Consider the following 72,089-nt stretch of genomic DNA (forward strand, 5'->3'; position numbering starts at 1 on the left):
TATCTTATTCATGTTACCCGTTAATGAAAACTGAAAGTCTTGCCGGTTATTTCTAGGATTTGGCACTAAATAATCCAAGTTTTGTCTGTCTAAAGCGTTGAAATATCGACAAACAGGATTGTTAACAACCTAAATAACCGTCATTAGTTAAACATTGCAAAGAATTTTGATTATTCACAATTTTCGATATGTATAACAAATTTATGTGAATTTTATTCACTCGTTCTGCCAAGTATTTAAGCGTTAGGGAATGATAATGATAAGTTATAATCCTTTTTTATTATAATTTAAGTATAGGTATAAATAATTTCTGTAAAGAAGCAGTCCTCTGAAATATTTTCGGTCTCGATGATTTGATAAGAAGCTATAAGGAAATAATAAACCAACCCCCACCATAAACTATAATTGGATAAAAAAAACAAATTTTGAGTAAAGTACGTCTTTGAATTTGAGTCACTGTGTATATTTTAGTTTTCCTTTACAAGAATTTGCAGGTTACAATTAAGTATAAGAGTCCAAAATGTTTCGCTCAGGTCCCAATTTGCGTTCCTTCTGTAACTTTCTCTATCAGAAAACATACCAGATAAAAAAAAAGAACTGGAACTTTTACATAGGAGTTTTTCGGTATAAAAATAAACGAGATGCGAAGAAAAAATCAGTTAGTATATACGCTTTTAAATTGTTTCATAATATTTCCCTCTAAATTTTACTATACATTTGCTTGTCATTTTCCAATATTTCTACATTTTCAATACGTTTCCGAATCCACACATTTCCACATTTATGTTTCATGTCTAGTGTGATAAAGACACACTCGATGCTTGCAGTAAAAATATTAAACGTAGATCTTCATTTAATACGGAAATCTATCAGCTCAGTGCGGACGAGGTGCGATTCGCAGCTTCGACTCGCCAAAAGAAACAAGTCGTCAATCAGCATATGCAAGATTAAAGCGCAGCGAAGCGAAGTTTAAAATTATCGATCTCACGAGTAATTTTGGCTGCCTTAAATAATTAATTTTATTTAATTTCAATTGAGGGTACGTCTTTATTTTGTAAAACAAATCACAAAGTAGAATCAAGTTTTAGACTAGTGGCGCTATCTAACGGTAAAATTATAGCACCTCCGAAAACCATATCGAAATTATTTTCTTAAATTATCGATCTCACAAGTAATCTAACTCAAAATAGACTAGAGCCTGCACATCTACACTATAACAGACAGCTTTTAGTGAAAATTTGAAGTCTGATGCTCCAGTTTGATTGAACTCAAATCAATACGCAATGATCAAGTTCCGTTTTTCTTTACACGTTCTTGGATGTAAAATATTAGTTTGATTCATAAAAAGAAATACAAAAACAGACGCAATGCTTGTCTCGTGGTCACGTTTCAATGTTAAACTTGATCTTTATATAAAATTAATCTTTACCATATAATAATTGTCGGTACATTTTTCTATTCAAAATATACGCACACCTATAAATACTAGACAAAATTTTAATCTAACCAAAGGAATGGTATCTCTGAAATTAAATGCAAAATTTCCAATCAACAAAGCCAAATAATCCAAAGCATTTGTTTGGATTTGATTCTCATTCATAAATGTAACACCAATCTGTTTCGTGAAAATGGTTCTCATAAGTCGATTCTTTTAGGAATATTAAAATTACTTTAAACAAAATTAATATGTAAATTTCTAAAACTAATAGACCACTGCTTTATACAAATAAAAAAATTCATAGCTTAGTTCTTGATGTGGGTAATATTCTCTTCTCGTAAACGTTATCTGAAGGCGTATGAATGGCAAACCGGCTGTACATTCTCGAGATCGTGATTACGCACATGAATAGAATGCCAATATTCTGCTATTTCTGCGATTAATTAAAAAATTTTACTTATCGCACAAGGCGCAGTCCAATGACGCCACTCAGTTTTGAGGAACTTGCTTTTAACCAGCCGTTACTGTTGGCGATCCGAAAAAATAAACTTCTGTGTGTATCACAATGAGTTTTATATCGCGGTTTGGTTTCGAAGACGCTCCTAATGTTTCGAATTGTTTTTGCGAGTAGGTTTTTTATCAGGAGCTCTCTTCGCTTATCTCGAAACGTGCACTTTTTATTAAAAACGTACACGTTGTTATCGCGGTTATTTCCAGACACACTTTCGTTCACGTTCGCCGTGAAGCGACATATGAGCACATTTTCCTATGTTGAACAAAATACAGTTCTGAAAATAAAACTTTTGAAAATAGCTAAGCGACCACCTCTTACACACGTCACGAATAAAGGAATTAATCATTCTTCTACAGTTGATCTTCTGATTATGTAGAAATCGCAGTCTGAGAGACAACGCACTTTTTATCATTAGACAATACTCGTAGATTACAAATAAACAAATCGTAAAATCATTTGTACTCGAAACTTGGTGACGTTTTTCTATTTTGCGTTTTAAATATGCACACGAAAACCACTTATCATTTTACATTTTAAATACTTTTCCATTTTACCCAGCTTTAGCGATACTAAAATTTAAATTGCCAAGATGATCGAACTTGTCATTCGGACCTTACAAAAGGTAACGATTAAAGTCCACCGCCAAAAAATCTTCGTGTATCGTCGGTCTCTTCTATTAGCGACACTTCAATTATACACCTTCAGTCGCTTCTTCGTTATTAAAATTCATGGGTGGTCAAACGAAAATAAACACCTGTGTTTTTTATCGGCGAAACCTGCTTATTTTCAAACTTAATTAGCTCAACGTAGCGATATAACAACCTCTTATCGACATGACCGGAGATAAACCTTAAAATAACACAATGGCATTATCTACAAATCAACCTGAACTTTTCACACGTAATTTAATTTTACAAAAAGGTAAATAAAATTATGGAAGCGATCATTTAAAAAATCAACATTAAATACATCTAGGTAATACAAAACACATTGACCCCAAGGAATAACATGATCGAAATTGTGTTCATTCTAAATTTGCGACCACAGTTAACGTCAAAAATAAATTAAATTAAACACATACATGGTGACCCAACATTACTGTAGATGCTGAAACAGAATAAAATGTCCGCATGGCATATAAATTCTCAAAAAGATCTAGCAATTTCTTAGGATTCCCAAATAAATGTCCACAATCGATATTTAACATCATGCTTTGCTCTCTATTTATCACTTATAATTGTACAAGAGGTTTGTATTTTACCGAGTAAATTTGGGTTGTTTAGGTAATGAAAACCTGTTGGCAGGTTGGCCTGGTTGACAGTTTTTCGAGTTCAATTGCTAAAAGGATACAGATTTGAATTGCAACAACCCAAATTTACTCGATTTAAATACAGACCTCGAGTGTAATTCGGCAGGATAATTTAACGAACAAGAAATTCACCAAACTAATCAATTATTGACAGACGTCAAACTAGTCATATGGGAAAGGATAATGCGATAATTGGTTCAAAAATGAATAAGTGAAAAAACCACTAGTGCATTTGTCGCTGGAAAAGTTGCAGGTAACTTTTGCAGATGTCAAAGTGACAATTACACTGCGGCTTATGCGATTTTTTATACCTGAGTTGAATTGTGAGAAAAACGGCTTTTGATCACTAATGAGCAAAATGTTGATTGGGTACTATGCCTTCGGTTGCTATGAAAATTATTGTAAGAAGGTTATAGTAGGTATTAGACGTTTTGGAAATATCCGATATATTTGACCTAATTAATCAATATGATTGTGGAAAAAATTATGTTTAGCACTTTTGAGCGCCTGTACTCTTTCGCTCTAGATCTTTTCAAATCTAGAACGCAAGAGTAAATATTGCCTTTGCTCACTCGTACTAAAAATAACTATTTTTCATCCATCGTCGACAACTGTTCATATTCTTTGCAATAGGTTTTACTTGATATTACACATCGGCAGTATTTATGTTATGTTATTACGCAAAATGGGGTAGGCTTCAATGAGAATTGAAAGAAAATTAAACACATTTTCGATTACACAAATGTTTAGAGCAATAAAGTACAAATACAAAATACAAAATAAGGAGGACATCGTTATACAGTTATTTGTCTTCCTTATTTTGAAGGGTTGTACTTTATTGGATTAAATACTTGTGTAATCGAAAACGAAAATAGCCAAAAGCTTACGTTTGTGCCGAAAATAGTCGCTTATTAACATATTAAATTCAGACGTATGGGGAAGGTTTGGTGTTTAATTTTCTTCCAATCCTCATTGTTATTGTATATTGTAGGTAGCACTTTCCTTCTGCTTCTGCAGCAAACCATGGATTATGGTTTCCATTCATTTTATTTCTAAAGACTGTGATTTTAATAAACAAACTTCAACAGAAATTACCACAGCCATCACGGAATTTCGAATAAGTCACCCACTTAATCAGAAATGTAATTCAGTAGAAAATCGATATGATTTCCCTTATATTTAAATTACATTGCAGGTGTAATAAAAAATACTACAAGAAACGCGTGAATAATTGGCCTTCAAAGCACTTGCAACGTTTAAAGGGACTCCGCTACGCGTCGTTGCGCGTGCTTTAACATGATTATACACTTTTATTTTAATAGTCTATTCTAGGTAGAAATAGGATAAACATATGTTTTTGTAGATTTCGTTTTTTTAAATTAAGAGTATCCATTTAATCCGCTACCTGTGGCTAAAGTTTGACAAATTTGGATTACGTTTAAGTTAATAATAATAATGTATTTATGCTTACAGGAAAAAAATTGCTTGCATTCGTCACAAATTACAATCGAAATATTACACATAAAAAACTAAAAATTTAAAACTTATAAATTCCTCAAAGTTATAGAAACAATTATTCAAAAGAAGTGTTAATACTTCTTTGGCTAATATAACTTGTGGTGCTATAGAGACATTGTAAATTGTTAAGATTAAGTTAATCCCTCATGAGATTCCCCAAGAAAATTTCTTTTTGCCTGCAATTTGGAAACACTGGGGCTAAGCTGATCATCTAACAATTTGATCCTATACGAGTATAGCCGAAAATTCTTTAGTAGAAACTAAGTTGGCGCATTATGACCGTCGAACATTCTAACTTTTGAACGTGCAAGACATGCATCTTTATGGTTGTTAACGAATCATCAAATCTGTCTTACGTTCACGTTTAAAAAGAAAGTAGACGGACCATTGGAATTAATTGTAAATCAAATTTAAGTGGATATTATCTAGAAACTTTGACGTTTACATTTACTGAAAATTATACAGTACAGTATTTTAATGTAAATTAACGTCCCTAAATGGAATGCATTAAACATACAACTACAAATTGCCAATTAACAATAGATCGTTAAATAAGGAATAGGGATCCATTATAGTAGTAACGTGTAAAATGTAAGCTACATTTTAGTTCCTGGCATTGCTGAACGTTTGCTACACAAACAGGAAAATTACTCGTAAATCAACTTGATTGTTTACTGTTTTATACCATCGCTACTAGTCCTTTGTCGGCTTGCATTGTTTTGCAATAAGAAGATCTGCAGGAAATGCTTCTATTACACCATACGGGAAGTATGACCGATTTCTTAAACACACTTCTAAGAAACTAAATCCTTTTTTCACATTTCCGTACATTAATCCAAAGTAACACACGCGTAAAAATTGTGACACCTTACCTACAGGTGAAGAGCCAGTATAATTAAAGAACAACCACCCTATAATTTCTTTCAGCGTTTGCACGGTAATTGCTCCAACGTGTAATTAAAAAATAATCAATTTTAGTTTTACTTAATAAAATAATTTCAAGTGGAAGCATTTCACCAAATCAACTGTTATTATCAGCCGTCCATTGCGTGCTGTACGACAAGTTGTTAGTAATACTTCCATCATTAATCAATTTTTTGACATTAACGTGATATTTAATGACAAATAATACAACTCCCCCTTTAATAATTACAGGTTTTATCACCTGAACGCACACTTTATTTTTATTATAAACATACAATTACCTCAATCTGAAAAACAAGATTGAATTAAATAGGTGGGGAAAGTTTTTTTTCTAATTAAAGCGGCAATTATTCACAAAGCTTCTTAATCTGTCAGTGCAAATAGTAAAAATCGAACAGAATTAATTTCAAACACAATACCCAATCAAATTAATATCAGATTCACTTCAGAGTTTAATTAATTATGTAAATCGCATCCCGTTAAAAATGATCTGCAGATGCTAACTAATCGACAAAAAACCGTAATAAGTTTTCAGATTAAGTAATAAATCTACTTCAGAGTAATTTTTGAGCAATCAAATTATAACCACCGGTGTGATGCGCTAATTGAATTATTTAAATAGTATCGAAAAATATAATTGGGCGTTTTAAATTTGATGCGTGCGGATTTTTAATTGGCCGGGATGACATATCCGTGTGGGATTTTTTTACAAAACCCGCAATCTCCCCCAGCGTCAAGATTTATTGTGGAATTTTATAATGCGATACATTAGAGGCGAACTTACAATTAGTTTTTTCTAAAGCACGAACTGGTACTTTCTAATTATTTTAAGAATTATATTGCAATTCAAACATTAATATTAGTTCCTTTTAAACAATTAAATTTCAATTTGATATGGGAATCTGCTCCAAAATGGCAAACTGTGCACGAAGCTTGATTGCGTATTTTGCCGTGTGTGCCAAATCAGCTTTCATTTTGCACCACTTTCATGAAGGAAAGATATTAAAAAGTGATCAAAGGGGACAATGTCTACCGTGCTAAATGGCTAGATTTTACTTCCTCGCAATTTGCCTAGTTATTAAAACACATCCGATCTTTATTACTTTCCAATTGGCGCTAATTAGTTTTATCTTATACTGTCAAATCTATCACTCAGAATATTTAAATGCGCTCGCCGCCAGAAGGATTTCCTCATTATATTCACATTGTGTTTAAATCACATTAGACGTAATTTATTCCGCACTTATCTGCTTATAAGTGGGAACGTTGAAAGTGATATTCCTAGATGAAATTAATACTATTATTTATAATTAATCGGAATAACACGCACGGATCGACCTACTCAAATTGGTAAACCTACTCCGATCTTTTGGCAGAAACAGTTTACGGCACGATTTACGGGCCAGAATGAAAACCAAGTCACTTTTGCGGAAATGTGTTTGATAAACGGCACCAATAAACTCCGTAACCGCAATTTTTACAGGTTATTAAAGTCGGCTTCCCCTTTCAACTTTTTGACGCCAATTAATTTCTAACATTAATATGATGCTTATTACGAATGATACTTAACAAGTTAATTAAGAAGATTTCTGGTGAAAGCATTTTTTTAAACGAATTGAAACCAATTTGTAATTCATTCAACGGAAAGACTCTTTTTATATTTGGTCATGAATGCGCAAACCAGTATTCGTAATTTACAGCATAACTCGTATTGTACAGTAGGGTTAATTAACCACTCCGGTATAATGTGAGTATTGTACCGAATTGATTTATTACAATGTGCCCGTATATTACATATTATGCTTGATAATATTTATTAATCTTAATTACTAGGTATCATCTCCGGCGAAATTAATTGATACATTATTATTTTTAAGTAATTCCCGAATTATTATGTCGTAAAAGGTTTAAAAATGCTTTATAAAAAATATTATGGTATGGGCATTCATGTGAATTTTTATTTAACTTTCACTTTACGTTACGAATAACGTAACCTGATACGGTAGTAACATTCCAGTGCAGTTATAATTAATTTTCACCAACCCATCCTCCACATTTTTTCGAAATTAGTGTGTTGACTTCTGATTCCAGTTTTTCTTGGCGAATAATAAATTCTGACGTAACCTGTACCTAATTAAAGTCGTGCAAAACATTTGAAAATTTTCATTTTTTCTATGCACCTCATTAGACACATTTTGATATTGTCTTGCCTTTTGATTTCTATGAAGATCAAAGATGGCGATCTGTGTTGGGTAGGTACTGTAAATTTTTCCACCAAATATTTTCCCCCAAAGAAACTCGCCCTTATATGTATTCGATCCCGAAGTAGTTTTGCCTCCGGAAAATTCGCCCTCGTAGTACTTTCCCAATTTTGTACAAGCAGTTGTAATGTTCCAAGGGGTCTATCAAGCGGACACTGAAAACGTTGACTTACCCTATCATCAAATAAAAGACAGAACTTTTGTGCGTAAGGAATGACAAGAACAAATAAATATATTACGCACACAACAAAAACATGCCAGGGAAAAACCTTCTACCGGACAGAAACCCCGGCATAGGCCACACAAATACATGAAATAAATCACCTACAGCAATAAAATGCAAGAGAAAATACACATAAATAAAACATCTCAAATTGTATGATAAAAATCAGATAATAAAATCAAATGCAATTACACAAGTTCATAAAAACAAAATGCACAAGGCACCATAAATGCAGTGGAAAACATGATAAATCAATTCAGTACATAAACACATCAAAATACCTGTACAATCAATTGAGATAACACAACTCGTAAAATAAATAAATGGCATGTACATAGGAAACATCAAAATAGTGTGGCTCTACTCCAGCCTTCCGTTAACATAATTTAATTTAACACGAAAAGTACATGTGAGAATGCCAATAGCAAGTATTCATGTGAAAATCGATTATCGCTCAAGCAGAACATATTTTAAATACAGCAAATGTTAATGAGAGGGCCCCTAAATATCTCGCATTGCTAAGATGCTAAGAACTGCAATCCGCACGAGACGAGTAGGCAACAGATACAGCGAACGGTCGAGCTGTATTAGGTACCTGCTCCACGGAAACAGCTTGAACCACTCGCACACATCGAAACATCAAATAAGAGAGCCGCACAAGAACTACGGGGCGCCATGAATAAGAAAGTAACAGATACAGCGAACAATCAAAATGTATTAGGTACTTCCCTGACGGAATGGTTACGAATCAATCGAACAGAGCAACATCGCACTGACAATCAACTCCTCATGAATACAGAAATAAATACTTACTTAATAAAACAAAAATAATGGCATAATCACCTGTACAGTATAACAAACACGATTCATCTAACGGTACTCAAAATAAAGGCATGGAGTACGCCATGATTGAATATCGGCAGTTTATGTAAAATCAGCAAAATGTAGATATCCAATTGTGGCCAGAAATTCAATGATTAATAGTTAGTGCAAGAAAGAATAAAATGATTACTATCTGTAAATACACCTTCAAAACAACACAACAAAATAATCAAGAAAAAAAACCGGGAACGCGTGATGCCTTCCGCCGACCGTCATGAGTTCACTAAGCTCAGTATGGTTTCGTTGATTAGAAACGCGCAATAAACCTTCATTTCTATTGGCTATTTCTTAATGATTTTTGATAGTGAACTAATGATATTGATTGTACAAACCCACCATTACAGTTGGCTATAAGCAGAGCGACCTAACTTTCAAAGCGAAACGACGAACGTTTCGAGACACTTTTGAACATCGGCAGCAGTCGGCTAGTACAGGTCGACATGATGCGTTGTGTAATCTGTTCTTTTATGTGTTGGGACATGAGGCATAATCGGGAAAGGAGTTTAATAAAATACAGAACTTTGTGCCGAAGAAAAGGCAAGAACCAATAAATATATTACGCACATAACAAGGACCAGGGAAACCTTCTACGGGACAAAAACCCCGGTATACCCCACGCAAATACATGAAATATGCAAAAGAAAAAATACACAAATAAAACATATCAAATTGTACGATAAAAATGAGGTAATCATAAAAAAACATGCAAGACGATATAAATGAAAGTGGACAGCATAATAAAACTGTAGCGTTTATATGGCAACGTCACATATTTTCGTCAAACTGGCAGGTATCTCACAATCGAGGCAACGCTGCCTTCAGCTGGTATAATGTTACCAACAAGTTGACAGTAACATACCCCCCACCAAAGGAATATCGAGCCACTCGATACCAGCCACGTGGGAATCACCGACCGTAGAAACAAGGTATAATTTGGCGTAAAATTTCAGTTTCTTTCTGCTATTAATATAGCGAAGAAGATCTTCGTTTACCAAAAATATTTAAATTGCAATAAATTTAAATTATTCATTGTTATGTTATTGTTGTGTTCATAAACCAGTTAATAAACCTTATAGACGCTAAAGTGGTAAAGAGGCTGCCTTGAAAATAAAGGAGACAGGAGCAGAGACGGGACACCGCAACGCAATAGGAGCAGGTCACGCTGCCGGGACCACGATACATGCTGGTCATTTCAAATTCGGCGATAACCCCCTAAAATATCAAGCACCATGCAAAGAAGAGGAGTCATGGAAACGACCAGGTCCAGCGTTAACGACGGTAGGTACAGGAAATCCAGCGTTAACGACGGTAGGTACAGGAAATGGACACACACTCGTAAAATGATAAGTTACATGTACATGGTAAAACATCATAATGGCGTGACTCTACTCCAGCTTCGGTTACCATAAATTAAGAGGAGAAGTACATGTGTGAATGCCAATAATAACTATTCAAGTTAAAGTAGGTCATCACACATACAAACAAGCATATTAAAACAGAAGAGAAGTTAATTAGAAGGCCACCTTTCTTGTACTGCTAGACGCGGTTCCTTTTTCCACGGAGATAAATGAATAAATTCAATGATTAAGAGTTAGTGCAGGAAATGGTTTCATCAACGCAGGGAACCATAAGTGCCTTCCTGTATATTTTATTATTATATTTCTATACCATTTATTGCGGAAAACTATTTCATACAATAATTGTGCAATTATCGAACTCCAATGCTGGTCCGGTTGCTGTCATTACATTACTTTACAAATTGATTTACGATATTCTTTATTAATAGCGCATTATTATGGCAAATGACGAAAAAATAAAATCGCTTAATCATAAAAAAGGGTATATGAAGGGTACCTTAACCAACATTGAAAGCATTTAGAAAATGACGCCACCGTTTCGGATTTGCTCTTAAATCCAAATTTCTATGAATTAGAAGTAAGCCAACAAGTTTTTCCGAACTCTTGCTAAAGTTCTTTACATGATATCTTGCTGAACGTACACGATGGGTTACATTTCATTCCTACACACCTAATACGTTTAATGTTTCTTCGGGAGTACCACAAGGTTCTAATCTTGGCCCTCTCCTTTTTCCGTTACTTATCGATGACGTTATAAGATTTAGTGATCCTCTACTTTTTCTTGATGATTTTAAATTGAGCCATTCAATACGGTCATTGTCCGATTGTTTGAAGCTGCAATATGATCTAGATGCAGCGATGGAGCGGAGTAAGGAAAATTCATTATTACACACTAGTCCGGCCACACCTTGAGTATGCATCAATCATATGGGCACCATATGCAAATAAATATCAGCAGCCCATAGAAATGGTTCAGACAAAATTCATGACTTACCTCAACATAGCTCCTCTTTGACTATTCGGATGTTTTATTATTATTTTATTTACTCTTATATAATATTATTATAGTGATACTATTTTAACCGAAATTTAGCATTCCATTTTTGAAAGATGGATAGCGGGCTTTGTATTCTGTTTATTATTGTGTTGTGTTGCAAGGATCTTCGCCCTTTCAAGGCGGGGGAAATGGTGGTTTCTCACAGTTAGTTAGACGTAATGCTATGTAAATGTGACGTTAAGGTAGTTGAGCTCCATTGCATTTACACATAACCACCCTTAATATGCACATGTTTCCCTACATAATAACCAACCACGTTTTTATTTCATTCCAACTTCAGAATTTCACAATAGAAAATACAGTCCATTATTAAAAGAAACTCTCTAAACATAAAAGTGCAATTTATTTATCAAGCAGTCCAATTTATTCAAGACTTAACGACTCCCTTTCTTCTTTCAATACCGAGTCACTCCCTAAATTGAACTGCCTCGCTTTTTGGAACACTGGTCCCGTAACGGATTGGCTGATTTTTTATTGAAATGTGTACTCTCAACAGGTGATGTAGTAGCTTGTCGTAAGTCGTTGCCCCTTTTGATGCGATTAAAAGCGGTGAAAATGTAAATGTGTAGTGCAAATTAATTAGGCCCTTCAAAAATTGAGACGAAGTAACACCCGCGTCTGCAGTTGTAATGAGGTAGGTCGCATAAACTGTTTATTTTCGCACATACAGCTCCTCCTGCTGAAGTGTAAAAAAAAGTTATCCGCGATCTATTTCCCTGAGGAAATTGTAGGAAATTGAGCTAGCCATCGGTAAAAGAATGTCTTAACTAAATTTGTAACATAATTTGAGAAATTTCGAGATGTGGTTTTGCTTTTGCTCTAAACTTAGCAGTGCGAAAAATAATAAAATAGGATTATTTTTGAGTTCGCGTGCTGTGATTGTAATGGTAACGCATAGTGCACCTACTTTTTGTGCGGACAGAAGTGTTGCCATACCTAATTGAACATACTTAGGTACATTCAACGAAAGGCGTGTTGGTGTTGAGGATTTTGTTTCCTTATTGTGTCACACAGTAGTTATTACTTTACAGGTGCGGGTATAGCGACAGTTATAGGCCACTCATTGCAAGAAATTGCATCTTTGTACTACTAAAATGGACGTAGTTTCGCAGCAGGCATGTGAATAAATTAAAGTTTATTAACGCTTCAGACAATGCAAATTCTTCGGTTTCGTTAATTAGTTTTTGCGTGAATTCAAATCATAGTTTCATTTTAATTTTTTCTGGTAGCGATAGGGTTGTTTTTTATCGACCTGAAAGAGAGCGGTAGAAGTGCAGCGTTCTTATTCACATGTAACACCTGTAATTTGGGTAACCTTAAAATCACAATTATCCCCAAGTAAACCTGCAATTATCTAACAAATTTAAAACGCTTAATTATTAGTCGTTGACAGACGTGAGCCCGGAACACTTAGATAATAATTATAGTCTGAAAGCTCACTTCTTAGCGCGCGAGTCAAGTTACGGAAAACGGAATTTCAACAATAAAATCATTTTCCATTTTTTTACCCGTAAAACGTTCGTCGAGTTTTCTCACAGCAGTTAAATTAAATGTAGGTGTTTCGTGACGGGCAACACTTTACAATAACAATGCTTCTATTCATGAACTGCATTAACAAATAATTTAATCGAAAGACGCTTATTATTATACCCTCATTGTGTCTTTAAAATACAATGTCCGTACAAATTAGATTGTATGATACGCTTAAGCGGTTATCATAAAATAATACCTTCTAGAAAATACCTTTAATAATGCGTACCTTCTTGCAGCTAAGAATGAAGCTAATTAAGAAACAAGATGTGCAGGTATTGTACTCGATCTCGTAACTAACTGTTCAATTGTCCAAATTGCTATGTAAACTTTATCATTATCGTTAGGTAAATTTACGGAGGGAATATTGCAGGTATGCGGGTTATGTGCTAAGCACACGGTAGCTGTTAATTAGTAAACAATGTGCTTTATTAATCTGCAGCATCATTCCGGATAATGCCTTTTTTGCGTTTCTCGTTTGTTTCGAAATATGAGAATGAATCAAGCGCGTGCTAGTTTGTGGTCACTTTTCCTTATTATTAACCAGCTTTCGTCATGGTTCTCTTTCCCAATATTTATTAACTGTAAGGAGTTTCAAAAATCATTTCTCACAATCAAACAAAAAATTCTCTTACCAGAGAGGAAAAATAAGAAATAAATGAGCCAAAATTTAAAAATTTTAATTTTACGCTCAATGACGACAACTGCATTTGCATGGAAAAAGAAATTGCTTTAAAAGAGTGGCTTGTATGAAATACAGGATGTGGACTTTTCTTGAAAGAAATCTTATTATCATTTCTTATATAAAATCCAATAATATTCAATAAACAACCCTGTATGTGAATTTCGTTTATCTGTTAATGTTAAAGGTTGATTGTAAATTGGGATTAAGCACAATATCGATCATGTCATTCGAATTCTAGGTTAATATTGTTTTGTATTAGAATTATTTAATGTTGTTAATTTTGAAAAATTAATGGCTTTTGTTTTTTTAATTTGTGTTGGTAATTGCAAATTTAAATTACGAGTTAAAAAACCTGGGTTATTCAGTTATGAATTATGTGCGTAGTATTTATAAAAGTTGATCTCACGTTTCTCTCCGGTCATAGATAAGAAGTTTGCTTATCGCTGCGTACGCTGATTAGTTTCAAGATACGGACGTGTTATCACCGAACTTGGCTCTGAGTGCGTATTTCTGTTTATTTCATTGATCGATGTTTTTTGTTTTATCTGTAAATGATTAGTCGGGCCTAAAATGTGACACGGAGGATAAAAGTTTTCTTTCTGTACCCAGAATTACGTTGGGTGTTAATTCGAACTTTGTAATTGAATACTTTGGATTTTTGGAGGAGGTTAAATTAAGGTAATTTTTATGCTTTGAATTTCAAAAATTTTTTTTTAATTTTCTCTAAGTTTCATAATTTTTACAGACAATTAGAGAAAGCAAAAGACAGAAGCACTCACTAAAAATTTAGTAATATAATTAAGTGGATTCAATATATAATTCTTTTTCTGTTTAATTATCCCAATCTTTTATTTAAATTTCTGTGTTTCTTATAAAAAAAAACTGGGCTAGAACGCGTGCACTATATGTCATCCACGGTCTCAAATACTGCCGTGGGTCTATATTCATTTTGTTCACTGTAACGGTTTAGTTACATTTACAAGGGTTGAAAACCCCACTTGCATGAAATAAAACTGAACTTTTACGGCACTAGCAAAATATTACTGTGGGAATAAATTTTTATTTTACACACGGCGAGTTCAGTAATAAAAAGGGTCCTTATACCCCTTACTTGCAGAAGTTTGGCCTATTACCTCCTCTTAAAATCTGAAATTCAAATTCCAATGCTCTGGTTTGATTGAACTCCACTAAATACGCATGTAAGCTTAGTTGATTATAGTCATTTACATAAAAGTTAGGAAAATGACACATTACTGGCGAGGAAATATTGAAGTGCGAAGCCCTTTGGGGCCGAGTACTTTAATTTCCGAGTCAAATAATGTCATTTTTACTGACGAGTTTTGTATTCAATTTTACCCGAAATCATATTTTAATATAACATTTCAATTTGTATATAAAACTTTTGATTAATCTCAATCTGGCAGTGATGACAGGAGCCATTATAGACATTACAAATGTCACACAAATGCGGCCAGTAAAGTGACAAGCGGCAGGGAACGTAATCTGCTCTGCCGCTGTCATGGATACTCAAATTTCCTGACAGCAAGTAGGCATGAAAATGAAGGTTTCAGGACGATTTTGGGTAAAATATATTAAGTAAAACAAAGACCATCAAATTCCATGTTTTGACCAAGCTATTTGATTTAAGATCTCGGCTTTGCTCATAAAAAGAAGTACAAAAAAGAGGTAATGCCTGTCGCATGATCACGTGTCAATGGTAAATTTTATCCTAATCTAAAATTCATATTTACCACATAATAAATTACTGGTACATTCTCCTGCTAAAAATGTACACACGATTCTGAATGCTAAACAAAATTTTAACCTAACCAAAGACTAGTATTACTGAAAATAAATGCCAATACCAATCAATTAGATACAATAACCAAAAATCCTTTGTTTAGATTCGATTCTTATAATACAAAATTTGTTCCATGCAAATAATTTTCATAGGTCGATTCCTTTAGGAAAGTTAAAATTACTTCAAACAAAATGACATAAAAATAAAAAAATTTCAAATAAATTACAGTTATTCACGAGGGTAATATTCTCTTCGGTAACAAATTGCTCTTATCTCTCCTTGGAAAATGCCGCTTCCATTAGAAATATAGAAACAGATCATTCGATCGTAGTTTCTACCAAAAAAGACCAAGCAATTATTATTCACGCAGAGGATGAATGAAGGGTTGTCTTAATCTTAGGCCGCACATTAATTCCATTATTTTCGAAACCTTCGTATTCGTTACATTGCTTTCCATAGCTATTGTTCTAGAAATATAACTTTCCAAAAGGGAAGTTGGTCGATTTCGCGTTATACTTCCAAAACCAAACTTAACGCCAACTTATAGTATAATACTGTGTCCAAAAAGTACTTAAACTACCCGACTACTTTAGCGAAATATGTTTTTCTTATGTTGGTAGTACTGTTACAGACAACCGTGTCCAATTTCAAGTCATAAATGCCATTAGTGTTTGAGCTACGCTTAGTTTTGTATGACACAAAAAGTGAATTTTTCGATTTTTGCATTGTCTGAAATTATTCAACAAAGAAGTGTGATTAAATTTTATTTTCTGAATGGAATAACCGCTGCGGAAACATTGAGAATGTTGCAGAAGGATTACGGGGATCTAGCTCTATGAAAAACAATAACATTTGATTGGTACAAAATGAAGGCAGACAACGCGTTGAGGACGAAGAACGTCCCGGGCGACCATCCACATCAACTGATGAGCAACACGTCAATAAAATCAAGGAATTGGTACCTGCAAACCGTCGATTAACAATAAGAGACCTTGCTGATGATATCGACAGACCAAAAAGATCACTAAATTAAATTCTGAAAAGTGTTTGGGCCTCAGACGGGTCAAATCAAATTTGTTTGAAAAAAGAGCGGTGAGTTTTTCGCCAAAAAAATGGGACAAATATCGTTCCACAACCACCGTAGGAGACTTCTGGCAATTTGCTAAGCTCAAAAGATCGTTCCGGGGACGTCGTTTTGAGTCAATTGAGGAGATAAAAGCCGAATCGAAGAAGGTGTTGTAGGCCGTTTCGGAAAATGACTATTTGGTATGCTTCGAGGACTGAAAAAAAAACGCTGGCGTAAGTGCATTCCATCGAAGGGGGAGTACTTTAAATGTGATTTAAATATATTTAGAAGAATAAATAAAGGTTTTTCATTTTTATAACGCGATTCCGGGTATTTTTAGCGCATTTTTGAAAAAAAAAATACGCTATTATATTCGTTATGGCTGGCTGGCTGGCTGTCCGGCTGAGATCTCCGCAGTTCCAATTGCTAGAGTCTTTACATTTTCACTAAAAGCTTTTTGTTATAGTGTAGATGTGCAGGCTCTAGTATATTTTGAGTTAGATTACTCGTGATATCGATAATTTTAAACTTTGCTAATGAAATACTGATCTGCATTACCAAAAATGCGCTTTCATCATGCATATGCTGATTTACAAGTTGTTTGGACATAATATACATATTCGGATGTATACACAGGTTACGAGACGAATTCGTTGGTATTAATTTAGAAAAGTATCATTACGGGACAAGCAGTTCGCCCTCTTGAACTGAACATATACCTGATTTTTAATATGGAATGCGAGCTTGCATGCTGCGTTCAATACCGTGTGCATCTTACGCACGGTCGTAAATAAGCAGTTGCAGTCAGAGAAGCCCGGCTGTCTGATCAACATTCGGATTAAATGTTAAACCGCACTACATTCTTTTAATTCCTGTATAGCTCCAGTTACAACACGAGGTTTCTTCTTGGAACGAAAGTGTTTTATTGCTATTTAAGTTTTATTGCCAAGTGAAATCTGGTTCACGAACAATATTGTATATTATTAACAATGGAGTCTCGGTGACTCAAAATTTTTATTAATCGACGATGACGAATACATACGCCCACAATATAATCTCTCCAACCACATTTTCGAAATACCTGGACGTTTGCGTACATTATAATATTTCGAACATAGTTAAAAAATAAAATAAATAATCTTTTAATTTGGTTATCTGATGTCTATTAACGTCTCATGGGGAGACACTATCGGTCCTATGATGTATTCCCCAAATTTTTAATCGCTACTTTGAACCTTTGCGGAGATGTGTCAAACGGTTAGCGCCATTCATCTTCACTCACGGAAGAAACCTGTACTAGGTACCTTTTTTACCTCGAATTGCATTGGTAAGTATGAGTTATGGAATAGCCGAGGTGTGTGTATCCATTTTACAATGTAATATATCATGCCATAACCGGTATCTCACCCTTCTAAACGATATCGACGATATCTCATTTATCACATAAAACTTAATCAATACAGTGTCAGTAACGTCACATCGTTTGTAACGTTCATCAATCAATTAAGAATAAATTGCACGTACGTACTGGTGCATACTTTCCTATTAACAAGGAAGTTTCTTCGCTTCGATTAGGCACGATAAGTTTGATCACTTCATACATCACCGAGAAAAATAACATAAAAATTCTTCCTTGAAACTTACCCATTTGACTATTAATAAGTTTTGTGGTTTGGGCCTAGCACTAAATTCTGTAACCTATGACCTTAGAGGAGTTGTTCTGATATATCGTATTTATTAATACGAGCTGGACGTTGTAAAGCACGTGCACCTTTATTAATGCCCGTGATTTACTTGAATTCCTTTATGCTTAATTCAAAACGACAAGCAGTTATAAATTCTACATGTAATATACGTTGAACTCTTCGGTTCATCCAAAATTACGTAATGTGACGCTTTTATGGCATAGTATGTGAATGTATAATTTGATATCTTGTGGAGTATTACAACGAAAAGTTTACGCCTCGCCGAATTCTCGGCGTACATAAATTATTACAAGGAGAAATTGAAGCAAGATAAACAGTCCGAAATATTACAAAAATGTGAGGAATTTTATTTCGTGAATTCCCAAATACAATACATTCATTACTTTATTCCTTTGTACCTGATTTATTGTGGACGATATAGTCACAACGACATCATTTGCAAATGTGATATTAGTCTAGTATGGAACATGAAGGCTAAAAATAACGAGGCATTTCAACCCCTTTGCTTCCGAACCAAACTTTCTAATTTTTGGCGAGACATTAACATCTTCTGAGACAGGAATGCAAATTCAGTTAAGTATGGGTTCACATTCACTGATTTTTCTCTCAGGTACGATTTACCTATGAAACATAACGAATTTCCCAAAACTGCCACATTTCGGAGGAGCTTACGTACTCCTAAATGATCTACTCGAAAATTCGCCTCCGAGACCATAGTCCCAAGGGACAAATTGTTAGGTATTATACGAATTATAGGAATGTCCAGCTCAAATTAAATATACGAGGGGAATTTTCTATCTTGTCCTAACAATTTTCTCGCGCCAGATTTCGACAATATTTTGTAGGGCCATCTCCAAGTTTCCATTTTTCATATTGAAAGTGTGACGGATTCCCAAGGTGTCCATCACTAGGTACTGTAAAATGCATAAATATATCTCAATTTTTATAGAATGAGAAGATCCCTATTGGAGTTCCGATTTGGCCCCCTGTGACTATTACTTTAAAAAACACTTAAGTGGGTGTCATTTTTTATCGGTACCACGTTATTACAGCGCGGTCGAAATAGCCTCGACAAAATAGTCCGGACAAAACAATCTGAACACAAAATATCCCCGACAAAATATAGGTATTCTCGCAAGACTAGGGCGTCGTGCGCTGGTGCACCATCCTGTTGAAACCAACAGTTTCCAATTTTTTTTTCATCGAAATAAGCTAATTTCGGTTTTTTTTGCATATCTTCGGAAGCAATTGTCCCGTTTTACGCACAGAATGATAAAAACTCTTTAATTGCGCTACTTTTCCCTAGTTTGGCCATCATCGTATCATCTATGCCCTATGGTTTCGGAGATCCCCATGATAGATATTCTTATCTTGGACACAGTGTATATAGGTACAGTAATTGACGAAAGTAATGATCGCCGAATAGGACCCTAGAAATAGAGTGGAAATGCGAACCAATAAATTAAGATATCTGCAGGGATATCTGTTGCTTGAAGCAACAGACGGATCCCGATGTGATAGGTATGCTGGTTGCTATTATGCTGCAGCATTTACCTATTAGGGGATCAATATTTTTGACAATGACCGTATGTGGGTTATATTAACGAGGCTATTTTAGCAGGACCGTTTTGTATGCAGGCCATTTTGACGAGATTATTTTGGCGGGGCTATGATGACGTAGCCATTTTGACGGGAAACGATTTTTTATCATATGATACATTGAAAAGTGCTGTGAATTATTATTCTGTACCATTACCCCAAGAATTTTTTGAAGGACAACGTTATTAGAAAAATAAGTGATACTGGAGTAAAAATACATTATGACCTGGTCAAAATTTGCAACACAAATTATTCTTTTTGCATTAATCCCGGTCCAGGAAATCATTCACAATTCAAGATGGCGGCCGAATTTCGTATTTTTTATCAAAGAATTTATAACCTTATTTCACTGAAATTTGACAGAAATGTTTAAAATACAAGCTAAAAGTATAACGTATATTAAAATCTGTGGTATAACGAAATAACCAGGGACATAATTTTTGTTCAAAATGGTGGTGATTTAAATATTTAGCTATTTATATAGTTTTGAAATATTAATTGGCGACCATTTTGAAAAAAAAGTTCCCTCAAAATTTACTTCCATTTTTGTGTAGATTTTATAACTAAAAATGGTCCTCTACATGAACATAAAAAAATTAGAGAAGACTTTGAGAAAGCTATCAACGGTGCATTAGAGATCGATCATATTTCCGTACCGGAGGAAGAATGCCTGAATGATATATGCAAGACATAACCGGGAGGTCGGTTTTTCATCTGTGGCAGAGATGGGAATTTCCTTAGATCGGTTTCGAGCATTCTGCCGGCTACTCCGAATTAGGTTTTCCTGCAGTTTTCCTAATTCGTAAGGTAAATACCGGAGTAGTATAGAACAACTTAAGACCTTCTGCAGGGACACTTCTAAAAACCATTATGCGGGTCACTCTGTAATTGGGCGAAAGCTTGTTGAGGGCCAAAGAACAAGAATGGCACAATAAATATGCTTTTGTTTTTTGAAAAAAATCCACAGTTTACTAGATATAATGCTGTATTGGCTGTTATTAATCCAAAATGTCAAATAAGGGGGAGAATTTCGAATAGAACGCAATGTACCTTATAGGATTTCAAAAAAGTAATAAAATGTCAAGGAATCTACTGGATGTTTCAAGGGATCTCTAGGATCTCAAGGGATTTCTAACGATTTCCGTCATGATCTACAGTAATCGAGTAATTGATATGTAACAATCTCTAATCTTCAGGAAACTGTTAGCGCAAAAGTCAATAAATGTACCATGCATCATGCATTGGACCACAATATAAACCAGTAGTTTTACGACTGTACAAAGCAAACAATATTTTGAAAAATTAACGAGGTCTTAAAATTTACGGCCTTCAAAGCATTGACTTTAAATTAATTTACGACAGTTTGTGTCAAATTATAATACAAAAAAAGTTTTAAATTTTAATATACGGTTCGGGAAAAGTTATAAAAGTACAATTAAAAATTCATAAACATAAAATTGAAGACCTACATAAAAGGAAACAAAACGAATCTCGGGCCATTATCACTTCAACATTGATGGCCATAAAATAGATAGGATTATATTGCGTTTAGTTGTCGCAAAAAAATTTTTTAGAAATTGTTTAGATAAACCCGTGGAAAAAAGGGGTCATTGATTCGTCTATAAACTTGATATTTACAACTGCATTGCAACATTTAACTGAATTAGTTTATGATATAATTAACTATCAATAAAACATCAAAACTTGTGTGAAATATTATGGTTTGAACCATAAAAGTTTAGGTAGCGTTTAATTTATTAATAAAGTATACCTTGAAAAGTTCCACCCATAAATACTTCGATCTTCAACAAAGTCCAGTTTGGTAAAAGTCGCATTAGACTTTTATAGACAATAAAATAAATTAATGCTTTTTTAATTGCGTACCGCGAACGATAATCTGACCCGTAATCCGTAAGGTATCCATTTTTTATCCGCAAAATTTATACGAGAAAGGTATCAAGTTGTAAATTTCCGCGACCGGGAGTAGTGAACAATTACTAAAGTAACTGTAACGGACAAATTAATTGTAGACAGGATCATTTCAATCTGCCGTAAATAACCTATTGACCATTTGTAGTGAATACGAAACCGCTTCTTCCAACACATTCAATGCAGATTCATCCCCTCGGGACGCCAAAACCTGCCATTCTTTGCTACCTGTATTTGTGAATTAGATTAATGGACGCTTGGTACTATCAACGTTGTGCTTTTTCTGATTATATGTAAAGTAGTTATTGTTTATTCTTCTGAAAAATCTTACTTACGGTCGCCTTAATAGAAATATGGATGTAAGAATATTCACAAAGCTCAATTAGGTATAGACACTACTAAAAATACAGTCAGTGAATGGTGCCTTTAATTTGAATGTAGGGATTAAGGTCCTTGAAATAGGTGGTAACGGTGATAGAATTTCTCTGACACCTTACCAGGTTGAATGGGCACGGAATTTTTGTCTACCTATTAAAAAAAAACAATACATTTTCTATCTCACTGTACTTTTCACACATAAATTCGGCAAACGGTTTAGTTTTTGGGGTTCTAAAGTGCCAAAGATGCTGAAGATTCCCAAACTTTAAACATTTTTGGAGTGTTAGCTTTTTCAAAGTTTTTAGACCCCCAAATCAACTGAATTTCTCGACACCCTTAAATCTCTCGATTAGTTTGTTGCATTCCTTTTGTCTTTTGAATTGCTGAAATCTTGTATAAGTATTTCTATAAAATCTTGAAGACTCAAATACTTCGAGTCCTAGTAATATCTTGAATTTCTCTGGCTTCGTGGACTTCGTGAATCTTTGAATCCCTTAAAACAATATCATATCTTTTGGACATCTCCTCTCATTATTCAATCTATTCATCTTTTGAATCCACGAAAGTTTATTATTTTCGAATGTAAAATAGGAATATTTAATAAAAAGTATGGATTGCTATTAGAAAAACTTACTTGGCCCTTAAGGGTCAGTTATGTGACAATGTGCATAGCATCATTACACGGGCCCACCATATGAATTATGAAGAATATTTTATACAAATCATTTTTTGATATCCTGGCTAGTTTCCGCAATAATCGACTGTATCATGGGACACCCTGTAAATAAATTAATTAAGTTACATTCAAATATAAGATTATGCAACTGGTAGTCGCAAAGATTAGCGTAATTCACAAAAGAAATGACCGCCATACCTCGATTCAGCTCACTTATGCACGTTCAGTTCAACCCTAATAAATCATCCCCTAAAACTGATATGTTTTCTAGGCACAAATGCTCGCTTTAAAAGTATCGTATATACATATTCAAAATTTCATCAAAATCCGCCGAGCCGTTCTTGCGGAAAACTGCTAACGTATGTACGTGTACGTACATGAGTTTTCTTTCATTCTAACTACGGAGATTTCGTAAACCATAAGAGATACAGAGTTGGTTAAATGGGCACAGTTATATAGAATGTTATGCTGATTAATTTTCCTATTCAGTTTCTTGTAACTCTACAAATAGCGAAGTTATGGCGAAAAAACCGAAAAATGTTATTCTACAAAATGGGTTAGCGATTTTTTCTCAGTTAAAATACAATATTTATAACGTGGGTGCTTCGGATAAATCACTTTCTTATTTTTGATGGACCCCATATTGGATTTTTACTGTCCATTAACCTAGAAGAGCAAGGTCAGCAGAACATAATCAAACATATTGCGTAATTAGGTGCTAATTAAGTGCAGTATTCCCGAATTAAATGCTCCTTTTTTTAAAAATTATTATATATTCTGCCAGGTTGATATGAACTCAGCAGAGCACTACCTCAAAAAACCAAGAAAATGAAACGTGAACTAACTATAATTAAGTGCTAATTAAGTGTCCTATCCCAGAAATAATGGTCCCTTTTTTTAAAATTATTACATGTTCTGCCAGGTTCATATGAACTCAGCAGAGCACTACCTTAAAAACTCAAGAAAATGAAAAGTGAATTAACTATAATTAGGTGCTAATTAAGTGCCCTATTTCCGAATTAAATGCTCCTTTTTTTTAAAATTATGACATGTTCTGCCAGGTTCATATGAACTCAGCAGATCACCACCTTAAAAACCCAAGAAAATGAAAAGTGAACTAACTATAATTAGGTGCTAATTAGGTGCTAATTAAGTGCCCTATTCCCTAATTAAATGCTCCTTTTTTTAAACTTATTGCATGTTTTGCCACGTTCATATGAACTCAGCAGAACACTACCTCAAAAAACCAAGAAAATGAAAAGTGAACTAACTATAATTAGGTGCTAATTATGTGCTAATCAAGTGTCCAATTCCCGAATTAAATGCCCCTTTTTTATTAATTATCAACCTGGCAGAACATGTAATGATTTTTAAAAAAAGGAGCATTTAATTCGGGAATAGGACATTAATTAGCACATAATTAGCATCATGTTCAACATTACATCTGAAAAAAAATACGATACGCTCTGTATACATCATTTCATGGCAAAATTTGTTATTATTTACATTTTGCATAAAATACCGATATCTAAACATGCCGTACTGAGTACTCAAGCTTTTGTTTACGTACCGTTATATGAACCACGTTTGTTTGCGTTACTGTACAGGTGATTATGTCTTTATATTGTTTATTATTTATTTCTGTATTCACGAGGAAGTGTGATGTTGCTCTGCTCGATTGGATTTAACTATTCCGTGAAGGAAGTAATACAGTCCGATTCTTCGTTGTATCTGTTTCTTTCTCACTCGTGGCCCGCTGCCGGGCGGTGCGTAAGCTATACGAGAACTAAGGGGCCCTATAATTTAACTTTCCTTTATTTAAAATATGTTTTGCTTGAGAGATAATGGACTTTAACACGAATACTTGCTATTGGCATACGCACATCTGCTCGTGCACCAAAGGTGACTTCGGTTAAACCATGTACACGATGACGGCGGTGGGAGTTAGCGGAACGATGGCAAGAAATGGCGGCACGGGAATGCTTCGGGCGCCACCATCAGGTTGTCCCCTGCTTCTTCAGGATTCGGAACGACGCGGCGGTGTCGGGTGGTCCAGGTAACTCGAACGCAGAACGGCGTTCCCAGGAATCTGATGGGTTTAGAAAATGGCGGCGGTCACGTCCGAAACACTGAAACAAAGTTACGGCAAATTTCCTAGCGGGAATGAAAGCAACACATACACAAATCGGCGGAAAATAAATTACGGGAAAGCGCATCCCATCTCTTATAATTAGTGAATTAATGGAGAGTTAGAAAACAGTTTGCTTTTAGCCCATTCCAATGAATACGGTACGGTAACTTAATGGAAAAGCAAAATTGGAACCGTACGGATGCAAAGAAATGTGAAAAGGTAAAAAGACCAAATACGGTTAAAACCCTGGTTAAAACACTAAAAGCAAAAGCTGATGATTTAAATACGGTACGGTTGCTAAAGTAAACTTACGGCAAAGCTCGGTAAACTACCGTACTTGCGGGAAGCAAATTGGCAAAAAGATTTATTGATTTATTGATGAAATTTACTTGCTCAACTACAGGTTTTACCCCAATTACATTGAGCAGTACCTACATACATTTACATTTAAGTGAGTAAATGATATATAACTCAAATATAACAAAGTACACAAGAAATAAAATAATAATTAGTAATTAAGTAGTTACTAGCTACAGAGGACACAAAAAAAATCCTATATCATAGTGCGTTTTCTATTTATCTAAACGTCCATTTGAGTAGGAACAAGGAATTCCCGCCTCGATGCTTTTTTAACTAACTACTTCTCTCCAGGACTTCGGAAAAATATGGAACTGGTGTCAAGCTTTACGTTTTTTAAGAGCGCACCTAACAGATGTATTCTCGACTTAAATGGAAGTTGTTGTTTCTAACCTATTCACCTAATTACGGTTTCTTATACTTATCCAAATAGTTGGAATGAAATCTCTAAATTCGGCAGTCCAGTAATGCCCTTTTGTTCTTTGGAATGTGAGGTCAGACGACGCAATCTTTTCCTTAAACTGCACGGTTTCACTCTTGACATTTTGACGGTATATGCATTTATAGAAGAGTTTTCCTGATGTAGAGTAAAAAGCGTACGAATTTGCAAGTTCACTTTCTCAAAGCAGCTCGGTAAGTTTAACGAAACAAAATAAAATAAAGCCTTAGACAGAAGTAATCATCTGCTGTTAATTAATGGTAACAATAAATTTAACATTTGTGGTAAAGTGCAATCGTTTGCAGACGTGAACGTGAGAATGAAATTTTTGTGAATTGGAGCTACATTCTAGACTAGTTACATAGTATAATTTTTCCTGGAAACTAGTCGACCGGCGATGTGACCACGGCTTGTAAAAATATAATGATAGTTATTGAGGAATTTTACATAAATACCAACATTGAAAATCTCCATACTCCAGCATTTACTGTCTTAGATAATTTCAAGTTACAACTAAAATCGCCCATTACCGGACTTTTTATACAGATTAACGATTTCTATGGGCATCATACCGGCCTCTCCTCTAGCAAAACGATGTATTACCATAATTAGAGATCGGGGTCAGTTCACAATAAATTTTAATATTTCATTGATTTTAATGATCTACAAAGATGCGTGTGAGAGATCCACGACAATACCGCCAGTGTAACGGTTCCGTGCCGTAAATTATCAAAACCAACAATGAGATGATTTAGTTAGGAAAAAATTGTACAAAGTGTTTGTTGAAATTTACAGTAATTAACTGGTTGGTATCGACTTCTTTTGTAACGCCTCGAACGGAAATAGAAAATTATAGTGTAGATGTGTTATAGAAACAACGAATTTAGATCATATGCGATGCACAAAAAGACACGGTTCACACGTACCTATCTGCAGTTAGGAAACGTTTTTATAGTTAAACGAATAATAACCAATTTAAAATACATCATTGGGCTGTAATCTGCGTAAAAGTACGAGGAAAAAATGTCTACGTACTCTGGAACAATTGCGCTCTAATGCTCATTTAAAAACAGGAAACAATATTCTTTGACAGAAGATTAGTTCTACTTACTTACCTTACGTATTACCTATAATAACTTTCGCAGTAGTCGAAAAAGTTAATTGAAAATCTTCCAGCTTCTGCTTGATGATGTTGGTTGTTTAAAAATTTTATCTGCTTCGAGAGAATTCTCAATTATTAAAAAACGATTCAGGGGAAAATATTTACCTACAAGGTAATGTCAATTATTCTGTTACACTTATATGTAAAGAAAGTTTCCTAAAGGTCCCGAACAAAATTTTAAGGATCCTGTTCCTCAGACCCAAAAAATGTTTCAATGAAGATTTTCCAAGATGATTAACAATATGGACCACTAGGATTTCTAAAAGGAAAATCCATTTGAAAACTTGCCGATAATGAAATCTTCGGGTAATAGGTAGGTAATACTCAGAATGGGAAATTTCTTCTTGATTACAGTTAGGCTCATACTTCAATGTTTGTTACTTGTAATTGGAAATTAATTTCTAATGCTTTGAATTGCGTACTTAGTTTATTGAACTTAGTTACCTACTGTTTAGTACTACCCATGCAACACACTTACGTTTAATAAGCGGTTTTAAAGCGTTTTGAATGGATAAATTCGGTATTGGTAGTATACTAATCCTCAGTGAGCACTTGCACAAAATAGCTGTTATAATTACTTCTATATTAATAGGGCGGATCGAACTGAATTTATTATGAATATTTCCCTCATATGTCATAAATGCCATATGAGGTGTGCAATTATCGCTCAATTACAGCGATAATTGCACTGTAGAAAGCGAAAGAGCCCTGCGATAATTGCACTCCATATCCATGGCAACTGGCAACTCCTTTGGACAATTTCACAATACACCGACAATTTATAAGTAGGTAACGTCAGGTTGACAAGTAATGCTTGTTCGGGAAATATTCCCCTAAATTACACTCGTGCATCAAAATAAACCTGATAATTTTTTATTCAAGCATGTTGTCAGTAAAAAACTGCATTCGGTCATTTTCATATTTTGTTAAAAGAGCCCTCCACCTTCGGTGTCGGGCTCTTTCGCCAAAATATGAAAATAAACTCATGCAGTTTTAGACAACATGCTTTCAAAAAAATTATCGGTAATTTTGATGCACTTGTGCAATTACCTACGATAAGTATCCACAGTTTTTGGATATAATTTCGTCACTTCATAGGATTTTATTCAAATCTCTCCGGATCTATTCAATACGATAGGTAGGACGAAAAGATCTTCTTTAAAGCGTAATGATGAACTCATTCGGTTAGCAAGGAAGTTTTCATTTATTTAGATTTGCAACTCTGCACTTAAAGAATTTCAAACTTTCCACAATTTTATATTTCCCAAATTGCCCTTGTTGTTCGAAAAATATAATTTTACCTCAGACTTCACACTGAATTTTTTTCCTCCCTTTTTAATGAAGTGACTTGAGAGCTTTCCTCAAGGGTCGAGAGACTTTATCTATTTTTCAAAGCTGAATGGCAACCTTTTTAATTACTGACTTCGAATTATTTTCAAAATGGCGATGTCTAAATTTTTTATTGGTTAGTGCCTTTTTTACTACCAACCCTAAACGGCTGTTAGAGATCCCATTTAGTTCAAAACCTGCACGCTCAGCAAGTTCAATAGTGCGCGTTTATCTCATGATGATCTACGAAATGTAATATCTGAATCGCTTTGGAGGTGATACTGTTGAACCCTTTTATGACTTACTGTCTGTGTATTTTCTACCTTAAAAGCATTTTTAAATGTATGTTACCCACCTTTGATAAGGTGTACGTAACCCCAAAGAAAAATCCTTAGGTATATCTATGCTACTACACTCCTATAACAGCACAAATTCAGAACGTCTTATTCAGTAAGGTTAGTCCCAATCGAAATTTGTTCTTCGGTACGTTAATGATTCTTCATTATCCAGATAAGGATTAGGATAAAACAAGTGTTTGTCTTATTCATTTAAGGTTTAGTCACATATTAATGAATTACTTACATTTTTTTTAATTTGTGTAATAAGTATGGAGGGTTTTTTTATATGAACCCCTTTAGGTTGACCTCTGAAACTTTGATGATCATTGACTAACACAACCCTATACGCTACGTAAGACCCTAAAACCACACTATTTCAAGAAGGACCAGCTACATCTAAATGTAGTTTTATGGTACCTGTTAAATGGTTCAAATATGACATCGAAATTGGGATACTTGGAAGGACACGCCAATTCTCAAAAACTCATTGGGGAATTTTCGTACTCCCAAAGCAACATGACATTTGACTAGAGAGACTTTCCTAAATACGTACAGGCATAATGAGATCCTATAAAGTCACTTTGTATAAGGATGTAACGATTTTAGCATTAATATTATGTAGCAGAAAGGTTAATTTATGTAAAAAAAACGCTCTCGTAATTAAGCGAAGCTCATCAAGATGAATGTCAAGGTTTTAAGATCACTTACGTAAATTGAACAATTAATGGCAACTGGAGAAGCAGCATCCGCAATTATTCAATATTAATTATGCCTACCATAACACTACACACCGTATACTCGTACACTGTCGATGCAATGTAACAAAATTATTCATTGAGCCTTTCCGTATATATCGACGCAACGACAAATCTTTGACTTCATTATAAACTGCAAGAAGTGTTCGATTAATTGAATTAAAAGGACAACTGTAATTATAGTGAAATGAGAAAAAGTGCAGATTCTATTGAAAGAGGCTTCTAATTAGCTTAAAATGGGTATAACAAGCGCTGTGATTTTAATTCGTTTAATTAAAAGTGATTGGGTACTACCGCTACTGATTGTAATCCCTATTGGGGAATCCACCGCGAATAATAGATTTTCGTAAGCGAAAATTAGTAATAACCATGAGCGGAAGATACAATCGGCATAATTGATACTTCTTCAATCAAACACTTGATTACAAAAACCAATGTTATTAATCAAATCGCGAAAAAAAAGTAGCCGTGCTCCATTTTTGGAGTACCGAAAGCTGGGCCTTTTATTCTTCGGTATATAAATAAAATGCCGTCAGTTGCGAGATGCATAATTACGACAGGCAAATAACAAAATTATCTAGATCATTACAAAACTTCTATCGCCGACAAATCAAAATTAATTATTATTAATTTTAATTAGATACTCCTTCAGATAGGTGATTTAATTTGGCTGACATTGAAAATTTCGTACCATGGGAACCTCCGAGTGAAAGTTTTTGCGAGGATGCTACTGTAAGCGGAATTTTACTCAATTTTACGTAGCACACCTTAGATACGATAATTACATCCTAAGAAGTGGTTGTAATGAGTCACCTAAAATTTTAATTACTACCGAGTTAAATAAGAATCACAACAAAGAAATTATTGAGCAAGAAAATTTAATTATCTAGAAATTAAAGTAATGACTTAAATACTTTTGGGATGAATAAATTTTCTAACAGTATGCAATAATTTAAACGCCGCGTATCATTCCAGACTTCCTAAATCCAAGTCTCTGCCTAAATCATGCTCGTTTGCGCAGATTTGGTTAAAAATTTAAGCGTCACTTAAGTGTCACTTAAACCTTAAGTTCGTTGCACAACGAATTCACGCTTAAGTGTCACATAACTTTACAAATTTTAAGGGACAAACTAATTACTAGATATTATAAGTTATGTTTGTAATGATCGTCCTTTCTTCATTTACAACTGTTCCTCTTAGAAGATTAGGTTGATAATAACTTAATAAGATCTGAACTTTACTAGTAGAGTAAAATATTTTGACACGTTGGCCGAAGCGGCCTTTCCAAGGGCCTTTCATAGAATATTCAATATGTGCTACCTACGTGTTTTTCATTTGATCGGAGATCGTTTGGAGTTTCCGAATAATAGATCAGTATGTGAGAAATTATGAATAAATTTATACTGAATTAATAGTGACAATACAATGTTACCCTCTTTCTGTCGCAACTTATAGGTTTAGAGTCTGCTCTTCTCAATAAAAGATAGGGCCCAACCTAAGTTGCTCCCCAGTTCCAGATAACTGTCGCCAAGGAGCTGATGTCGTGGGCTCCTCCACAAGCCCAATATAATGCAGGTGATAGTTGACCACCCAGTGCCCCATAAGGACACCGGCGATCTTCCTAATCTGGCTTCTATTTAGTTTTAGAACCTTAGAATACCATATTTGCTAAGGGCCCTGTTAAAAAGGCACTGGACCTGGCACTGGACTGTCGGAATCTGGTTTCACGGTGCCACTGCATTCGGCTTGAAGCATTCGGCTTGAAGCACATGTAGCGTCTAGTGTAGCGTTAAGGTTGTAAATCCTAATACTGAACCAAACAAGTTTTAGATAAAATTCGGTCCAACCTGATTTATTACTAATTTCTGGATTCCTGCATACCTTTTGATTTAATTAGAAACCCATTCTAATTTTATTTTTCCCTTAATTAAAACCTTGTTAATTGGTTCAATTGCATGGTAATCAAATTACCCGTTTCATTTTATTCCATTCAGTTATTTTTTTGTACCTACTGGAATCGTTTAAAATTTTTTTAAATCCACGTATATTATAATAAATGATAAACAATAAGGTCACACCGATTGTTGGAACATTAATTTCATAAACTACTTATAATTTATTTAAGCGTTAATTATCCTTCCGATTGTTCAAGGAGTTTAACAAACCCAAGCACCCGAACCCGATCAGTGTTTAGCGTCAACTGGAGGTGTCACAATGACCGTCAACTTCGGTAACAACCCATTGACGTGCGGAGCCAGTCAACATAGGCGTGCTAATCTAAATTATTGTTTTTTTTGTATTGAAGAACAATATATGTATCCGCTTTCAACTGGTTTTACTATCGGACCCTGCTGCGAATTGAGCACGTTGAACTCTCAATTTTCCAACCCCGATTCCAATAGCCGTGGAACATTAGGAAAGTTATAATTTCTAAGCCTTACCTACGGTAATTACGTTAGTATACAGGAAATCCTAGGATAGCTTGTTTGATTATCTTGCGTTTTGCGTCCTAGTAGTCTACAGATTTCTGTATGACTTTGCATTTCCTTGTCATTCTTGAGAATAATCCTTCTTTAACCCTCCGTTGGTGCGGTCTCCAAAGATATCTCACGAGTGCGGTTGGGTCTCAAAGACCACGTTGCCTTTTTAAAATTATTTTTTTATTTACACCAAGGCAATTTTTGCAAAAAGCTTTTATTTCGACGGAGGGTTAATCTGTTTTAAATGAACATTTTGGGGCGCCGCGCCGGCCGGCAGGAAAGCAGGTATGGTCAAACTGAACATTAAATTTTATTACAGAGCTAATCCTACCGGGTCCCTAGAAAAATCTGGAGATATAAAAGTCTGAAAAGTGTTCAAATGTTTTGTACAACTTCCAAGTGCCGTAATATAGGACTAATAAGGACCAAAAAGCTCTAGAAAACGTCTAGAAACCCTAGGAAATCTTTGGTTGTTCGAGAATGCCTTCCCAGACAATGAATATTCTAAAAAAAGGTCTGTAAAGATTTGTAAAGACTCCTGAATGTTCTGTAATAGTTATTTGTACAACTAGTTTTGAAAGTGATACTTTTTTTCATGAATTTGCAGTTTAAGCAAATTCATGGAAAAAAGACACTTTCAACACGTGTTGTACACGAAATTTTTTTGCATAGTGATCCATAATAACCCACAATTGAATAATTTTATTGACATTCGCGATTAACTATCACTCAAAAATGGATGCTATTGTTCGTAGACAGGACTAAACTCCATGGAAACGCATAGTAAAAATCGTGAAAAAAAGTATCACTTTCCATACTAGTACAGGAAAATTGTCCAAAATGGACAAGAAAATTGCGAAGTACTTGAAACTTGGTATAGACGTTTGAAAATACGTATATTTCAAGGAACCGAAGAGTCCCTAACCACAAGAGGTGTGCTGGAGTGGTCATGCTCAAGAACGTAGAGTGAACTGGAGGTTCACTTTTTTAACAGGAAGTGGCAGTGAAATCCTATTAAAAAATACTTTGTGACATTTTTAGCGCATTTTTTAAGAATTAAAAAAAATGTACTACTGTTTGCGTTTTGTCCGTCCATCCGTCCGGCCCACTTTTACCGTTTTGAAGTACGTCTATGGGAATGGTACTAGACTCCTGCAATTTTTTGCAATATGTAGCCTACATCTTGAAGGGTGTGCCAGGCGACTATCAAATGTAGCTGTTTTAATTCCGCGAGATCATCATCTTATTGGTTCTGCGTATACGATAAAAATCCGATCCGGGAAAACTTTACTGTGTGAACGAGCCGTTACGACAGGTGGGCGAGCGGCGCGAGGGTTTTTAAACCTTCATTTTGGGCTGAGCACACTATGTAACGCTAGGGACTCGTCGAATTCTTAAACAGAATATATTTATGTATACTTAAGTATACAAAGTTACAAAGATTTCGCAATTTTCTTGGATATATGACGAATTTGGATACAATTTGACTGTACTATACGATTTTTCTTTAAAAAAAGTCCGATAATTTCATCACTATGTAAAAAAGTATATGAAAGGTGTATTTTTTCCTTCTTAGAGAAAGCGAAAGGCGATAGAAAGCACTGAAAAGTGCATACAACGCCATAACATTTTTTTCTACCCCTATACTTTAATTGATATATTAAACATTTGCTACTTATAGTTAAATGATAGGCATTTTGATACAGATTTTCATTAAGATGCAAGTTTACGACCAATAGAAACGCAAAATCACGGGAACACGATGCATAATTTATGAAAATCAAAGTTGCCATAACAATGATAGATCTTAAATTTATTAGTTTTGACAAGACTGCTAGCCATAGCGAATTGGTGGTTCGTTTTATTATGCATTAGTCATCGACGGTCAAAATCTCAAATGTTGGACTGCTTTTAAAGCCATCGTAGCATCACCTGTTTGTAGATCATCATAGTCGTAGAAAAAATAATGTATGAAACTCGCATTTTAATTTCTATTAAAGACACTCGTATTCATTGCGAAACTCGCCAAGGCTCGTTTCGTAATTCTCATACTCGTGTCTTAATAGCCGTTATTATTCACTCATTGCATAAGATACTATTATTATAGTTGCCCTACAAAAGACCTAAAAGGTATGAAAAGCTCATCGAAAGTAATACTAAGTGTCTAAAGCTCTAGAAATCGTGCTCCGTGAAAGCAATAGAAAGTTTTTGTATGGCCTTTGTTTTAATATTGCTCTGGAAAGCATTTAGAAGGTTTTTGAGGGACCTTATCGATTTCCAAAACATTTATCTTTTCTGTGGATCCTCTAGAGTCTATAAAGCCCTAGAAAGTGCCCAGAATGACCTGAAATGCTCTGAAAAAGCCGTAGTTGGATGTTTTAAGTTTGGTATAAACATTATTATTTTTACTCGTATAATCATATTGATCATTTGGCAAATGGCAATACTGGAAGCAATTTAAGTTTCTTTTTTCACCCTTCACAGCTGTTACATTGATATTACATGGTAAGCGTAAGTAAGCAATACCGGAACTGTCTATTATCTCCACTACTAATGAATCAATGTTTTTCTTCTTTTTTTCGACTTTCTAAGAGATACTGCGGATGGAAACCTTTATTCCTCCAGACTAGGATTTGATCTACGTTGATTAGGCTTATAATGGCTATCTCCGAATTTTTCACAGATAAAGTTTATAAAAAAGTCATATTTATTAGAGGGAAAGGGTGAAATAAAACTGTTACAAAGAAAGTTCCCCTCTTGAAATGAGTTCAATTCACCCTTAAAGTTTTAAGCTTGAACGCTTGTGTCGAGTAGAACGTTTTCCTGGTTGATAACAAAATTCTATAGGAACATGTTCAGAACTATATATTGTTCGTATCTGATACTAACATTTATTTTATCGAAGTTCTTAGTGGAAACAAGCGCCTCTTAAGTTCAAGTAAGAGCTGTAATAAGTAACAGCTTTCTACCAAATTTCGTTCTGTTATCTCGACACATACATTTTTTGCATTACCTACTTCAAAGAACCATACCTATACAGTTCAAGAGATTTTGACCTCACGAAGAAATTGTGCACTTATTAAGAAGATTTCAATGTTGCCAATTAAATTTAATGGACCATTGACCTAAAAGATTAGCAATCCATCCAATTACCAGAATATTGCAAATAAGAGGGATTTAAAATACATATGATACCATTGACTAATACCCTCCCATATTAGTCAATGATACATAAATTAAAATTCCAATTTTTAATGGATGAAAGTTGCGGTTACGGTATAATCATTTTAGTAATAAATTGGTGACTTTTATAAAATTCCATATTTGTGGATCCCATTTCATTTTTAAGACCGTTGTAAACTTTGATCCCTTCCTTCACTTCGCAGCACTTAATGATAACTTCAACGTTTTTATTGCCAGCTATTATGAAATCAAATCCTGTTGTTGAAAAACAATATTCTTAATTAAATATGAATTTTAAGTAAAACAGTTTATGGGTTGTAGACAGATTTAATTAAATTTTTTGATAGCTCGTAGATATGATCACTGTTTATGGTTGGTCCATTAGAGTGTTGTAATTTCTGCTCCTGACAATTGAAAATGCCACAACTACACCGTTTTAAACCAATTCTCTTGCTGAAAGTGTAATTAACTTGATAAACCACATAGTACAGCTGCCGAAATATCATCTCAACCATGTTCGGCGTGTCTCGTGGGTTCGTTAGAGACGATGACCCAGGGTTGAAGGAACCGGTCATACTCTTCTTATTTGCAGAGACCTGGATAATATACCCTAGAATATAACAATTAAGGTATCTACTACGAGGGTCGTTTGATAAGTCTCCTGTTTCGAAATGATACAGCGCCAAAATATATTTTATGTTTCGACGTAGTCTCTTCGAAGCCCAACGCGCTTCAGACCTGACCTCCCATATTGCTGAAATAAAGCGAACTGAGAGCTCTTAGCAACCAACCTACCAAGGCTGCACTGAAGACTTAGACGCAAAAGCGACACCGATCCGATGGTTGCACTCCCAAAGGAGGTAGCTCGAAAAAGGCAAACCCTGGAACCGCAAAGGATACCAAAACCTTTAGCGAAGCAGCTACAGGCTTCAGAATTGATTTTGTCCTGGTGGGAACGCTGTCGGAAGCGGAGACGGGGCGAACCAAAGCCTGGATCCTCGACAGACACGACGGTTTCGCACAAATTTACGGAGTGACGTCACCGAGGTGGAGCGCTGTTGATCACAAGGTCGGAGCTATAGTGTCGGGTGTAGCCCCGTAGAGGGGAGGGCCAGAAACTACGATTCGTCGAAGCGAAAAACCTGCAAAAATCAGTAAGAACGTATGTCTGGATCTCCGGGGCACAGAAAGATCCTGAAAAGTATCGAAATCCAAAAGGCTGGAGCTATAACCAGCAATTGGCGAGTGTAGACAGGAAGGTGGACCCCAAGGCACAAACTTTGACTGTCCTTATGGACCAAACTTCCTGGAAAAAGATGGGGGCCGCTTGCAACCATCGACTCTACGTGAACTTCGTCAAGGTGCCGTTCAAACTCGTCTCCAAGACGAAGAGCGGTATCAAGCATGGAGGGACAAGAGACAAGAGCGATCGAGGGGCCCTCGGGGGAACCACAACCAACTGTGCCAACCACCCCACTTCAGTAGGTAAGCCCGGTTTACTATTTTATTAAACAGCTCTATAAGAAAGGAACAGAAAGTAGAATCGGTTCATTGAAGAAAGGAGACCTCGGAGCTTTTGCTTCAATCACACTTTGCGGAATCAAAGACCCTCGTTGAAAATCACGTGAGCGAACCTATTACTCTGGAACCACGTCTCAGGGGGAACAGAGGAGATTTGGTTTTGGCTCGGCAGATAGTGAACCTAACCAAAGGTAGGTGGTCCATCCGTATAAAACAAAATCCCTAGGGATGGATGGAATATTTCTTACCTCTACTGCAACAAGGTCGCGACCAGTTAGCCTCTACACTAGATACGTTACTTTATATGTGGACGAGGGCCACGAGGCATTCTTCAGGTTACAATTGGTCTTATTTTTCCTTGGAAAAAGTACATCAAAATCGTTCCAATTTTTAATTTGGTATCCCGGTTATTGGCGTTCTTTTGTTTTTCGGAAAATCGTCATAGCTCCCTTATTTTAAACTTTAAAAATAAAAAATTTTCTTTTAGCTCTCTAAAACATTTGTATTTGCAATTGTTTTTTATTTTTTCAAACAACAAAATGGCGATAGATCAAAAATTTCAAAACAAGACTTTTTTGATAACCACCCCATCGACTTTTGGAAGTAGAATATTTACAAAATCCCAAAACGCTACGAAACAGCGCTCTGGGCATTTTTGAACATTACGAAACTGGATATACCAAGGTATTATAATAACAAAAAATATTGATCGAACACTTTTCTTTGAAGAAGCGTCCACTAACAAGTTTTTGTAATCCAAATCAGATTTTAAATGCCTTCGGAAGATCCATTCCAGTTCAAGAATATGGACGACAGGTCATCTGGAACGCATTTTGGGTTGAGGACAAGGTTTGAGTAATCTAACTGATTTTTTTACCGATGACAAATGCTGACACAACATTGTAATAAGGAAATAGGTATGCACTTTTATTTGAATGAATTTGAACAGTAACAACAACTGCAGCGAAATTATGACGTCAACCATGTTTGGCACGACTCATAGCACGTATACATTGCATAGTCGGATAACATGCCGCAAGCTTGAATGCACCGTTCGTATTCTGCCTGTGTGCAGAGACCTGTACAAATAGGAAATAGTTCTAGAACGAACCTCAGATGCTACATACCTTGGCTTACTAAAGCCAAAAGAGTAATGAAGAACATGAAGTACAGAAACATCGCACCGATTCCAACTTTACGGAATTGTTGTTTTATACTGAATTGTTGCTGATGGTACAGCTTATTCGGTCTGCAATTAACATGCGTATTCAGCGATAAATATTTACTTTGACATGCGGAATCCGAAGAAATTATCAATGACCTTTACTTATTTTAATTCATTTTAGATAAGCGTGTGCTATTTTTGAAATCATCGTCTGATTTACTCAAAAACTACGCTTTTACGCCTTATGAACTATTTGTTTGTCTATTACTTTGATACGGTTCAAAGGATATCAGTAACTGGTGAGATAGTTTTAACTGCATTGCATTTATAGTTCTTCAAAATAGCATGCATAACTGAACGAACCGTGTACGAGGTGCGTGGAAAAAGTAATGGACTGATTTGCTATTTACCAAAGTTTGAATTTTTTCCATGCAACTATTTTATCCCCTCAAAGTAGCGCCCTTGACCAGCTATCGTGATCCACAGCGCTGGTTTAACTTGTCGGTCACATTCTTTTAGATAATTTTGGGAGTTACGTTGGATTCAAATCAGGAGAATAAGGGGGTTGGACCACAACAGGAATGCGACAAAGAAAATCATGTGGTATGGATCATCTCAATTGGTATGTCACAAATCATTGATCCTTTCAAAGGTTCCCTTGTAAAGCACATGGTTGACAGTTTGTGCTGGAGGAACATATCCCACATGCATAATCCCCCTACTATCAGAAAAAGCAATTCAGCCTGTTTTCAATATTAGATTTGCTCATTGGACATTTCTTGGGTTCTCGCACAAATCCGTCGCATGTATACCACTGCCCGTTACAACTTTTCTTTTGGGTTCCCCAAGTTTAATATAAAAGTTGATTGTGCAACATTGTAAACTCCGATGATCCGCTTTCATAATACATAAAAAACACTGCTCCACTGATGGCGCTGTAAAAAATACCGTGGTGTTGGAAACAAGTTTAGCACGCGCCGGTCAACACAGTGTTGCCCATTGTCAAAGTAATCTCATTACTTTTCTCATACAGCTCGTATATAACGATATTTTCTTGATTTTTGTGAATGAAGCAGAAACGCGAAATTATTTTTAATCGGTCACGGTTCTACTCAGGCTTTCTTTTTTTAGTTTTTTAAAACTAAAGAATTTTTTAATCTCAACTCGCTCCAGATACTTATTTATTTATTTATTTTGACTTTATTTTTGAGTGGGCGGGGTTTCAGCCAAGGCTGCTCTACCAACCCAACCCAATATACATTTACAAATATCCATGCCCGAACCCGGATTCGAACCAGGGACTCTTAGCACCACAGTCCAGTTTCAACTGAACTGCGCCACACGGGCCTTTGGTGCTTCCAAAAACATGTATAGTAAGTTGAGGTTAAAGTTAGCATAAATAATTTTTGGTAAAAGGAAGAAAATTTGTCACTCTACCTTTTTGATTTGGAATAAAAAATGAAAAAGCAAGAGCATCTACAAAAGTTCGGAACTTGTGTTCCTCTTTAATTTCATTCTCAACGACCATAAAAGCATGAAACTAGCGGCTTTGGGTACGTCCTTTCCGATTTTGCTGTGATGCTTCAAGAACTTCTTCCTCAAACAGGGATGGAAAAGAAAATTCCGATCTCCAAATTTGGAGTCTGTAAAAACATGAAAATCCCGAATTCTTCACCAGACAATAAAAAGGGCACTATCTCGTCTGGATTAAAGGTGGCTACACATGCCCATGCGGCAAAAACCCTCCTAGCGCTGTCAATTCGGTCCTCTTATCTGATATGGTTGCCGAGAAAAATTGTTAGAGAAGGGCTGTACGATGTACTAGGTTTTGTCTTCGTGTAACTCCTGGAATAGTTTAATTAAAATTACAATATATGCAAGTTGTGTTGCATCCGCGGTACAGGATCCACTGGCCGCGGTTGCAGAGACACTGCCAACTGCCGCTGTCGGTGTTGTCGAGACTTGAAATACAAAATGACCCTAAACGCGTCTTATTTTGAATCAAAATTTTGAATACAACGGCATACGTCAGTGAATGTAAAGATAATTAATCGGTGCTCTTTGCCCGCAACGTAGTTAATAAATTGGACAAAAAGTAATATCAACACAGCGAAACATTGTCCTTTTTTATTCCTTGGCATAATCACGATCTCGAGTATTACCTTTGCCACCGATACTTTCGTACTACAAGCACTTGTAACTTTTGTCTGCTACGAATTAAAAATGTGTGGTTATTGTGCAAATATTAAGCTGTTCCTGGAAAACCATTTGAATCATTTGACCTTTGCCGATTATAGGTAGGTCATACATGGTGACCAGGTTTTAAGCAAATATAACCTCTATCATCATCTATTATTATGTAACACACGATCAGGTAATAAATATTGGGGGGGAGAAGACCGACATATTGTTTATTTACAGTGTCTTGTTTTTTCTTTTAGTATTTTTGCCTTCATTTCAGATCTCAGTTTTGACAATCACCGAATATCCTGCTCCGGTGGTCTCCCTGCCCTATGCGCCCTCAGGAGTACACAGGCTGCAACACACTTCTTTCATAATTATTCCCTTCTTCCCTTCGTATTTACAGTTCCGTGTGGAGGATGGGTGTCAAAGACCCTTCCCTTTGCATAGCTTCTCGCAGATGCCACAGGTTGTTTCTACCTTGCATTCGCTGGCTTTGTGCCCCACTCCACAACAATTAAAACATAGTACCGACCTGTCGGTTTGTAATTAAAAAATTAAGTTAGCGCACTATACAGCCTCCAGTTCTTAAGAAAAGGCCTATCAGGCAGGATAGCATTAAGGGGTTACATTTTCAAGTCTCTTTATAATTAGTAAAATTTCACTAAAAAACTTAAAAATAACCCTATTTTTACAAACCGCTCTCATATACACTCCCCATTTGTAAATTAGACTAGCGCCTCTAGTGCCAATCTAAATCGCGAATAAAATGCATAAATTGTGAAGGCCAATTTTGTTTGCAAATAATTGATTCATCCATTATATTTTTTAAACTTGCCCTGAAGAGTAAATCATACAAGTTGGCGGAAATCCACCACATGAAAGACCTAACATGTATCCAATAATCGTGTAATGAAGGTGTGTCATAAAGGTATCATAATTAAATACCATGTTGCGGGCAAAGTCATAAATTAATCGATCCGCTCCATATACGGACTGGTCATAAAGAAAAACTTTAATTACCCAAATAATAAATATTAAAATAACTTGCAGTAATTTCAAGAAGTACAAGTATAGATCTTAGCAGGCGATAACAACTTGAGTGCAATAAATTTTACGTTGTTATGATTATTTTCAACATCTTCCACAATTATTTTTGCAATTGCAGGTGTAAACTAACCATTACTAAGATTCTGACTGGCAATTTCATTGCATTCTGTTGATATTACCCGTTCGTGCTTGGATTCAATCTGTTATTAAACGGCCCGAGGCGTTCTTCAATTTTCATCGAGCAATTATTTGCGTTACCTCAATGTTTTGTCGATATACCTGTTAATTAGCGAGAGACAATTAAAACGCGATAACCAGAAGCCGAAGCCGAAAGTGGCATGTTTCATACGGCGCAATAAATAACAGGGATGGCTCTCCAAAGGATATAAAGTAAACCGATCGCGATGTTAGAGTATCTCCTTTATTTATTACTGAATTGCAATGATCGAGTCACCAATTAATTTGTCCATCGTGAATAGTAATTGTGTATTTCCTACTCTTTCAATTTTATTACCGTACGATCCGCAGAAATACATACGTATATATAAGTACAAAACCTGCTATGATTAATCAGAACAAGTGGTATGCGGAGATGCGCCAAGGATATCGAGCTTCAGGTAGGTCATAAAATTTTCACTGAAAACGCATATAATAGACGTAGAGTGTTGTGTGTAGGTTACTGAACTTTATAGGGTATTATAAAGGAGTAGAACCTTAAATTGTTTTAATTTTTTACTTAATTATGGGTTTCGACCGCAACTTCCCTTGATGGTGCAATTAAGTAATATATAAAAAGTGGTTTTATTATATTCAGTGTTTTATTATGTTATATTTTTTACAAGACAGAACGCATTCGAACCAGGAGATCTAATCGTGACATTAAGTAGATCTAACTCATCTTTTAATTATTCTTTGTGGTCTTGATTGCGTATAAGAACTTGAACACAGACATTTTTCATACCATACCTATTCACAGCCACACATTCACTACTCCGATGAAAATGGTATCTTCTTATGTGACCTTTTTTAGGGGCGCCTTTACCACACAGACTTCTTACTAGTTTAATTAGTAAATCAGAACCAATTATACGGCAATTGGCACGTACGAGTATGTTCGGAAAAGGGAATGAAACCGACAGATTGATGAGGGGATGAAGAGCATTAATAATAATTCAATAAGTAGAGATTCGTGATGGAACACTTTAATCATATAGTGGTAGAATGAAGACGAGTTTAAAGTAGGTAAAGGAAGTAGAATAGCTTGTGTCGAATTTTCGAAAACAATGGGCATAAAGGACAAAAGAAGAAATAGGAATTAGGAGGAATGAGATCCCTTCATGGATATAAGATGAGAGGTATCGTCTTCTAGGTAAGGTAATATGCGGGGTGTTTCTAAATATGATGTAAATACGGAAGGGGCTAATTCTTTGGCTTATTTTATGACTAAAGATTCATATGAACTTGGGGTGTTTTTCTTTTTTCTGAAATATAAGTTACGCTGAAGGGCTTATATCATTGATCATGTGAATGGGAATAAGAACATACAGGGTGTTGTTTTCTTAGGGGTCATGTTTCTTTTTCAACCCCCTGAACTTTTTTTCGGTGCGCCACTGGTAGATTGTGAAACAAGAATGTAATTTTCTCATTTGTTTAGAAACTTTCTGGTCTCTTGTAATTTTGTTGTATCCTGTGACAGCTATCGAGAAAAAAATATAAAAGTCCATTTTTGATAGATTAAAATGGTTTAAGGCTATGGTCAGAGACAAAAAAATGGCCGTTATAAGACTTCAGTACCTGCTCAAAGACGAGCTTAACAAGTTCAGGAAGTCAAAATGGGATGCCAGAATATATAGCCTAAACGCAGAACCGCAGTCTTACTGGAAAATGACAAAGCACACTAATCGCAGAACCTAAAAGACCGATTCATACGTTGGGGCCATGACAATAGGACTGTGTAAACGTCCAGAAAGAAGGTTGAAATATTTGTGGACGTAATTCGCCGAAAATAGACGCCTACTAACAGTACCGCGTTAAACTGGCAGTGGTAGGGTGGCAAGCGTAAAACTTCGTGGCCGTATTCGCGAAAGTACCCATCACCTGGCACTGCTTGGCCAGGATATGTGCTCGTACCAAGGCTTCTCATTTATTTATTTATTTATTATCTCTCAACAGACATGCGGCCAATTACAGAGTGACCCGCATAATACTTTTTAGAGGTGCCTCTGCAGAAGTATTTACTTTACGAATTAGGAAAACTGCATGAAAACCTATTTCGGAGTGGCCGGCAGAATGCTCGAAACTGGTCTAAGGAAATTCCCATCTCTGTTGCAGATGAAAAATTCTAGGTTCGAACATGAATCAAAAGACGGACTATGGATTGTTTTTAACTAACACGCCGGAACTTGAATCTGGTGGTGGCAAGGAGTGAAAGAGTTCGTCCACACTTGGGAAGAAGCAACGACCATGCTAAAGGAAAACTTTGGCCCCACATTACCGGTGACCCGGTGGGGCGTGGGGGAAAAGAAGCCAACCGAGCTATTTATTAGTGAAAACTGTCCCTGATTTCGAAGATCCCGGATGACGAGAGACCAAATGAGCAAATTCAGGTCAGCATGGTCCACGAACTCCTTCACCAGTGCATCTGAAAAGCCGTTCCTCCAACGAAAATAATGACCTTCAAAGACCTTATCGTCGAAGTGAGGAAAAAGGTAGAGTGCGTCCGCACAGACCCGGGTCTATCCACCACCAAACCCGCCAGCCACTCTAAACCGCGTCCCAGATGCATCCCCGGCTACCACAAAGATGAGTGCCGCAAGCAAAACGTTTCGGTCTTAAAAACGAGCCCGCCACCTCCCAGAGACTAATCAATCGCTTTCAGCTCGATATCTCGCAGGTATCTAGAATCATCGACTGTTTCGGGTAACCAGCACCTCCGTGGACTTCGGGCTTGGCAAGAACCGCGGGTATATTATGAGTCAAGGGATCCCATATCGCTGTAGTAAATCCAAAAGGTTGTTGACAGCATGGAGGAGAGGAATCACAGATCGACCACATAGTAAGGACCTAATCAAAGAAAATAAGCATCACGAACACAGTAGGAGTATAGGTCAGAACAGTGGGATCGGACAACATAATGGTAAGAGGGAAAGTAAGAGGGGGGGGGCGGGCGAAAGAGAAGGAAAGGACAGGGAACAAAGCGGGAAAACTGTATGGTGGGATGTGAAACGTCTGACAGGGGAAAAGAAAAGAAAGGAGCATAGAAGGTAGCAGGACGAGATCAGGAACAGAAAGGGGGAAGGAAGATCATCTTGAAACAGGATCGCCGAAACGCTTAAGGAATCAAACGGGAAAACACTTGGGAAACATAAACCGCCCTTGTCACTGAACAGAAAGCATGCCATGGACAACCACAGTAGTACTGAAGAGGTTTGGGCAAAACTCACACAAACTTGAAGCAAAGAAAGTGCTAAGTGAGGAGAATATGAGATCAAGGGATTCGCCAAGCTTAGCCAAATTTAGAGGAATGCGGATATGATAGCACATCAAAAAAACAGAAGGAGGAAACAAGAGGAAAAAATATGTATCAATGACAGCATGGTAGAAGCTCCTAAGGAGGAACAAGGAACATGTTCAGCTAATGTACTGGCCACCCCCGACGATGGAAGGAATGATGGAGATACTAGGAAAACTGAAAAATGGGGAAAACGCCAGGGCAGGATAGGGTCCATGCCGAATTGCTATATCACCCATCAGAATGGCTATTAAAGGATCTACATGAATTAATTCATTAATCCACATCCCAAAAGTCAAGTCACCACAAGGAACAGACCATTACAGGAGAATCCTGCTATGCACTATGCAGTGCGGAATACAAGATATACGCAACCTAGTGCCTAGAGTGCCAAAAATCATAAAAGGCAGATCAACGGACGACCAGGGGGAGTCTAGACGAACACTGGAGGACAACCGGGTAGGAATCAAAATATGGCTCCTAGCATTAGACCTGGCGAATGCCTTCAACCAAGTGAAACATGAAACAATAGCCACTTCTCTGGCGCTGCTGGGACTGCCCAAATTTCTAACCAATAGAATGATAAACACGTGCCTAAGGGAGTATACTAGTGTAGGTACGTTTTCAGGTAGCAGGTAAATCGAAAGTCCCATATATTATTCCCTGCTACTCGGATGTTCGTCGTCGAACTCACAAAGGGGTTGATTGTTATACTGGATTGGATTATTTATTGCTTGTTTTGTCATTTAAGGGGGGGGGGGGATTTTGGGTACTCGATTCGGCGACCATTTAATTTGTTTCTGTGGTACCAGGTAACTATGTTTATTGGAACTATTATTGTCTTTTGAGGGTCTGGATACCATCCAGAGATCTCGACTGTATGGTTATTGTTGCTGTTGATTTTTTTTTTGTTAACTCAGATTCTATTATTTAGGTACTCTTGTTACTAATTACAATTATTTGGAGATTTGTAAATATTTATTAAAGAGAGCTAGTCAAGTTGTATGTGCTGTGTATACTTATTTAAGTTGAGTTAACAGTGAAAGGAGTAATTGCAGGTAGGGTCGTAGCGCCATAGGTAACTGCACTGTGTTCTGCTCCGGCTATTTGCCAAGTGGGCGTTGCAAATCCCGTTTCCTATCCCTAACGATTCCCTCCAATAAAAGAGATAATTGAATCATTCAGTTTCCTACTAAGAAAGGTGTTCCAATAATGCTGTAATCTACAGCGAACTTCCATTACATTTCTTTCCTTTCAGCAGTTAGCAACGTTGATCCAGTCGAAACATATTGCCGTCTTAAGAAATATGGCATCATCTCCAGTTATGCGATAATGCAGATTTCAGTAAATAATTTACTTAACTCATATCGTGCTCGAGGCTTAGTTGAAATCTAACCATACACGATATCCGGAGAATTTGCTTGGCTAAATGGCGTTTAAATATATATTTGGCCATCAATTTGAAATCGTTCTACTCAAATTTTATGAACGTGGCTATACGACTGAAGCATCCCACACCAAAGGTATAAAATTCTAAATTTGGTATACAATATCGAAAGCAGTTACACATTATTTTATAGTGGTTATAATCTTAGTTATAACACTTACTTTAGATTTATGTGTAACACCTTACAGTTTCAAGAACCGTACTAATCTCCATGGATATTTACGAGAGTCATTTGCTAATTTAATTACATTTATGCACCTTTATTTGATACAAGGTTTGGTTTGCACTTTGTAAGCATGTGTTAATGCATTACCTATCCACTTCGCATGCATCCATTATCATCTAGCGCAGGTGTTTCACGTGCGGAAGCCAAATATTGTAAAAGTACGCACCGTTCATTTCCATGAAAATGGCTTTCGGAAAAAATCCGAAACGTTCAAGATTTTCCACGTAGATATATTAAGGCGGACGTGACAGTATCTCGTCCGTTCGTAAAGTAGAAATAGAAATGGTAGCCGCTAATTTAATTAACTCATGTCTTTCAGGCGACCGTCTGAAGCTTTAAGACATCGTAATGGTAATGTCGGCCCTAACACACAGACACGTGCTTAAATGCACGTGAGTTGCTTGATTTACCTTATAAGAGCCTTACTATAAAAATTTCAACTTGATTTTTACGCGAATTGAATACAAAGTCGGCACGCTGCGCTTTTTGCAATTGACTCATTTTAGGTAAATCCCTAAAGTGGCTAATTTAATTAAAAGCGCCTTTTAAAAAAATTTCGTAGGATACACAAACAATTTATCTAATTCGTGTGTGGTCCATACTGTTGCCGTAATAAATGTTAGGATCTGTGTTGAAATCTAATCTTTTTGAAATTACACAACTAGCATCAATATTGATAGCTTGAAGCTCGTAAACCGTTACCGAAAAGGAGTAGTTTTTGGGTGGTTGAAGCGCCAATACGAAAACGTCCCAGATTGCTCAAAGCGCTCGCACAAAAAAAGAATATTGTACCTGTCTTTCCCACGAGCACGGGTCACCTATGTGGAATTGCCGTTAGAAATAACACAAACTTTCTTTCATACGACAATATTAGAATGCAAATAGTTTTAGTAGGTAATCAATTTGGGGTCAAGTAGGAGTGTTGTTCGTCATCGACAATAAATCACATTTTACCTTATTCAACTCCTATAACGTTAACATATTACCTTTTTTTAAATTTTACAAATTAATCAAGCCCATCTTTTACTATGGAGATCGTGTGAATTTTTCATTCTTCTCACGTGTAGGGGGCTACCTCCAAATTGGGAAGATATTTACAGGCGCCAACTATTGGTAAAAGTTGTTTTCGAGATCATTTTTAAAATTTATTGTGAAGAAAATCTTATGTAGGTCAATGTGGTGAGAAACAAATGCGTACAATTGGGTAGCCCTCTAAGTAATTTAATATCTGTGAACAAGATCAAACTTGTATGGCATTGGAAATGATTATCTTGAAGGACAAAGGACAGCGGTGTCACAAACGATGTTACCAGTTGACCGAGGAACTGAATGTTGCCCGAACCGAAAGGGCACAAACTCAGCTTTGCCACTGGAATATCTGCATTAGAGGGAGCTCTGTTTCCTGGTGATATCCTCTCCCCCGGTGATCCATTGATCCTTTGATCTCGTTTCTTATGTCTGTTTCTCTCTTCCTTACTGTTGTCCTCTCCCTGCCTCCCTTTCTGTCTCTTCTTCGTTCTCCTCTCGGCTGCTTGTGCTTATGTCTGATTCTTCCTCCATCTCCAGTACTCGTCTACTGTCTTTCTTAATTTTGTGTTTGTCTCTACTCCACCCTTAACGTCTTTTTGTGGTCGCCACCTTTTGGTCTATAGTGGTGTTCCATGTGAAGCAGGGTCGGCCTACATTCCATCCCGAGGCACGTATATTCTCGGCCACCTCCAGGATATGATCTTTGTTCCTCCTGTTTATATGCCCCCAACATCTCAGCTGCTTCCTGGTGATCGTCTTTCCTTCTAGTAATTCCCTTATCAGCTTGCGTTCTTGTGAAGTTGCTGTTTTCCATCCGTATCCTTAGTACCTTGAGTTCCGCCCTCCTCAATGTTTGTTATTCCTTGTTAGCACTGAGGTGTTACTCCGTATAAGATTGTCGGAGCTATGCTCGTGATGTACAGTAGCATTTTCAAGCTATCCGGCATTATCTTCCTTCGTATGTAACATGGCTATCTCCCTCCCGACTATTGTGATCTTCCCCCTTTTTGTATTGGGTGTTGCTTCCTGGGTCGCTTATAATCATGTAGATATTTTCATATTTTTTATTTGTAGGCCTGCCATTTTAAAGTTTGCTGGTTTGGACGAAGTCCTCAAGGTCTTCTATCTCCTCCGCGATTACGAGTAGGTTGTCCGCGTACCCCAATAGTGTCGGTGGTAGTTGTAATTGGCCATCTGTGCTGAAGTTCCTCACCACCTTTTTTTGCTCCATGACGTTATCCAGTGCTATCGCAAAGAGCTTTGGCGAGGGCGGACACCCTTCTTTGATTCCTCTGGTTTTCATTTGGTGCTCGGTCTTCTTCCCAAACCATTGCACCTACTTAGCAATCGTACGCAATACGAACTATTATACCTACCCGATCAGTTACACATAAATATTTACGATACCTGGTGATGCATCACGAAGAATTAATTGGCAGCCGACAGACCCACAGATCGACAGCATCAAAATTTTTGTCATTCGAAATCCTAGTGCTTCAAAACGTGTATTTCCGTAAAAAAAAGTGAGGGGTCATTTTACCCCAATATTGCAATACCTCCCTTACTAACGTGCGGGTGGTAAAAAGACAGTTTAGAGGGCCGCTCGTAAGGGATCTTGAAGTCGCCACTATATATGATCGGATTCTACTTTCGCTTTCGCAGTGCACTTTTTGTTAAGAAATTGTCAATGCCACCCAACTGACACATTCCGCCTTTGCCTTACTGAAATAATGTGCTCCTAATTCTTTTGGAAAATTATTGACGTAAAAAGACAGTTAGAATAACAAATTTTGAAAAACCCACTATCTAATCAGTTTGTTTGATACCCAGCTACTTTAACGAAATTCAATTCCAACCCCTTTCCGATTTGGACAAGAGCAAACCCTATTTTAATGGCGTTGTTACAAGAATCCAAGGGAAAAGTTTATAGAGGCCAATCATCCATTAGCAATTTTTTACTTGAGGGCCATTTATCTGGGGTTACCTCATTAGGCTCAAATTTTCCAAAACCGAATTTTTGGGAAACTTTTGAAAGCAAATATTTCCGGAGCAAATTATCCATCGATGATCTGTTTGATGCTTAGCTTTTGTGGAGGCCAGCATTCAGGGGGAGAATCTTCTGAGAACAACGATTCCTGGAGAATCTCCTCTTGGATGCGATGATACGGGATAAAGTTTTGAAGATTGATCTGGAGACTTAGTTTTTCTCGACGACGAATATCCGAGGCAACTTTTATCGTATTACGAACAGCAGAGCAGTTTTAAAGGAAAAACTGGTCCGTATAACAGCAAGGAAAAATGTTGGAACTTTGAACTTCCAGAATTTGTGAAGCTTCGCGGAATTCCCTCCAGAAATTTCAAGTTTTCAACTGCATATATTTCTTAAATTTATTAATTATTATTTGTGCTCATTTTGGGCGTCATTCTCATGTCTGGAGGTATGAAATCTTTAATCTGGAATTACAGCTCAATGCTTATCACCAACATTATCGATCGTTGTGCATTTTTCTCGTTCTGTGCTTGTTTGTGCGCTGTTGCATTTTTTTTGCTGTACTTAAAAATTAACGGATGTACGTAGTTCTCAATGTAGCTTTCAAATCTGCTTCCTAACACAATGAGTGGAACAAGAGAATTTTAGTTCTTTGGAATACAAAAGTAAACCCCTCTAAAAAATTCGAATCAATGGAATCCACCAACTTTATAAAGAAATTTTATTGTCGCATTTTAGCACATTTTTTGTTTAAGGATTAAGCTAAATGGCAGTACCGGTAACAGTCCTGAATGTAATCGATCTCTCTTTCATCGCATTGTTGTTCTCTAATGCACTCCAGAAAGGTGTACTCATCAGATAAACCTAAAGAAGTAGGTACTAGTTACTCATTTCGATATAAATTCAGCACAATACCTTGATCTATTAGCAGAATGAATGGTAGCAGTACAAGAACCAGAAAACGTAACATTTGAAGGTTTATATCTCGGAACGAATATGAACTCTTACTAAACTATAAAAGAACAACAACAGACCAGTAAAAATTGTTTTTGATATGTACAATAGACAAGTGCATTGTGCATTATGATAAGGTCGTTGGTATGCAATGACTAAAAATAGAAAGTTTTATCAAATGATATCCAGAGTACTAATTATGGTTTCATCAATCATCAATGTATGAACTACAAGAAACGGATCAGGGTTTACTTACACCGAGAGTTACACTAAAATGTTATAGGTATACAAATACATTGAGATCAATTTGTTTCTTCCCCATTATCATCTTTTATTACAAACAATGAAAGATTAAGGCCGAATGATAGAATTTCCATCCAATAATTTGTGTATAAGCTGTATTTTGCTCTATTCTAGAGAAACAAAAGACGAAAAGAGAGCCTGGAGTATCAAATTGTATGTGCGCAGATCAGGTTGTGAATGAGCACTGTTCCCCTTTTTTTCTAAAGTTGCATTCCAGCATTTTTTAAATAGTTGACTGATCTTTGACTTTATTGTCTCACAGTCTCAGAGTCACAAAAAGTAAGAAGGTGAAAATAGGACATAAGATTCAAACAATCTCTATAGTTTTCAAGATCTTCTTGCAAATCTTTGAAATCATCCTAGAAATTTTCTCGACATTTTTATACACTATTTCTGAAAGATCTGCTTGGAAATCTTAGTAATATACGTTGGTAGAAATTTCAGGTAGAAAGAATGTTTGTGTAAATCGAAAAAAAAAGGAAAAAGTTAAGTTTCAGAAGCATCTTCACCCAGCGTTTGTGCCATGTTCGGTTTAAAGAGTAGCGCAGGCGACGGGATATTAAGGCTTATGACGGTAAATAGAAGTTTCTGTTAAATTTATCTTGTTTCAATCGCACGCATGTATGTGGTATTTGTCATCTGGCCCTGAGTGGCGATTTTTACGTCAGTTTTGTTGATTGATTTTGTCAAATAAATGTTGTCGTCTCTAAATTACTAGCTTTGTGTTTACTCGAGCCGAAATTACGTCCCAGGTTATAATATAAGAGTTTCTCATGATGCCCAGGATTGCGTCAGGTATTAATTACAAATTTGTTAAATGATTCTTTGGGAGTGATCAAGACTTCTGAGTTTTTTAAATTAATAAAAGCTAAGACAATATTGAGATTTTTCGTGGTAGATTATACCGGACTTGTAAAAGTGTTTTGTTAGTACCCGAGTTTAATTGAGCTATCTGGACAAATGTCTACGTGGGCGGTTTAGTGACCATTTGCCATTGCACATAGCAATATACTTGCAAACTATTAGGAGTATGAGAAATATTCTGAAAAAGCACTTTTTCCAAAAAAATTTGTTGAAACAATCCAAAGACGATGTTGCAAAGATATCGGGGTTTCCTAAAATAGAAGTCATTCTAGGAAATTATAATAGAATGGACTTTCTATACCATCTTCTCCCTTATCTTTTGTGCACAAGGTTTATTAGTCGTGTTTTTATGATCTCCTTTAGAGAGCGTATTGGTTAGGTTGGTTTTTCACATTTTGTTGTCGGAATTCTTTTAGAGTGTACCCTTGGAGGTCTCCCTTGGCGGTTGCCTCTTAATACATTACACTGGGCGTCCTTTTTTCTCGGGTATCGATGTTTGTTAAATGGAGTCAACGTTGCTAATTGCTTCATGGATAAATTGTATAAGAAAAGCAAGAAATTTAATAGAAATTGGTAGTGGCTTTAACTGCAGACTGTGGACAGAATACCTTTTTTAAATAGAAAACTGACTGATTCAATCATCTCTTTTATTTTTAATCGCCCATTTTTACCACTAAACAATTTTTAAAAAGTTAAAAACCTTGTTTTATTGCACCATCCGGAAACAAAACAGTGTTGACGTTAATTAGTGCGAGAATATTTATTCAGCAATCAAACAAACATTGTTTTTAATTACAAAAAATTAGTTTAGTTTAACATAGGTACGTAAAATCACTCGAGACATTCGGCGAAACACGCCTTCAGATCCTCATCATCGTCCTTGAGATAACACTTCTTCCCATTTACGCAAGCTGTGTACACTTCAGGTGATGATAATGATGAACCTGTAAACACAGCTTTAGGAAAGATGTTATGCGTTGTCAGATTTTAAACAACAAACCCATTAAGGTAATAAAATTATTGTCGAGGTACTTCGACGATAAATTAAAGTGTATACATACCCACGTTTACCAACATAAACAGAACGGCTAATAATACAATAAGGAATCTCAACATTTTTCTGGTATTAATTGTGAAACTGTTACTGGAACCACGACTATTGAAACCTTTTATACCTCGCTGTCCAAAACAGAATTAATCTGCAGCAAAATAACATAGCGATAATGAATAAGTTTTTGAGATAGTTCGCTAATTTGTGGTCAAATTGATTTGTACAGGGTTCCGTAAATATTTGTCACAGTTAAATCAAAATTAAAATTCCTTTTTTTGCTAATAAATTGACTGAATTTCTTCCATTAAGAACAATTATGTGCAAAATTTTATGTCTTATAAGAGGATCAGTCATTGGAAGAGTTTGCTGGGTTGAATTTCACTTCAGCGGAACAGCATATCAATTTTCGCGATGGCTGAAAGATCATCCTCCTCTTTTTGAAAACTCAGAAATCATATCCATCGCAACGAGGGAGGTGAAAGTGAAGAATACTGACACTGCGGTTGAGCCTCTTCTCATTTTTCTACGGATCATTAAAGAAAGTGATGGGGGTATTGCCGAAAGCTTCAGCTACGATTCAACTCCGTATCCAATATAGCTCTTTGATGACTGGCATAAGTAACACGACAACATCCCCTTTCTATGACGTTTTTACTCCTTCGGACGATGACAATTGCTTTGCGTCAATGTACGGTTGTTGTAGATGAAGGATTCTTACTACATCGAGTACAGTGGAGCGACTGCACGACTTAATCTGGCGTACAAGAGCATTACATCGGTTACATCAGCAGACATGGGAAAAACTCCACCATCGTATTTGGCGGATATGATAAAGTGTCCACACGCACTAAAAATGCTGGCGAGCGCAGGCGAGCCAGGCTGAAGCACGCTGTTGATGTCAGTTAAGGATAACCTCCTCGTCACCCTGTAAACAAAATGTTTTCTGAACAAATGTCAGTAATAAAGTAAGATTAATTGCTGCCCTCATCCCAAAACTCCTGCACAGTGAGATTGGGGCTTTCAGGAGTAATGGGCACGCCATACAAAAGGTAGCTGAAAGTGACCAAGTTGTTGTGGTGGGGGAAGACGTGGACTTGCTGGTTTTGCTAGTTGGAATGGCTCTGGACTACACAAATATTCATTTTTACAATCAGTTTACATGCTGCATACGACCAAGAAAAAATTGAAATAATTAAAATAGTTCACAAAAAGCTTGAGCTTTTACAAATTTCACCACTGTTTTACAACCCAACCACCACATCAAAGGTCCTGTCTGAAGGTGGTAAAACATTATTTTTGAAATTGTCTGCGCTGCCCCCACCGTGTAGTCAATAAACGCCCCCTAAAACTAATGCCGTTGGAAATAAACGTTTCTTTCCATAATGCTCTATGTTGGCCATGTTTCCAATTTATCTGCTTGGTTTAACCAAATTAGTGGATGCTGTGGTTCTCACTTGAGATCCGCTGTATCTTCTATAACCGATCCTGTAATCTAAAAGAGGGGAAATGTATTTTACGAAAGTGAATAAACTATGGGAAACCCTAACTATTTATTTATTTAAATAATTTGAGCTGCCATGGGAAACCCTAACTATCGATTGAATATGTTCATTTCCCAGGTCCAGTATTAAAGGTAGTTTTACGCCTTGGTTTTTTAGGACCGCTTTACAAACTGGGTAGAAATAAAGTCGTTAAAACGCTCCTACAAGCGCAGGTGGTAATTAGATTGTAAAGACATAATCATTTATAAGTATGGACGCTCAATCCATAACCAGGTTATTCGAAACCGTCTTACGAGAATGGGGAATCAAACACCAGCTTACGCCACCCTATCCACCGCTGGCAAATCCTGTAGAAAGGGATAATGATTGCCCAAAGAGCAAAGAAAAACGCGAAAAATTGGTATGAGAGGTCGCATTTGCAATAAATACAGTAAAACACCAGTCCACTCAATTTAATACCGGTCTTTCTCAATTTTGGGAGAGAGATATTGAAGACGGGAATGCTGACCAGAGAAATGAAAGAATAAGAAAATAGAGAAGCACTGAGAGAAGAAGATCGATCGTCAATTGGAAAAATTAGAAGATATGAGACACCTAGCCAGGCTTTTCAATTACAAAAGCATTATTATGACCTACGGAGGAGACCGGACTCACAGTAGGAGATACCGTCACACTTGAATAAATGAAGAGGAATCACAACAAAAATAACACCAAAATTTTATGGTCTTCACAAGATCCACAAGGTAATTTCTAATAGATTGTCCTAATCTCATGAAAAAAATTATTATTATTGTTATGGCTCCGGTAAAACGTTCACAGTTAAGTCGCAAAGATTAATCAGTGGGTGAAAAATGAAGAATGCGAAAGGAAAAGGAAGTGTTTCGCCTACGTGACAAAAAGAAAACCGGCTGATGGCGATGGAACGAGAAAGGACTTATGTGGAAATCCATGCGAGGTTTTGCCAGGTTCTAGTGTTGGCGCCCCGAAGATTTTTAAAAGCATGTCAGGGCTGAAGTAACCGACACACCGTCACCAATGGTTAATTGGACACAGTTATCTATCTCAGAAGAGGATCTGCAAAGAGCCTGTATGGAGGTGGGCCAATAGAAGCAGAAGAAAAAGAAGTTAGTGTTTCGGATCCAGAGCAAAAGCTTCAGAGAACCTGTATGGAAGTGGGGCTGATCGAATTAGAAGAAAGCGAAGTTGTTGTCCACCAGTATCCAGGAGGGTGTGGAATTGCCAAGCAGCCAGAACACAAATTTCTCAGGGACAAGGCAACTCTCGCTTATCCTAACGCCAACACAGAAGCGCCTGTATTCACTCGCAAACAAAAGAGACATCGAATACGAATTGGGGACAAGAGACTTCGGATGCCGTGGGCAGCTACTCCAGGAAACCAGGCGGAAATTTATTGGGTGCTCTTCGCTCGGTAGTACAGCGATTGCCTTGACTTTAAGGCCCCCACCACCTTGTAAATACTATTCTTTTTTATTTTCCTTTTGTGCTTTCGTCCCCCTTTTAGGGACTTTTCTGTGTGCTATCTGGTAACCTCTTATTTCGAATCGGAATCGTCGCTATTATAGTATTTAAAGGAATTCGAAGTTCCTTACGTTCACAAAATTGCAACTGTATGCAGACAACAAATAGACTTATTTTTGTAAGGGAGAGTTATTTATTAATATATCTTCATTTAAAAATAATAACAATTGTGGTTAGGAACCCTTTGCCGCATTTTAACACGTTCTGCGTGAAGATCAATAAGCTACACGGCAAAATCTGGTATTATCATTAAATACAACTTAATATTATCACTCTCTTTTAATATACGTAAAATCACGGATACAATGCGAGGCATTCATCGAAACACGCCTTCACATCCGCTCGCTCCACTTTTAGGTAGCATTTCTTCCCATTTATGCATGCTGTGAAATCTTCAGCCACCGATGAATAACCTGTAAGAATAGCATTAGCAAAAGCAATCGCAATCGCGGTGATACATATGTTTTCACTCGACAGGTACATGGAACAATAAAAGAAATTGTGGGTTAGTGAAATGATAATAAATTTACTGTTAAAACACTACTAAAACACAACAGGTTACGTACCTAGGTTTATAAACATAAAAAGAACAAGTGAGGTAATAAGAATACCCAACATTGTCAGATCGCTGCTGAAACTACGACTACTGAAACCGCTTTTATATCTGAATAATATAAATTTGTTATTGTCGTCCATAACAAATAATCTGCAACAGGATTAGATGGCGATAATGTGCTGTGCAATATTAAAATAATCATTTTTAGTTCGCCAAATAATGGTCAAATTAATATGTTCGTTGATTATTAGAAAACCGCAGGATTTTGTAAATATTTGTCAAAGTTAAACTGCCCAGTTAAGTCTCCTAGGTCAAAGCAAAGGTGTTTTGAATTTTCCTTACTAAGAAAGAATACAAAGTGCAAATCAGGGAAATAAAGACAGAGGAAGATTTTTGAAGATGATAAACAGAGGAAAAAAGAAAAATAGAACAAGGGGGGGGGGGAATCTACAGAGACTACAGGGAAAACAAGAGAAAGGACTGAAGGAGATGAGAGGAGAAAAACGAGCGGCAATTAAAAAAATGTAAGAAGGAAAAGCGGCACGGAGCGTTGAAATAGGAAATGAGGCTTGGAATTTCGCCATAGAAAGGGTTAAGGAAAGAATGAGGAATTTAGTGAACAGTAACATATGGAAAGGAGGGGGCCTGAGGGGAATGGAAGGAAGGGCCAATCGTGTTTTTTTACATCAGAAGAGGTGGTATACATTGTGTGCAAAATTATAGGGGAATCATGATCATGGCGACGGCGTATAGGATCCAGGCAATGGTGCTGAGTGGAAGATTAGGAAATGATGGTGAAAGAAACACAAATAGGCCTCGGAAAAGGGAGGGGAAAGGTCGACTGTGTATACATATGTATATATTAACAGATGGGTGGAAGAGGAATGGGGAAAAAAGGGCGGAAAGGTGTTTGCGTTTTTCGTGAATTTAAAGACAGCGTTTGACAGAGTGGGAAGGGAAAAAGTATGGAAGATGATCGAAGATGGGAGAATAGCCAAGAAGCTAAAGGACAGCAGAATAGAACTATATATATAAAGCAAGATTGAGGGTGAGAATAGAAGGGAAGGAGTCTGAAGTGTTTTGGACATGTGAAGGACTAAGACAGGGATTCCCACTTGGCCTAAGCTTATTTAATCTCTATGGAAAAACACAGGGCCAAGTTTGAAGTGAGTAGTGAAAGAGAAAAGGCATTGGTAAAAATGTTTGGCAACGAGGATGAACGCAGAAGGAATGTGGGAGGAATAAAAAGAAAAATATTATGAAAAAAATGGATACCGACGGGCTGAGGTCGAAACGGTGAGACGAAGTAGTAGTTACAAGGATCTAATAAGGGAGTGGTTACCAAAATACTTATGGGAGGAAAGCAAAAATATTAAAATAATAACGAGATCCAAACGTGGAAATAAGGAGAGAGAAGGAGAAACAAGAAGAAAGAAAATGTAGTATCTGTGGAGAGAAAGAGGATGACTTAGAGCACATTCTATGGATTTGCAAGGAGCTGGAAAGGACGGGGAGTGATGTACCGGGAAGTGGATAACGAGGGTACCAAGGAAAATGAGAGAAACGCATTGATTTTAGGTTAATGTTCTGATAATTTAAATTCATAACGGTCACAATTTTAGAATTTTATCGACTTTGGAGTTCAGTGGTAGAGCGTTGGGCTACAAAACCGAAGGTCGGATGTTCGAACCTGAACTGAGGTAGGAATTTTTCATCTGTGGCAGAGATGGGGATTTCCTTAGATCAGTTTCGAGCATTCTGCCGGCTACTCCGAATTAGGTTTTCCTGCAGTTTTCCTAATTCGTAATATAAAGACCGGAGTAGTATAGAACAACTCAAGGCCTTCTGCAGGGGCACCTCTAAAAAGCATTATGCGAGGCACTATGTAATATTGGACGTAAGCCTGTTGGGGGTCCAGAACAAGAGGGACAATAAATAAATAAAGATCTAAATTAAAACACATAGGTATTTAGGGAGTGTAATAATTGATCGATGTAGAATTTTTTTCGATTGAAATAAACCATGTTTCATTTGAAACAACTTTTTACGGTTTGAAGTGATTAAAATTGAGCATCAGTTTTAAAAGACCCTGTAGAAGGGCGATAAAAATTTAAATCATTTTCATGCAGCATCAAGTCAGCATTGATGATTTTGGAGGACCTTTGAAATTCAACTCAATGGATTATAAGTATAGGGCTCAAAAGAAAAGCAGCCAAACGCCAAAGATTTTGAAAAATCTGGAATATCTTGAAAACCTTTGATGATGGTATAGGGAAATTGGTATCAAATGATGTAGGTTTTCATGTGAATTTCGAAATTGCAATAAAATACAGGGTGTTCTATTTAAAATAAGAAAGCTTCATCATCAAAGTGTCATCTTAGGATTGAGGGTAGTGGTAGAATAACCTCATTTAACCGATTAATAAGGAATACGAGTAAATAAATATGTGGAATGAAAGATCTGGTAATGTATTTTCTTTCAAAGAAAGAACTTGTAGGTGGACATTTTTGTGTGACATGAAGTGTTACCATAGTTTAATTTTAATTTTCCTTTAAGCTAATACTCTTACACAATCGCATAAAAAGTTTTTTGGATTATGAAGCTCACCCTCTTGAACCTGCACGATGTGGTGTTCATTAGAGTAAATTCGAATAGCAATACTGATAACAATCTTTTACAAAATCGGTGCCCCTTTGCTCGCATTGACGTTTTTCAATACAATGTTGAATACTGTGCCGATCTGCAAAACCAATAAACAACATTGCAAAATTACGAAAGCGTAGAGCGGATATGGATAAATTGAAGATTCCGCATACCTTGTATTAACAGCACAAAAAGTGCGAGCAGCACAAACATCATTAACCGGAACATCATTATTATTCTCTGGGCGCCTGTCGAAATTTTTGATCGCTTTTTTAAAACTTTTCTAAAATGTATACTATACTTTCTTATCACACCCTCACCATGCCCCCAATATTACAGTTGGAACGGAGATAAATAATGTAGGCAAATTGGCATTTAGCGAATTCAGCTTATTTTAAGTGATATGCAAAGTTAGCTGGTTATAAATATAGTGCTTTTATCAAATGACCGACATTACGGAAGGTTCAAAAATTAACAGTCACTAATCTGACCTTCCCGAGTACAGGGATTTGAATAAACAGAATTTTGAAAATTCAATGTTAATTTATTAATTCTATATTTCACAACTTTATAAATGAATGTTTTGACAGAAATATTAAAACCTTGTGCAACGGGTTGCATCTAAAGCTCTTGACGTCACTCCTCACCTAAAAACAGACATAAAAAACGACCCCATCACCAGTACGCAAGAAAAGTCTGACAAGTGCCTACAATGTTTGCCGTCTACGTGTCCAAATTGGGGCCGTACGGAGGATGAGCTCCCCAACTTCTTAAAATCTAAATTTAGTTATGCGATCTGTGTAACGGGAACGTTTTAATAGGCTTGATTTTTTAATTTTTTAAAAATTATATACCTATTTGAATTTCATTGCGTTAATTAGGGTGGGTCTTACTATATGGGAAGGTATTCCAAAGTTTGTTATTCTAAATTTTATTTTAACTCAATAAGTTCCCAAATGAATTAGGCGCACCTTACTTCTGTAAGGGAAGAACTGGATTGGACGATTTAATAGCGCGATAAAATTATCAGTCACCAGTTTGGCGCCAGGTTGGCCAAGTTCCCAAGAAATGCTGATTACGTATATTTGTTATAACTGTCAGTTTAGGTATGGACTAATTTTAATTGGTGTCTCGAGAAGATCTCACTGATCGATTTGAGGCGCATGTTATGGAGAAGCGGTTTTGATCTTAATGGAGTGGTAGGGCAAGAGCTAATTGAGAGTAACGAAGATTGTAACTTACGCCAAAGCATTGGTAAAGATCAGGTCTGGGAACACCTGTATTGGAAGGTACCGAAAACGGTTGGTATGTCAGTCAGTTCGGAGAGCCGTATTGTATTGAGTTCGAAAAGAAAAACCGCGTGAATCAGCAGCATAAAAATAGAGTTCGAGGTGTAGTGAACAAACAAATCGAGGAAGAAACCATATTGAGAAGTTTCGTTTACGGTCTCCTAGTGGAAAATTCCCCTAGGGAAGGCTGGCGTTTTTTGGTAGGCGTGGCTTCTTACTATACAGGAAATGGAAAAAAACCAATATATGTTGACACTACGTATACGTAGTTTGTCCCAGAGTAAGTAGTTTTAAATCCATGCGTCCAGCAAAATCACCATTCCACTAGGTCAAAGATATCAGTGGACAAGTTCGTACTTGCAATGTCGATACCAATTCATTTACCCGTAAACCGCCTGAACTTTCTTTGACTTTATTGTTGTTAGAGTAACCAAAAGATTTGATTTAACGTAAATGAAGTTTTTGTATGATTATTTCTAGATACGGAATCAGATGCACTTCGAAGAATTAGCGTGCACCGCAATAAATACAATTCACGTAAAAAAAGCAAAGAAACATTGTTTTAAACAGACACCACCAAAAATATTGCTGGGTACCTTCAACTTTCCTTCTATGCATTAAACGTCTTTAAAACTTTAATTGAAACTCACCGATTCGATTTATGAGGATCTATCTATAGAAGTGAAAAGTAGAACGATAATGTAGTAGCAACGGTGGCATTACGCCTGCATTAAATTGTGTGTTCCCACGAACGTAAGGAATGTATAAGAACGCGCATAAATCGTAATATGATTTGTAATGTGGTGATGAACTACCTGTAAGCAATTAGAAATACGGTAGGCGAAGGCTTCAATTTTCTCGAAGGAGCTGCAATTTTCCCTTGTTAAAAAAATGGACAATTATTAAATGCTAATTACGTTAAAGTAAATTACACAATGAAGTGGTGGAATATACAATATACAAAAAAGGTTGTTCTTCTTCTGAACACCTGCAAGAGCCAGTTCTTTGAATAGTTCACAACAATACTCAATATTGTACAAGTAATATGATTCTAATGGTGGAATTTACTATCGCAAATAAGCACTCTTAGCATAATTATACTTGTAAATGCCGAAGACGACTCTAAACTGCCGTAATAAAATAACGCATAAAAGTAGAATGAATAGACGCATGCGAAATTATTGATAGTTTGCTGAAGAAATTGTCCCTTGCACCTTGAGTTTGACCTTTACTATATCATAGCTATCGTGCAGGCTTCTTCTCTTGATCTCGAAGATTTCGCACTATCAAAAAGAAAACGACTATTAACACCTTGCATTACACTTAATGACGTTGTAATACTTGCAATAACCTACTCCTACATGGTGCAACAAGCACAACGTCTAATGGCACTTAACACTTGCCATGCCATACGATATTTTATCAAGCATAAAGTGTTTAATCTGGATATTAAAGAGCAAGTGCTAAAAATGGGTGGATGGCCTATACCATAAGTGTTAAAAGCATTTATGAATTGGATTGCTGAAGTTGGTTATATAAGCGACGTCAGAAATTTGATTTTTCTTTCAATTGTTTATGGTTAAGTTGCACAAAGTCCCTGGAATTAACAAGCCGATGCCTTGATGCATAAAAGATAACGAAGCATCTTTGTTTAGAATTTGCTTTTATCTTAACGGCGAGAACTTTTTACTAGCGCACACCTATTCCCTCTGTAATATACCGAGTCAATTACCAGTTCTCATCAGATAACACAATGCGGCCAGTGCTGCACAACTTTATAATTACCGCTTGGTGCTGCAACTGGAATTTACATAAACACGATCCCACCGATTACCTATCGATGCCCCATAGAACACGTCTCTATTACGTTAGCTAAAATAAATTTTCGCTCGGCCGCGCAGTTTGTTACAGGAACTTTTTAGAGGTGAAACGATAAATTAACTGTTAAAGTCGAGTGCCTGCTAATTAAGCCGTTTCGGAACATTCGCGAGCAAATCATGAGTATTGCGTAACAACGTGTAGGATCTTTAAAATTAGTTACAATGAGAAGTACTCCAACAGTCTTACCTAATAAGATAAGATTCTTCGCCGTAACCGTTTATGACACAGGATACCTTCACCAGTTACCACCAGGGTGCTATATAATTTTGTTAATTTCTTGGGTGCCCAAAAAGGTGAAACCTAAATAAATGTGGCACACTGTTTCCCAATTATTGTATCATCTATAAGATGTAAATAAACGTATTTTGAGTGATTGATCCATCTGCGATAGAGAATGAGTTGGTCCAGGAGTGACGTTACTCGTTATAGCTGCCGTGAAGTTTACCGTAGAAATCGAGGTAGAAATACTTTTCGAATTTTTAGAAATTTCCATCAGTTTTCTTCAAATTTGGTTTGGTTGCGTTGTTGTTAGCACGTGCGCGTTTTTATACCTCTGCGCTGAGGATCATACTTCTGCTTCACATCAACTTTGCAATGGTGTTACTCTACAACTAAGAGAATTTGTGGTGGAAGCCTATTTGAGAAATGTTACAAAGATTAGAGTGTGGACTTTATTTCAAGGCGTTCGCAAGGACTACCCCAATGCGATTCTCCCATGAAGTTGCAAACCATAGAAATTTTCAAGACACTCTGTCAGGGATGCGCTGTAGCGGCTTAGTTACATTTACAAGGGTTGAAGACCCCACTTGCATTGAATAAAATCTGAAATTCAACATCTAATAATAGTGGTTTGACTCATAAAACTCAATGCCGGAGATAATCCTGATCTAAAACTCCATTTCCTTCATACATAACAAATTCTTGATAGATTTTCCGTTCAAAATATACACACACACGTTTGAATGCGAAGGAAAAGTTTAATCTAACCAAACGAATCACATCCTGTAATTAATTAAGCAAAATCCTTTGTTTGGATTCGATTTTTATCAATAAATACAATATAAAATCTGTTTCAGCCAAGTAATTCCCTTAGGTCGATTACTTTAGGAATATTAAGATTACATCAAGCAACATTGATATGCAAATTCCTAAAAACAATCGATCGTTACTTTTATACAAGTCAAAATTTGCGATGACTTACAACTATTGACGTGGGTAATATGCTCTTATGGTAACAATTGAGCTTATGTCTCCCTGGAAAATGGCACTGCCTTTAGAAATATGGAAACAAATAGTTTCAATGGTATACAGTTTACTGTTTTCACCACCCTGGTAACGTCATTTTCGTGATGAATGCAAAGTTTGGTGGCATTCATCATTTCCATCGAGACACACGCTTATTACACTTTAACTCACAACTTTTAACACGCAAGCACTGGTCCCATAACCTTGGCGGATCGCACAATCGAGAAATCAAAAAGAATTTTATTGAAAGAAAATATAAACACAAAAAAAAGGACCGTACAAGGCAGACACGCAGAGAGTAATTATTATCATACGATCACACTTTACAGCAGACGAAGCAACTAAACAGTAAATTCTAACAAGTAAATGTACCGATAATTGTCTTTAAATTACCTGCAGTATGCCGTTGTATACAAAATTTTATGTGTCGCCCAATGCGCTATCCATTGACGGCACTCAACTTTGAGGAACTTGCTTTTAACCAGCCGCTGCGATCCAAAAAAGGAAACAATGAGTTTTAATTCCATTTCCGAGTTTTTATTTGAAAGACGGTTCTCCTACTCGAATATGTTCCTTCGCGTATATTTTACTATTCGTAAACAAACAGCTTTGTTACGAATCAGACCACTGAAAAAATCTTCCCATAATTGACTGCTGTTCGTCTATTTGCACACGTATGAAGTTGCAGGTGACCCGCACATTGTCACATATCCGGTTTAAATTGCCGGTTCTTAACGACGTGATTGAAAAATAGCAGAAAATTACTTGTTTTCAATTTTTTCACTCAAAATAAAGCTGGTAACATTTAATCACTTATAATTGCACAAGAGGTTTGTATTTTACCGAGTAAATTTGGGTTGTTTAGGTAATGAAAATCTGTTGCCTAGCAATTAGACGAGAAAAACTATCAACTAATAAAAATGCGACACCGCAGGTGGAGCATTTTTAGGTTGACAGTTTTTCGAGTTCAATTGCTAAAAGGCAACAGATTTGAATTGCAACAACACAAATTTACTCGGTTTAAATACAAACCTCGAGTGTAATTCGGCAGGACAATTTAACGAACAAGAAATTCACATAACTAATCAATTACTGACAGACGTCAAACTAGTCATATGGGAAAGGATAATGCGATAATTGGTTCGAAAATGAATAGTGAAAAAACCACTAGTGCATTTGTCGCTGGAAAAGTTGCAGGTAACTTTTGCCGCTGTCAAAGTGACAATTTCACTGCGGCTTATGCGATTTTTTATACATGAGTTGAATTGTCGCTCGAATTGTGCTCGGTGGCTCTTGAATTTTAACCACTAGTCTTCGACAATACGCGAAATGAAAATAGTACGTGCGTATCTTTTAATGTGTAAACTCGTCTTAATTTTTACGCACTAATATTTTTGCGCCATCGATTTTTGAAGCCAAAACGAAGATTAATTTTAGCGTGCCTAAAAAAGAGGAGGTGCTCGCTGACGGTCTAACTCAGGTTGCCTTACTAATCCCCGCACTCTGCACTCACGCAGTTATTCGAGACATACTTCTGTTCACGTTCGCTATGAAGCGGCATATGTTTAAATTTTTCCATGCAGAACAAAATAGAAATTCAAAACCAGATTTTTGAAAGGGCATAACGCCCAACTGTTACAATGTGCAATTGCTCCGGTAATTGGAAAGCGTGGCACTGGTAATCCATCATCAGCTGGCTTCGAACAGAGATGGGGCCATGAGATAGGAGTGAAATGAAACTGATAACTTTATCTCTATAACAACAAGAATTTCTTACCCTCCAGACGCCCCGGTGCTACGTTCACCCACAAAACGTTCAGCCCTAATGCCCCCTGCCAAAGATAATGGTGCAAGTGCTGGGGTCCATAAACGTTTTAGATAAGAATGCAGAACCGGTGGGTCTGGGGAGGGAAGGAGTATGGAATATGTCCCAGGAAGTAAACAGAATCAATCTTCATTGCACTACAGTTGTCATAAGAAATTCCATATACTGGGGAGTAATCCATACCCCCCGGTTCTAGGTTCAGCCCTAAGGCTTGCTATCAAAAATAATGATGATGCATAGACCCCCCCCCCCCATTGAATATTATGGGGCAAGTGCTGGGGGCTACAAACGTTTTAGGGAGGAATGCAGAACCGGAGGTCTGTGGGGTAGGGAATACTAACAATGCGAATTTTTTAGGAGAAAGAATTTTGGTATGGAATAATTGTCACCAGATTTGGTGAAGGAATTGGTAAAATGTTCAGTAAATTTTGAACTTTGCAACGTTGAAGCCATAATTTCAGTACCAGTAGCAGTGATTTACGACCCGATCTTCGGTTTAAGGTTAAATAACGCACTTGCAGCATTAAACAGCCAGCGAAAGGCAATTGAAGAGCATAAAAGCGTAATTTGTTTCATAGTCGTAACCGTAATAAAATCCACGTACAATAAGAGATAATCTAAATTGTTAAGAGTTGCGGCTTCTCATTGTTGTTTATTAATTTTGATTTTTTGTATCTTTCAAACATGCATTATACAACTTCCTTATTGTGAGTTTATGCTTTAAACAGGTGCACAGGCTTAATTTAACGATTTTCGCATTCAATCATGGTTAACCAGAAATCATAAAGATGCGGTTTTTCGTAACCTTGCAAAAAATTACTGTAACTTTTTACACGATAGGAACTTTTCATTCAGTGTATAGCTCATTTGATATAATTAATTACAATTACTTACAAAATCGTAATTGGAAATAGACTGATGTCTTTGGTATGTATCTTTATAACGTCTAGTTAAAATTCCAATCACAAGGAATTACTTAATTAGTTACTCAATCATTGTATTGAAATAACTCTTATTCTCCTTACAACCCCAGGCATCTTTTTAACTTCGTGCCAAAAATATCCATCAGGCTGAAGGCATCGGCCGTTGCCAACTTTATTGTACTACCCAGATGCGTATTCCTCAAACTTTAAGTACCTATTATTGTTCGGAGACGCAATTGCCTTAATTATTGGCATTTTTCAACTGTCCACTTTCTTTTATGTCGTCCCATTAAATGATAAAATCTAAACACCTCCTTAAGTTAACAGTGGCAGACGCATTTTCGGGTGTAAAACTAGTTAATGAAGGAGATAAATTGATATTTAAGTAGAATAATAGGATGAGATCGTATCAGTGAAATATACGCTATTGCAAAATTAGCCACTAGGCTTAAAGCAGTATAAATGGTACAAAAATGGATTTGATTTATCGCTGAAGACGTGCAATCATGCAAATTTTGTTTAATTTGGTCTTCGAAAGCTCTAAATCATTTATAGTTAACATTTGTGTTGACAAGTGTTATCCTAAGTCTACTTCCTATTATTGTTGGGTGAAAGTATTGTGTTATGGTACATAAATGGACAATTATTGTAGATTAAAAAATGTGTGGAAGTGAGTGATTAAGGAAACGGTAGAAAGTTCCCTCAAACGGGATGAATCAGAAGGCATTTTGGACATACCACGATTTAATTTTACGCGATTTACTCAAAAAACCGTGAAATTTTTAATTCAATTCTCCAATTTCGCGATAAATTCGAGACTTAGAAAGAAATTCACTTTAATAAACAACTAAAAGTTCGTAACCATTCCGCCTCTCGGAGGTCTGTTCTGTCAACACTAGCCTACTTGCGTTAGCTGAGAAGAAAACTGAAATAATGGGCCCATCCAAGGATTTGGGGCTTCATCCTTTTCGGGTGTGCAACAGTACAGTTTGCTCCACTTCTCCGTAAATCGATAGCTTTTCTGCTCGTGATATGCCAATAACAAATCGGACCTGTGAAGTTGGAGTAGGGCATTGAAATTGATTATTTTCTAATGTTGTACTCTTTTTAAGAAACAGCCTGCCGACTTTCGTTACCGAGTAATTCGATGATCCCTTAGGTTCGTGCTTTAGGTGGATTTGTGTTTGCCAAAAAATTTTACTGGTTTTTCAAAAGGGTCGTTTGAATCGCTCGGAAGATTCCTTTTAAAAGACGTATGCGACGTAAGTCCTACAAAATTCCGTTTTAAGAAAAGCAGTATGTTACACCCCATTGTAGGGGTTCCTTGCCAAAATGAAAGACAATGTGAAATCGTCATTGATGCGATATTTCCGGAGAGTCGAGGTACACCATAGAGAAGAAAAGGGGCGGAGGGTTAATTTTCTATTTGACAGCAACAACAAATCCAAGTATATGAGGTATTAAAATTTTTAAATTAAGCAGCTTCACGTCTATACTCAACGTTGTAAAATTATAAAGCCCTTCGTACCCCAATTTTATGCCTATTTTGTGCAATTTTTTTCCATGCGAGATTAATTGTGTGCTCTTGTGGTTTCTGAGTTGATCGACTCTAAAAAGTGTTAAATAGAAATGTTCCGAGGAATACCTCAATAATCTTAAACTTATGTAAAATCCTTGAGAAACCCCTGAAACGAAGTTGTCTGATGAGGAGCCTTTCGAGATGCCTTTAAAAAGGTTTCTGAAGATGCCGTAATATCCTCAGCGTTCCTTCTTTTGAACGCCATTGCGACTAACCAGCAGCCAGATGTTTCGCCGCTATCTCGGTAACACCCACGCGCCCTAAACCAGCCTGCTTATCGAATATATCCATGTTTTGGAACCGCGTGCTTATATTTTGCAGGTAATCCAAAGATCGCTGCAACCTGCCCCTCCTCCAGTTGATTATCATGCTGAGACCTTGGAGATGTAATCTGTCACTAGAAAAAATGGGACCGTAGTCCTTGGATAACCTTGAAAATTTAATTCGACACCGCAAAAAATGTGGTCATTGGACCTTGAATGACATTAAAAATGTAATTTGATACCACAAAAATGAGGTCTTTGACCCCAAGGTGATCACCTGAGGAGTGTTACACTTTAATTTCGCACCGAACATTGTTTGTTGCCTATCCTCTAAAGCCCTTCAATTGTTAGTGATTTTATTTATGCAAATTTACTCTTCCTGAAACCTTCTATTTCCTGTCTAAATTCATTCGTGTTAGCGTGGTCAGTAGGACAATTATAAGGGAGAAATTTCCTATACCAAGAGCACATGCCTATTATCCGGTGAACTTCATGGACATGATATCGGAATTTTAAGGATTGCATCAACCTTTTCAGGATCCACTAGAAGACCTTTGGTATTAACCACATACCCCAGGTATCGTAGTTCTGGTTTGCAAAAGCAACATTTGTCTTTATTGAGAGCGTTAAAGAGCCTATCGAGCACTTGACTTAGGATGTTTGAATGTTCAAAGGTGGACCTACATATTATCACGTCATCAAGATACGCAAAGACGTGTGGCTATAAATCAGCCCCAATGACCCAATCAATAAAAGGCCGCCAAGTGGCAAGGGCGTTGTGAATCCCAAAGGGCATTCGCTTAAATTGGAAGAGTCCCCGATTTGGCACGGTCACGTAGTTTTTCGATGGTGTGGCTAACATATGGAAGAGGATAGGCGTCGAGCTCACTTATCTTGTTTAACTTACAAAAGTCAACGCAAAATCTGTAACTACCGTCACGTTTCCGCACCATGACAACTGGCGAAGACCATGCAGAGCTGGACGGTTCTATAACATGAACTTCCAGCGTCCTGCCTGCCAAGTTCTCCATCCACTACCTTCTGTATTGAGGGGGAGATGGGATAATACCTCTGCTTGATAGGGGAGGACTTAGTAGCGATCACTTGCTCCACCAATTTGGTACAAACTAACATATTTCGCATTTTATTAAATGTGGTTTCAATTAAATGATTTAATTGTGCTAGTTGGTCATTATTTAAGGAGAAGAGAGGTTGAATGAAATCGATGTGAGGAGTTATGTCGTTGTCATACGCGAATTTCCAAGCACCGTGACGAAGATCTTGGACAATGGCCATTTTCCGCCAGAAATCAGCCCTAGGATAAGACCTTGACGGAGTGAAGGGATAACTAATACACAATGGTTTTCCTTTGAAGAGTAAGCCGAAGAGTTATTGACCCTAGAGAGCCGTGCATTCGTTTCCATTCGCCACTCTACATTTAATCCGGTTTTTCAAATTGAGCATGACAAATTCTTTCAGAATGTCCCAATATTGTTGACCAATAATGGTAAAGGAAGCTCCGGAGTCCAATAGGCCTAGGAAAGATTTATCAAATATTGTGACTTCAAGATATGGCCGTTCATCGCCTTCAGCCTTACTTAAAATGAAGTGTATGATAGCTAGGTGTCGTATTTTATTATTAGCTGTGGCCTCGTTGGTCCGTTTCCCTGACCCTCACGTTGACATTTTTCTCACCTACGTACAGTTATGTCCCTAGCGCCACATTTAAAGCAATGCTGACGGAGAGGAAGGGCACAGGACGATGACCGATGGTCTTGCTGCTGGTAGTTCTAAAAGATCATTACATCAACTACAGGTTGGGTACGTGAAGCTTGATCAGGTCTTTCGAACACAATGGTGTGTCTTTTAGGAGTCCTGGTGTTCTTATAGGCAATATCAGGCTGAAGACAGTACTGTGAAGTAGGTGGACTACAAAACCGATTGGATCGAGTGTCAGGGGCTTCAATGATTTTGCACTGAGATCATAGCAGCGCAATGGTGGGAAATATATCCGTGGCAATAGCTTTTTGCAGATATGGAAGAAGGTTTCTAATAATGTAGGATATGCGGCTACTTTGGAATGGTACATGAGGAAGGCGTCTAAATAAATTTTCCATTACCGCAATGTATATGAACTACCTGATATGTCGGGTGCCAATACTTGTCTTGGGTTTTTGCTCGGTATTTAGGTACTGATGATAAGTACTGATAGTACTTATGTTACATAGTTTGTGGTAGCCACCTGACCCCTATACTCAAGTGTATCTTTCAAAAGAGTCGCTCGAATTTCAAAACTAAACCATAAGCGTGTAGGAAATTAAGAGCCCTTTCCAATAATGTGTTATTCAACCCAACGTTCCATTTCAATTTAAAATTACTATTTCCTTACGTTTCGTTTTCGTTGTGCCACTCTGTATAATTTTCCCACATGGCGCAGTCAGTGTACTTAATTAACCCACAAGGTAATTAAAGTGTCCGAAAAGTGATTTTGCGAAAGTTATAAATTGTTGCTATTTACCTGTCCAAATGACAAGGGGACGGAATAATCAATGGATAACCAGACACCCAAACCCGGAAGTTATAGACCCACAGGAACACGTGGGCGCCTTCACCCAACCCCCGAATCAGCAAAATTCTTCAAGAATTGCATCAACCCTACTTCACATCCCATCAGTGAAGTCTGTTACGCGTTCAAGGCTTTCCTCAGCGGTTAATTTGACAATTTCTCAGTTCCATGATTGGAAGCTCCGCTGCCCGGACACTTCCCAAACAGCACCTAGAGACTCAACATTGAATCCATCAATCGGCCCTTGTCTCTGAATGAACCATGCTGTAGGGTAGGGTTCAATTTTCCGAGCTACTAACTCGGGCTATATATTCAATTAAATTTTGTATAATAAAGCACAACTAAAACTGCACGGGCGCCAAAGACAGGGTGCGAAGGGTCGAATATTCCGGGTCAATACGTCAGTACCATTTGTTAACTTAGAAATGTATCTAACTATTATAAAAGTGTATTACGGTCGCTTAGAAGATTCATAAAGAAGTTCATGAGAATATTCTACTGCATTTGATTAACCGAAAACAGAAGAGATATGAATGCAGCCATGAATTTTAAGTGCATAATTGACGTTTAGCCCGTATTTAAGCAGTTCCAAATGTGGAATTGGATAAAGACATCAATAACCAATTAAGTATGTCGACGCGGAAATTCTCTCAACACTGATAATTTCATAAGGAAATTTATAGCTGGGAACCTTTCACATATAGGAAATATTATTGCGATCGTAAATATGAAGACTGCTGCAGGTAGTTAATGGCAAACATACCAAATATATGTTGGCATTTTTGCACAATTATACGTGTAGGTGCGCATAAATTACCCAGAAAGCTATTAGTGTAACATCCGAGCTATCTCGGGAGAGAGATGCACTTTCTTGGTTAGCATTATGCATTCGGGTAGCATTTTACGTGCTTGTGCGGTGTACTCTACTTTTATCTCCACTCTTCACCTGCAATCCACCGATAGTGTTAACGTCGTTTGTATATGTCACTTTTCCTTTTGCATTCGGCGGCATTCACCCTGAGCGTTGACCTCCACTTAATAAAGTAAAGGACCTGCAATAAAGACGGGTTTCACTTTCATTTAATTAACGACACTAATATAGCACATCGACAGAATCTAATTGAAAATAGGTGCAGAATAGCGACGCAATCCGAGGTAAATCACGCGCATTTCAGTAAGTAAATCTTCCAAGTTAAGTATCTTTTTACTACCTTGCCAAAGATAGACAATAACGCAATTTGTATGTGATGCACCGAGAGGAATTGCAGCTGTTAATCTAGTTACTGCTTTACAGAATTAAAGAAACTACTTCACACTCGCCTAGAGGATTGAGACAGTTGTCGATTAAACCAACATCTGCGCTTTCCCAGAACCCTGAAACGTGATTTTAATAAATAATAACGCGCGAAAGGAAAAAGCGGGATCGGAAAAAATTCTTCATTCATGCGTCGCTGCCGCGGAAGCATCTCGTGCGGTTTTCAGATTTACAATTTCTCAAGGAAGAAATTAGACTGACTTATGCTCGAGGTGTACAACCGGACCATAAAGCAAATGAAACATTAGTAAGGGAAATAAGAGCATCGGAATCGATTTATTTCCATGTATGAGTAAAGAAACTGATAAATAATGGACTCGGCAGCGTAAATGGACGCTAAGTGTCGTACATATCGGATTTATTGATTTTAAAAGTCGTCTTATATTAGTTATTTCCACTGCAATAAATCGAACTAAATTAAAATTCATCGCGGATACAATTTTCAAAAGTCGAATCAATTTGTTATCATTAAAATTAATTTCTATCCTTCACATCTGGCATACTAATTGCTTCTTACGTATCGTTTCTTACTGAAGCTTTAATTGTTATTAGAGACAGTTTATGTTGTAACACCTTTATTGGTACGTAGAACTAGATCATCTGCAATTTGTTATACTGTTAAAGTTTTACAAATACGGAAGA

General features: G+C 36.6%; 2 long non-coding RNA genes across 2 annotated transcripts; both read right to left on the bottom strand.

Annotated features, from left to right (window-relative positions):
* Positions 1–37,047: 37,047 nt before the first annotated feature.
* LOC116173978 lies at positions 37,048–37,871 on the bottom strand. Its single transcript, XR_004146004.1, has 3 exons — positions 37,677–37,871; positions 37,427–37,628; positions 37,048–37,370 (listed from the first exon to the last, which is right to left on the bottom strand). It is a non-coding gene; the product is annotated as an uncharacterized LOC116173978 (long non-coding RNA).
* Positions 37,872–49,855: 11,984 nt separating this feature from the next.
* LOC116173418 lies at positions 49,856–50,186 on the bottom strand. Its single transcript, XR_004145940.1, has 2 exons — positions 50,064–50,186; positions 49,856–50,012 (listed from the first exon to the last, which is right to left on the bottom strand). It is a non-coding gene; the product is annotated as an uncharacterized LOC116173418 (long non-coding RNA).
* Between the last annotated feature and the right edge of the window lie 21,903 nt (positions 50,187–72,089).

The sequence above is a fragment of the Photinus pyralis genome, unplaced genomic scaffold (genome assembly GCF_008802855.1).
Source record: "Photinus pyralis isolate 1611_PpyrPB1 unplaced genomic scaffold, Ppyr1.3 Ppyr1.4_LG6, whole genome shotgun sequence".
Lineage (NCBI taxonomy): Eukaryota > Metazoa > Arthropoda > Insecta > Coleoptera > Lampyridae > Photinus > Photinus pyralis.